The sequence below is a fragment of the Myiozetetes cayanensis genome, unplaced genomic scaffold (assembly GCF_022539395.1).
Source record: "Myiozetetes cayanensis isolate MyiCay16 unplaced genomic scaffold, myiCay2020 scf24, whole genome shotgun sequence".
In the NCBI taxonomy this organism is placed as follows: Eukaryota; Metazoa; Chordata; class Aves; order Passeriformes; family Tyrannidae; genus Myiozetetes; species Myiozetetes cayanensis.
The window spans coordinates 132431-196232 of NW_026087456.1; the positions used below are offsets into that span (position 1 = coordinate 132431).

Sequence of the window (63802 nt, forward strand, 5' to 3'; positions counted from 1 at the left end):
ATTCTAATGTATGTTTGCATGGATCTTGTTCTGGTTTTTATTTAGGAGCTTTTGAAAATGGAATTGCAGAAGGCAGTATCAATCAGTCCATAGGAAGAATACAGGCTATTCGTTTATCGATCAGTTCTGATTCCCCTGTCTGGGCAATACTTAGTGAGGTAAGCATGTTAATAAAAGCACTTTTATTATTCGTTGTTAAATGAGTTTTGGTTGTTCCAATCCTATAGTATTGAAAATCATGAATTCTGTTTAATTTTGAATGTAATTTTGTGTGGGGAAACTCACACAATTATAATTAATTATATTAATTATTCAGGGGAGGAGTTAAATTTATGTCACAGTGTGATGGTTTGAACTTGGCTCCCCGCCAAATGCCCAAACCCCAGTAGCAGCCTCTCCCTCCCTTCCCCCTTCCTTCTTCCCCTAGAGCAAATGAAAAAAACTATGTAAATTGAAGAACCCGAAAATCCAACTAGTTATATAGAAAATATATATATTTGATGTATATTACAGATAAGATGCTGTGTACACAGCAAAAAGGAATCCAAACACCGCCCGAACGGATAGGGAAAAGGGGAAAAGGAACAAAAGGAGATGAAGGGACACCGAGCAGATATACGTAATCAAACTTGAGAACTAGTAAAATAACTAGTAAAACAAATCTCACTACATCCCTTAGAAAGAAGTAGGATTGGCACACACGGCCAGCACTCTGCTATCCTCCACGTGGCAGGCCAGCGGTCGCTGCAGGCCTCAGCCTTAGATAAGCGAGACCAACGCAAGGACCCACTGTTCCTGTACTCCGCTGGAAGAGAGAGAGAGAGAAGGCCTCTCTTCCCTTCTTATTTATACCCCAATTTACGTAAAAATCGTATGGAATACTGGGAACACTGCCTCTTCCTTGGTTACAAACTAGTAACCAAGGAAGGCCTAGATTAAACCCACCACATTTTTCACCCCTTATTCCATACTATTTTTACGCAACACTTATATCTTACGTTCGTTTATATCCCGTGCATATATACACATATATATAGTCCTTATTTGTCCTTGGAGCAGTTGTTAAAAATCAACACCGACATCAGTTCATTTCAAATCTTTGGTCTCCTTGGTCACAATCAGAGTTCTGGTTTTTGGACTGATTCATAGTTCTGGGCTGTCTCATCACTGGATACCGGCATCAGCTTGGTTCAGGTCTTTCTTGTCTGGTAGCTGGTCTCTTGTAAAACACGACTCAAAGCATAGAATTAGTTTCTCCCCAAGGTTAAATTTCCTTGTGGCACACATTGGATCTTTCCGTTTTTTCTCATTACCCACCAGGTATGTCTTGGCCCCTGAGCAAAGACAATCCCACGTATGGGTTTGTCTTGGCCTGAGGCAGGAGTGACCCAAACGGCTTTCTCTAGCATTACTCTCAAGTGGATCGCTGGAACTTTGTCTCCGTCTACAATGTGGAGGGATTCTGCTTGTGCAGGGCCAGCTCGATTGACAGAACCCCTAGTGTTCACTAACCATGTGGCCTTTGCTAGGTTCTGATCTCAATTTTTGAAAGTTCCCCCACCTAGGGCCTTCAAAGTAGTTTTTAACAGTTCATTACACTTCTCAACTTTCCCAGCAGCTGGTGCATGATATGGAATGTGATATACCCATTCGATACCATGTTTTCTTGCCCAGGTGGTGACTAAATCATTTTTGAAATGAGTTCCATTGTCCGACTCAATTCGCTCTGGAGTCCCATGTCGCCACAGGACTTGCTTCTCAAGACCTAGAATGGTGTTCCGGGCCGTTGCATGGGGCACTGAATAAGTCTCTAGCCATCCGGTGGTTGCTTCCACCATGGTAAGCACATAGCGTTTACCTTGGCGGGTCTGTGGCAACGTGATGTAATCAACCTGCCATGCCTCCCCGTATTTATACTTGTTCCAGCGTCCACCATACCACAGGGGCTTCAATCTTTTTGCCTGCTTAATAGCGGCACAGGTTTCACAGTCATGGATAACCTGGGAAATAGAGTCCATGGTTAAATCCACTCCTCGGTCTCGTGCCCATCTATAGGTGGCATCTCGGCCCTGATGGCCTGAAGCATCATGGGCCCATTGAGCTAGGAATAATTTTCCCTTCTGCTGCCAGTCTAGGTCTACTTGTGACACCCCGACCTGTGCAGCTCGGTCTGCCTGTTTGTTATTATCATGTTCTTCATTAGCTCGACTCTTGGGTACATGGGCATCTACATGGCGGACTCTCACATTCAGTTTTTTTACTCTGGCAGCGATGTCTTGCCACAAATCAGCAGCCCAGATGGGTTTCCCTCTACGTGTCCAGTTCATCTTCTTCCACCTATCTAGCCATCCCCATAGGGCATTGGCTATCATCCACGAATCAGTGTAGAGGTAGAGTTTTGGCCATCCTTCTCGTTCTGCAATGTCCAGGGCCAATTGGACAGCTTTGAGTTCCGCAAATTGACTCGATTCGCCTTTACCTTCAGCAGCTTCTGCCACTTGTCGGGTGGGACTCCAAACGGCTGCTTTCCACTTCCGGTTCCTTCCTACAATGCGGCAAGAACCGTCAGTGAAAAGGGTATAACGCTTCTCTTCATCCAGCAGCTGATTATATGGCGGAGCTTCTTCAGCTCGACTCACTGGCTCTTCTTCTTCTTCCTCGTTTGCCAGACTGAAGTTTCTACCTTCGGGCCAATTTGTTATAATCTCCAGAATTCTAGGGCGATTTGAGTTTCCCATTCGGACACGTTGCGTAATCAAAGCCATCCACTTGCTCCACGTAGCATCAGTGGCATGATGCGTAGGGGGTACTTTCCCTTTGAACATCCAACTCAGCACTGGTAGTCGGGGTGCTAGGAGAAGCTGCGTTTCAGTGCCAACCACTTCTGAGGCTGCTTGTATGCTTTCATAGGCCGCCAGAATTTCCTTCTCCATAGGGGTGTAGTTGGCTTCAGAACCTCTGTAGTTTCGGCTCCAGAAACCAAGTGGTCGCCCTCGCGTCTCACCAGGTACCTTTTGCCAGAGGTTCCAGGAGGGACTTTTATCCCCAGCTGCAGAGTAAAGTACATTCTTTACATCTGGTCCCGTCCTGACTGGCCCAAGAGCCACGGCATGTGCAATCTCTTGTTTGATTTGTTTGAATGCTTGCTGTTGTTCAGGACCCCATTGAAAGCTATTCTTTTTACGGGTCACATAGTAAAGAGGGCTCACAATCTGGCTGTACTCAGGGATGTGCATTCTCCAAAAGCCTATGGCCCCTAGGAAGGCCTGTGTCTCCTTCTTGTTGGTGGGTGGAACCATTGCTACAATCTTATTGATGACATCTGTTGGTATCTGTCGTCGCCTATCTTACCATTTCACCCCTAGGAACTGGATCTCCCTGGCAGGTCCCTTGACCTTACTCTTCTTGATGGCGAAACCGGCGTTAAGGAGTATCTGGATGATTTTCTCTCCTTTGTCAAAAACTTCCTTTGCTGTGTCGCCCCATACTATGATGTCATCAATGTACTGGATGTGCTCTGGAGCCTTGCCCTTCTCTAGGGTGGCTTGAATTAGTCCATGGCAAATGGTTGGACTGTGCTTCCACCCCTGGGGTAGTCGGTTCCATGTGTATTGCACGCCCCTCCACGTGAAAGCAAACTGCGGCCTGCACTCTGCTGCCAAGGGAATAGAGAAGAACGCATTAGCTACGTCAATAGTGGCGTACCACTTCGCTGTCCTGGACTCCAGCTCATACTGGAGCTCCAACATGTCTGGAACAGCAGCACTCAATGGCGGTGTGACTTCATTCAAGCCACGATAGTCCACAGTCAATCTCCATTCTCCATCAGATTTGCGTACAGGCCAAATAGGGCTGTTGAAGGGTGAGTGAGTCTTACTGACTACCCCTTGACTTTCCAGCTTCCGGATCATCTTATGAATGGGGATCACAGCATCTCGATTTGTCCGGTATTGCCGCCTGTGCACTGTCTTAGTGGCTGTCGGCACTCGCTGATCTTCGACTTGCAGTAATCCTACAACATAAGGATCTTCTGAGAGGCCCGGCAGGGCAGATAACCGCTTGGACTCCTCTTCAGTCACTGCGGCTACACCAAAAGCCCATCGGTACCCCTTTGGGTCCTTAAAGTATCCTCTCCTGAGGTAATCCATGCCGAGAATGCAAGGGGCTTCTGGCCCTGTCACAATGGGATGTTTTTCCCATTGGTCTCGCGTCAAGCTTATTTCGGCTTCTACCACTGACAGCTCTTGAGACCCTCCTGTCACTCTAAAAATAGAAATAGTCTTTGTACCTACATGTCCTGAGGGCATTAATGTACACTGTGTGCCGGTATCTATTAAAGCTTGGTATCTTTGAGGATCCGATGTGCCAGGCCATCGAACCCACACAGTCCAATAAACTCTGTTATCTTTCTCGTCCCTCTCCTCCTCCTGGCAGAAGGCAGGGCCCCTCTATTGGTTCTGGCTTGAACATTCACCATTGGATCTTTGTTGTGGCTTGTCAGAGGCTTTCTTGTCATCCCGGAAACGGACCTCAGTCTTCCTGCGTCTTGGAGATTGTTGTCCTCCTTCCAGGACATCTGCATCTACCACGTAGACTTTCTTGCTTTTTAGTTCTCTCACCCTGGCTGCAAGTTTGGAAGTAGCTTCTCCATCCCACTTCTTCATGTTCTCTCCCTGGGCACGCAGATAAGCTCACAGTTCATTACGTAATTTACGCTTAGGGCTTTCTCTCCTTCTGTGTGTGACGGAAGGAGATCGTGAGCGGGACCGGGACCGAGATTTAGACTGTGGTCGAGACCGTTCAGATGATCTATTTCTGTAGCGTCAGTTTTTGCAATTTCTGTAGTCGTCTTCATATTCGGAGTGATCATAAAACTCCTCTTTTTCAGTTTTTGGTCTGTAACTGGAATCAGAGTCTTCTCTAGAAAATGCATTGCTAGATCTTACTGTTTCTTCTAAATGTCGTAACACAGTACACAGCGTGCCCACAAGCGTTTCTTGTGTGTTTGGAAGCATCAGTGCTGCCAAGACATGAACATATGGTGCAGGAGCACCTTGGACTATCTTTCTCCACATAGGCATTGTGCAAGTGACGCCCTCTGGTTCATCAACGACACCATCATATTGGGAGTCATCATACATAAGTTCCAACAACGCCAATTCTCTTAAATACTGAATGGCTTCTTCTACTTTAGTCCACTTCCTCGTTGGGTACGTTAAATATTCTTTGAATGGATACTTTTCTTTAACAGCTGTGACAAGTCGTGCCCAAAGACTGGTTTCGGGTTTTGGATCAGCAACCAATTGATCAAGTTCGCGATTTTTGGTGAGGGATCCTAGTTGCTGTGCTTCATGACTTGCCAGTATGTGAGCTCTAGCCCCACCATCTCGACATCGAAGCAGCCATGACAGAATTCGTTCACCAGGCTGACGACTGTAATCTTTTCGCAAGTTTCGAAGTTCTGACGGGGTTATTGATTTTGAAACTTCATTTTCCATTTTTAGGCTGCTTTGCTTTTGTTGACTACTGGCACTGGTATCAGTATTGGGCCCTTCCCTGCTATCATCCGACCTGTTTTGATCTCTCATTGGTCGTAGACTAATCATGTCGGGCACCGATATCCAGCTCTTCTTTTTCACTACAGGAGCAAGGGGTATCTTGGGTGGTGTAGTTTGAGTTCCGCTTCCCGTGGATGTAGTAGAGGCGGCACTGGTTTCAGGTGGCATGGTTTGAGTTTTTGCCTTGGCCATAGCCTTCCGAGAGTAGTCAACAGCAGCTCGATAAGCACTCGCCAGGCCCCAGTACAAAGCAAAGAACTGTGTGTTCGGGTCCTCATAAGAAAAACACCCTTCAGCTAAGCGACGTGCCATCTCGTCAGGATCAAGCACTTGTTCTGGCGTGAACTCCCAACTAATGGGAGGTGTCACACGTCCTACCAATTTGCCAAAATTGGCCCACATTCCTTGCCATCCAGAGACTGGCTTTTTCAAGGCCCTTCCCAAAGTTCCAGCAAATCCCTTTGAGGTTTTGCCTTTCCTGCAACAAGGAAAGCAGTACCACACTACCTTTCCAATTTTAAATAACACTTCCATGACTTTTATCAAAAATAGCACCGTTGCTAAACAATTTATGTCAGGATTGGGGCCAATTCTAATCCAAGGGCCCTCCGCTACTAGGCCCTTGAGGTCATAATCAAGGAAAGGCAGAAATTGGTACGTGCCTTCTGATTCCCTTCCTATAGGAAATCCATAGATATATATGAAGAGGGCTAGGATGGCAAAAAAAATGAATAAAAAAGCCATGTTTATATATTCGTTCTCCTTGTTCCCAAACAATAGGTATATTTATATAAACAAGCCTCTCTTGGCAGTTTTCCCAGTAACTGTTCCAAAACAAACTGGGATAACCAAAACAATCCCCGTACGGGCCACCAAAAAAAATGTGATGGTTCGAACTTGGCTCCCCGCCAAATGCCCAAACCCCAGTAGCAGCCTCCCCCTCCCTTCCCCCTTCCTTCTTCCCCTAGAGCAAATGAAAAAAACTATGTAAATTGAAGAACCCGAAAATCCAACTAGTTATATAGAAAATATATATATATTTGATGTATATTACAGATAAGATGCTGTGTACACAGCAAAAAGGAATCCAAACACCGCCCGAACGGATAGGGAAAAGGGGAAAAGGAACAAAAGGAGATGAAGGGACACCGAGCAGATATACGTAATCAAACTTGAGAACTAGTAAAATAACTAGTAAAACAAATCTCACTACATCCCTTAGAAAGAAGTAGGATTGGCACACACGGCCAGCACTCTGCTATCCTCCACGTGGCAGGCCAGCGGTCGCTGCAGGCCTCAGCCTTAGATAAGCGAGACCAACGCAAGGACCCACTGTTCCTGTACTCCGCTGGAAGAGAAGAGAGAGAAGGCCTCTCCCCCCTTCTTATTTATACCCCAATTTACGTAAAAATCGTATGGAATACTGGGAATACTGCCTCTTCCTTGGTTACAAACTAGTAACCAAGGAAGGCCTAGATTAAACCCACCACACACAGAAAGTGCTGGAAATGCTCAAATGGGATGATTCTCCGGTTTTGCAAGTGTAGTCGCTAGGATTTGGGTCTTGATTAAAAAAACTTTTTTTCAGTCACCATCTTGTGTATTAATTATATTATGTCAATATATTATATAATTTTTAGATGAACATGTGATTTTTTAATTCTTCAAGTTTTTCCCAAGTGTTTCCCAAGTGAGCCAATAAGTAGAAAATACTCAGCAGAAGTCACTGAAGAGAATTACTACAGCCTTAAACTCTAGCCTTAGCTGGAAAAATGGAAAAGCTAATGTCTTAGGCAATGTTTCTGCAGATTTTAGAAAATAATAAGATTTTGGTTTTTTCCAGGTACATATCAAGACATCTGAAAACTGAAAAAAAAAAAACATTTTGATGTGTCGCTTGTAAAACAAGGCTGACAGCAACAGAAAAAAGAACTGGGTAAAAAGAGCAATTCCAAACCCATGTAATTCTTAATACTGTCTATTAGGAAAGAGTTGAGATAACTCTTTTGTCTTTATAGACAAAGGTATAAAGAACCCAATTATGTTTGCAATTTCTATAAAATGTTGTTGAGTAAGGTGTCTTTTATAAAAATCTCAGCTTGGCAACGTTTAATATATATATTCTTATAAACAATTGATAAGGCATTGCAGGCTGTCTCAGGGACTAAAGCATAAACCTATAACAAATTTCATCAGAAGTAAAAATATGGACATTTTTGAAAAATGTTAGGACCACAGTGGATTCCACTCCACTAAAAACACTGATCAGTTTTGTAGAGAAAGGAGAACTGAAGGAAAAGCTGTCAATATTCATCGCAAGTATTTAAATAAGTCCATGGGAGCTATTTAACGTTATGAAAATAGATCTCAAACTTAAGTGTGTTTCAGCCTTAATGTAGTGTAAGTTATTTTTTAAATGGGAAGTGCCTCCAAGTTACCATTTGAATAATTTTAAACTTAAACAGATATTGTTTGGAAGGTTGTAAAACATTTCAGTGAATTGTGTATTGAACTAACTACAGGAAATAATCAGGGTACTATGTGTAATTATATTTTTGTAGAAAAAAAATCTATTTCAATAAAATTTTGGATCCTATTGTTTGATAATCAGCGTGTAGTCATATTTAAATCCTGGTCATAAGTTAAAATTCAACATAAATTTGAAAATGAAAAGCAAACCACAGTAATCTCATTTGAAACATTTCTGGGAAATTACAATCCAGCTCGGGCATCTACCTGTAAACAGGCAGAATTCTGGAATCACATCCTTAGCACTTGAAGGAAGACAGTGCCCTCATTCCCCTGCACAGGCATTGCATCCTAACAGCAGGAAGTAAAATGCAGTGTACAGCTCTGTGTCAATTGTATTGAATGGGTTACATTAATATAGAATTGTATTCTTAGTGCAAGAGCGTTTTTCATTTAGAATGAGTTGAAATTAGTTGTCTTAAATTAAGAGTTCAGAAGGGGGTTGTTTTTTTCTTGAAGGCCACCTCTCAAAATGTCTTGATAACATTACTTGCAGGTTTGTTTTTTTTTTAACATTATTTATTTAGAGTATTATTTACAGGACTGTTTATATACTGTGGTGCTATATGTATGTGCGTGTAGACATATATACATACATATGTGTGCATGTATTTCTGGGACCAAATCTTGCCGCTTTCATTATGTTGAGAGTTTATTGCCAGTTAAGAATCAATGCAATGATCCAGCATCCTTAGAGATACACCAAGGGACACCTTCATCCATCAACACTTGCAGTGAAAACATAAAATCTTATTTTGCCATTGCTTTCACTGCAACAGACTCATAAGCTGGGAGTAGGGTCTGCATTCAGGGTGCCTTACACTCACTTGTTACAGGGCAGTTGTCACCGTGAGGAGGAAGGTTTAGGGCGATTATTAAATCAGTGAAAACGTGGAAAATACTAAGGTAATAGAATTTGCTATCAAAACCACTTATTTTCACAGTGAAATGAGATTTCACTCTAACTCATGAAGCGTAACTTCAAAAAGCTCATCAGAATACCTGAAATCATATTAGGAAGTGATTGGACTTTTAAAAAAACATTGTTTAAAATGTAGTTTTTCATCCTGTGCTGCCTGCTTTGTGCTTCATTCATTGTTCTGGTTTTACACCTTTTACATAAGTGATTGATAAGAGGTTTCTTGCACAGTCTGCCAAACCTCAGCCAGATTAAAGGCTGCCAAGAGGAAGCTTCGGTTCAGGTAATGGATCCAGGGAATTCAGGAGCTTCCCCTAACTTTACAGGTGACTGGTTTTGAAGCCCTGACATTGTGATTGCAACTTATAAAACCAAGGGCAGTATGTGAAAAAAAACAAACAAACAACTCTGAAAGGAGTTTCAGATTCCATATTGGATCACCAGGCTCCTTCGGTAGGAAATTGTGATTCGGTACTTCCATGTGGTTTAAAACAGAGTCTCAAAAATATTGGCCACCTCGGGCTCATTGTACACGTACCTAACCAGGTTAAATGCCTGTGTGGGAAGAAAGCTTAATATTAATGCTGATATTTAATAATAATCGAATAGTTGAGTTTAAATATATTAAATAGATGCTATTAATAAATATAACATTACTGTTGAATAATGTCAATATCGAACAAGCTTATTCAATGTTAGTAATGGTTTATTTAACCCATTTTGATTTTCACTGGAGCGCACATTTCATTTCTCTGCACGGCGTGCCTCCGTTCTTGTCTTAAACCTTTCGAGCGACTTTTGAAAGGGGGCTCACTGACATTCGTTCATCTTTAGAAAAGGCAGCTGGGAACCGGGCTTCGGTGATTTATTTAAAATGTGTTTATTTCGCGCTGCTCGGCGACCCCGTATATTGGGGTCATCAAACACGTATAACTGGACCGCCAAAGTGAGCGTCCAAGTGTAATGAAGGGAGTCGTTAATCTGAGGTTAGCGGTGGGGAGAAGCCCTTTTCCTGGGCTGAGGGCTGGCCGCGGGGGCGCGCAGCAGGACGATCCGTGCGCCCCCCGTTGCGCGGGCCGCGGCCATGACGGCACAGCCGCTATCACAGGCGCCCGCGGCCCACAGGAGACGCCGGGCGAGGCCGCGCCCCATTGGCTCATGCGCCGCGTGGGGGGGCGGGCCTCCAGCCGCGCACCGAGGCGCCATTGGCTTTCGCCTCACGGTGGGCGCCGCCGATTGGCGCGGCTCCCTGCCCGTCTCCCGCGCCCCCACGCGCGCTCGGCCCGGCGGCGCCGCGATTGGCCGGTACGCGGCGCGGCGCGAGCGGCAGCACCTGCTCCCGCTCGCGCTCGCGCTCCCGCGGCCCCCGGGAGCGGCGGGGGCGCCGCGCGCGTGCGCGGCCGGGGATGCGCCGGGAGCAGCGGCCCGGGCCCCGCTCCGCTCCCGCTCCCAGCTCCCCGTCCCGATCCCGCCGCCCGTGACCGCCTCGCCGCGCACCGCGGGACGCCGGGAGCGCCGGTAACCGCCTGCCGCGGGGCGGGGAGCGCCGGGAGCGCTGCTCCCGGGAGGGGGGAGGGGGGAGCGGGGAGCGGCGCGTCGCGTCGCGTCGCGGTGCTTGGTAACGAGGGCGGCGGCGGCGGGAGGTGCGTGTGGGCCCCGTGTGGCGAGGGGAGCGGGCGGCGGTGGTTCCCCGGCCCCACCGCGCTCCCCTCGGCCCTCACGGCCGGCGGCGGGTCCCGAGGGTGGGTTGCGGGGGCGCGGTGATCCCGCCGCGGGGTGGGTTTGGGGCCCCGGCGGGCAGGGGGAGCGCGGCCCCGCAGCTCCTGCGGCCCTGGTGCTCCCTGCCAGCTGTCCCGAAAAGCGGGTTCGTGCTGGGCGCTGCCTGAACACCGAGCGGCCGCTCGGTTGACCCGAACCTCTGTTTTTATTTAAATTTTTATTTTTTTTAAATTGGAAAATAACGCGTCCCCGGAGGTTTTTAGCCGCAAAACACCTCGAGCAGGCACCTTCAGGAGCGCAGCAATTGCAGCGGGAGCAGCTGCTGAGTTACACGTTTGGCACCCAGTCCAGTTCGCTGTGTTTGACGCTTCGGCAAACGAGGGAGGGAAGCACGGCTTTCACACCAAATAAAGGGAAAAATAAAAAGCTGTGTGAGAATTCTTGAGTGCTTTTCAGGGAGCAGCTGCAGCTGGATGTTGTCTTTGGTCAGGTTGATGGCAGTGCAGCAGTTTGGGGAAGGTAATAAGGCAGCACGTGATTATGGGTGGAAAAAGAGGTGGGGGAAAAAAGACCCTCCACTTTTTGTAGCCCTTGATGGAATTGCTCTATGGCCCTGGGGAAAGCCCATGTGTTGATACTGCATGCAGGAGCTTTAGACCTTGGAGTGAGAGAGACTGTTAATGGCTGGGTTATTCCTTTTCTGCTTGAGAATGCAGAGCTCTGAGAGTTGCATGAAAAAGGACAGGACCCTCTTCGAAGTCCAAAGAAAAGTTAGTAATAATCTAAAAGATCCTGATCTCTGTTTAGTCCTGCATAAAATGGAGCAATGGTGCCACTACCTTAATGGCATGTGTAGAACATGCAGCAGGTCACAGTGCAGAGGTCTGAAGATTGACGTACTTGCACCATCCAGCCGTCTGTGAAAATCAAATCTTTCAGGTGGGAAGGGACCCCATGAGGTCTGTACTGTGGCAGGGGCAGCCCTGAGGCCAGTTCAGCTTTGTCTGGTCTGTGTGGAGGACTCCAAGGACTGAGCCTAGGCAGCCTGTACCACCGCTTGCCTGCCTTCATGGGGGAGAAAAATTCTAATATCCAGTCAGAATATGCTTTCAGTCTAGGTCTGTTGTCTTTCCTAAATATTAGTATGTGTCTCAGAAACACCAGCTCGTTACTTTAGGTGCAATGTTCTGCTGATGTTGCAGCGCTACTGCTGGTCCCAAGAGCAATAGTACTGCTGGCTCAAATGTCTGTTCTGATGTGTGGCAGTGCTCTCCTTACCCATGATAAAAAGTGACCAAGCTATGCAGCAATTTAAGTTTAAAATTACAAGTCTGACAGAATTTTCAGTCTGTTTAGAGAAAGCTGAATATTAGCTGCCCATCCCAAAAGGAGAGATGGGGAACCCTGATTTACAGGTGCAGTTATTCCAGGATAGATTTCTGTGTCTCAGTTTCTATGAATGCAGATGTTCTATCCAGTTCTCTCACGGGTCATGCAGAGCTGTTGGCTCAGCTGGTCAGAGCACAGTGCTAATAGTGCCAAGGGTGTGGGCTTGATCACTGTATGGGCCATTCACTTAAAGAGTTGGACTTGATGACCCTTGTGGGTCTCTTCCAACTCAGAATATTCTGTGATTCTGTAAAGTGCTGCCAAGATTTATGGTTTTGCAGTTACCTATTTGCTGTAGCTGCCTGAAGGACGGCTTGGAAGTCACTGGTCTTTGGTGCTTAGGTAAAGCTGCCAGTAAACATGTATGGGATTTGTGTGAGAGCCATAGTGTGGGATAGCTTGCTTTGTTCTGCTGAGGAAGTTTTAAGAGTAAGGATCCTTCTGGCTTGGTTTTATTGTCAGCTTGAAGAAAGAGTAAGAAAAGTTTTTCATAGGTCTTCATGTGTTAATTGGGAAAGTTCAGTAGGTTTTAAAGACCACTGAATGTGTAGTGTGAAATTCTATTTTGAGACCACAAACTCTTGATTTATTTTATGTGCTAAGACTGTAATGCTGACAGAGTTCACAAAAATAAAAGATGTGATGGGCTTGTTTAAAACCATCTTTACCTGGCAATGGAGTGATGACTGCAGTTGGTCTTGGTAACGTTTTGTGGTGTTTCTGGGATTATTTTAGAAGTATATCAAAAGGTCAAAGGTTAAAATGGGCCTTCTCTTCTTGAAGGAAGAAGTAAGAGATCTAATTGAAGACTGAATTAAATTAGGATAAAATCCTAGGCTAGGACCAGGAAGGAGTCATAAGACTCGGCATTAATGAAGTGAAAGCATCAGGAGTTTTGGAAGGGAGCTGTGTAGAAAGGTGAGTACTAGTCTGATTTCTTGGATGCCCTTGTTATTCTGTGTATGGAACAAAAGTGAATGGGGCTAATTACAGTAAAATTACAGCTATGTAAGTGAAAAGCATTTTGGATCATGCACAATATACATCTGTAATGTATTGACAAAGAAAGGTGTATCTCTTCATCTGCATTAGGAAAAGAGGAGGAGACCACCTGCATGACAAACTAGCTAGAGGTTAGGCAAGCTTTATACTAAAAAAGCAAGTCTGGTTAATATATGACACTTTAGGTAGGAGCTAAGGAGTGACAGAACGTATTGATATGAAATTCTTTGACTGTTTCTCCCAATACAGTGATTAAGAAACACAAAAATGAAGGTGGTGAAATGAAGTGTGACACCGTCCAGGCAAAGGTGTTCAAAATACACCATACAAATTCAACGTTCACCATGATAAACTGAATGACTTTCAGTCTTCAGGGCAATATTATTTTAAGTGCTAGAATTGGCCGAGAAGGTCTATGAATTAACAATGTCTGTAGTTTGTAACTAAATTTTGAAAAATCAAATGCAAAAAACACAGTAAAATTTGCAGATAACTGTTGAGATATATCACTGTGGTAATAACTGAGAGGAGCCCCTGGTGGTCTAGTGGTAAAGGCGCCGCGCTATCACCGCGGAGACCCGGGTTCGATTCCCGGTCAGGGCCACTCCCGGGCAGGTGGGGCTCGTTAGCCCTTAAAGGCAACCCACCTACGTCCTAAGGACCTCGCTGCCACTGTCCAAGCTCGCTTGGCCCCGGCAGATGAACCTTAGGATTAAAGGGTGGGCTCAGTTCCGCGCACACTGTGTCTCACCTAAAAAATCCAATGCACAGGCTGGAAGGTGGAAAGACCTTCCCCGGATCTTCACTCGCGAAGACTGGCCATTAATAACTGAGAAAAAAAGGGACCACAGACCTGCCATCCTCAAGCAAGGTTGTCAAGTTGCCACAAGGAATGGCAGGGATTGTGGATAGTATTGTGGGGCGAAAAAAGAACTGTAATGTGATTCATGTAGTTTTGTGGAAAACAGATGTTAGTCCCAAAAAGAGAGGCTTTTTATTACCTCCCAATATTGACATAGTACTAGTGTATGGAACATTTCTGTATGATACTCCTGGGTTTTGGCTCTAAATATAATCAGTGCAGTCAATATTAATTTAAGAGATCTTAACTTTTTTTCCTTACTCCTTTTTTCTTTTTGGATATCGATAGCACAGTCATGCTGGCATGTGAGTTTTTTAGCCCTGATACTTGTTTGATCTCTATATGTGTTGCTTGATAGAACTTGCAGGTGTTAAAAAATGGATGATGAATAACTATTGGTCCAATTCTAATATTTGAATTGCTTGGCAAATCTGATAAACCCAGGAAGGAAGAAAGACTCACACTTCCAGTATAAGATAGTATTTAGAATTACTGAGATATTCAGAGTTGTAGTGGTAAACGATTTAATCTCTAAAGCGTGATGATTGAACTGAGAGGGTGGCTGCTTTCTCAAGGGCAGAAAGCACCTCAGCAGCAGAGTATTTAGTATGACCAATAGTGGCTAAAGGTAATGTACAGTTTGAAAATATTGTACAATAGCAAGTTAAATGTCAGTATTTGTCTTTATTTTTAAGCTTACTGTGAATAGAATTAATAAGAATCAAAGGATAAACACCTTTTCAGAGGTATCTACAATCTGTCCTTGTTCTGTTTCCATATTCAGGCAAAAACAATTTCAGAAAGAGGTGTTTTTTGCAAGACCTTGAGGAAACTTGCATAAGTGTATGCCTGACAATGCACTGCTCCAAACTGCAGGATTTGTACCTCTTACAGATGTGAAGCAAAAAATACTGGGCAACAATGTTTTCTTTTTCACAGCAGATCTGATGGAGAGGCTGGGGCAGTTGTCTGCTATGGATATTCATACTTACGCAGATTAAAGATTTTCAGGTTTCCTTAAAATTAGAAATGTATTTGTATTTAAACTTGAACTTCTGCTTTAACTAACTTAAACTTTAAAATCACTGGAAAATTTCAAAACAGAAAATATTTTCTGAAACAATCTTATGCTTTCTTTTGACACAGCTGGAGTTGATAAAAACTCTGCACTCATCTAAACATAGTTATTGGAAGAAGAGGCAAATAGAAATGTGTAATTCTGGCAGTGGATAATAATGCATCCTAAACCTAACAATTTTGTTTTCCCTAATGAAAGGGATGTTACTTACTGCTACATTGTGGAGACTGATTCAATTTGGTTACTTGTTCAGATTGTTAAAGAATGGGAAAATAAAAGCAATCTTATCTAGTTCTTAAAAAAACATATATACTGCAGTCAAATTCTTGCTAAATTTGGCAAGGTAAGGAAACAGGCTATAAGCACTTCCATAAGGACAACAAGAAGTAAAAGAGAGTCTGAGTCAGGGCTTTGTACGAAAAAAAAAAAATCTAATTAAGAAATAGCACTTTACTAAAATATTGTGGTGACAACGCTTCTGATAGTTTTTTCCTATTTTTTTAATGTGTTTTTTCCTCTTGTAGATAAAGTCTGGGGTAAAATTAAAATATTATTGGTAATATCCTTGCAAAGATATTTAAAATTCAAAACTTTCAGTTCTTCAGATAACCAAGATGCACTTCCAGTGGGACTGGCTGTGCTTGGGTGTCCTGATAATTAGCTCAGTGACTGCAGAAATTGAAAATGAAGAAAATCTGGATGGAGATGTTGAAGTGGAGGATTTTGACATGCAGTCCCAAGAAGCTGAGGTTGACAGAGATAAACCTTCCATAGAGGTAAGATTACAGAAGTCTTTAGTTAAGTCTGGATAAATACAAGATGCATAGTTATAGCTATGAGAAATTGGAGGATAAATGCATTTTAAAAAGAGCGAGGTAAAATGCAGTTGACAACTGAGTGGGTGTCAAACCCAGCAGTCTTTCAGTTGCTGAGTGTGGCATGTAGGGCAAACTTAAAGAATGATTCTCTTATGCCAAAGTATAATGTCTCCTGCCTGTGGTGGATAGTCATGAAAAAGGTTTTACTTCAATCTAAATACAGAACCTTTTGTTGCAAGTCCTAACATGCTTTTTCTAGAGAAGAAAGCAGAAAGCATCTTGGTCTTACTGAGATTTTGACTTTAGGCCAGTTTTTGGATTTCATCAGTCACAGCTGCCTTTTGACACTGTCTTTATTCTCAGAAAAATCTTCCTTTTGTTATGTTGTACTTCAAAATAGATGCAAATAGGTGTAGGCAATATTAATAAATTATTCTTTCAACTTTCTGTTGTGTAACCAAATTGTAATGTGCTGAGTTGATTGGAAAACATGTATGGAAAGAAATAGGAAGCAGAGAATTGGTGCAAGTTCAGTAAATTCTCTGGATGTTACATAAGATGTAACACAGGTTTAGTTGTGAGATTTGGACAACTTATAAAATTCACAGTTGGGAAACTAGTGTTTGAGGGATGCACCCAAACTGTTGAAGGGGTGGGGAGGAAGGGGTTTTATGGTATTTCTAATGAACAAAATCTGTTGTTCTGCCTGAGTGGATTACTTCTGGAGATACGATAGTGTGTTTCAAATGAAAAATTGTAATTTATGTTAGAGCATGTATCTGTACTTGTCTCTTAGGTTGTGTACCAGACTCCAAAGCCAACTGGGGAAGTGTATTTTACAGAAACCTTTGATGGAGGATTGTCTGGGTAAGCTTATGCCTTTAAAAGGATAAACTTTTACTTTCACCAGTTTAAATTACAGACTTACTTTGTGTTCGTTTTTCAGCTAGTATCCTTATAAAAATTAATTTTTTACTGGGGTTAGAATTGGGAAGGCTGTTATTGCTTGCTCCAGATACATCATAATGTTAAGAAGGACCTTTAACATTTCAGATATGTTGCTATATTTTTGTGTGTTTTAAGGAAGCTTTTAATAAACTCTGGCTTTGTGGACATCAAGAAAAATAATATAAAGATTTAGCCAGTTGAGTTTAACTAGCTGAAAGGTGAAATGCATAGCCATTACACTTCAGTAGCAAAGCCTTGCTTCCTTTTCACGTGATCTTAGGTATGTGTAAAAAGGCAGCACTTTCACTATTACAGATAAAATCTTTATTGGAAAAGACTTTTTAAGCAGATTTTTATTAATTTATTTTATTGCTTCCCATACTCAAGAGGAGTTAGGTATTTATGAGACTACTGAAGTGTTCCTAGGTAGTCCTTACTGTAATGAAATTTTAGAACAATGTTCAGGTTTATCTCAACAATTCTTAAGCCAGAAATTTTTGTCTTGTTTGTATCTTGGAAGTGTTTTTACAACAGTGTGGCAATTTCAGGTGTAATTGCTGCTGAGTGACTTGTGATGTTCAATGAAATTCTGTGTTTGTTGAGCTGCAGTCAGTTGCCACCAATGCACTGTCAATAAGAAAGAATGTAATTATTACTTTCTATTTCTGGAATAGACTTACTACTTTTAGTTGGAAAACAATTTGGCATTTAGTCCTCTTTCTACCTCAGATGTAAAGGGTGTGAAATCTCAAGGACAAACCAAATGCTTACCATGTAAATGTGGTCTGTATGATCACTGAGTTATCTTTTTTAAAATGGAAAAACAATCAAGCCATGTCAGCATGCTGTCACTGGCTCAAGATAAGTGATTGTGCATTCAGGTAGAATCTGAATATGGTTGAAATCTCTTGGTATTAGGGTACTTTCTTGCTATGAGAACTGCTTTTAAACTGTGAATGGGGGTGTCTGTTTTTAACAAAAAATCAAGTCTTATTATTGGTATCTTTTTCCCTGTACACTTTGATGCAGTTGAACACAAGAGCTATCTCTTGATTTGTGAAGAATCATGAGAAGAGGTGTTTTCATATGTTACTAAAATTGATGGAACAAAAACTTAACTCCTCGGAAGAGCCAGACCAAGGTGAAAGGAGATGCAATGTGGTACCTTCATTTGGTAGAACTTAAAGCTGCCAGTCTTTTACTTCCTGTTGGAAAACTGAGATCCAACTATTGTTGGAGTGAGATTATGTATCATAAGATGTATCTGTTGAGGGTGCACAATTTGGACTGTAGACAAAATAACATGGTACCAAACACCAGTAACTTTTGTAGGATTGAATATTAATCCCTTTTTCCAGTTGTTTCTAAACCGTTCTTTTCTGTAGAGTTACAGGCCACTGAATGTTAGTCTGTTATTACTCACATTGTGTTCTTTCATATTTTCTTGCATAATATTCTGCATGTAAATTGACTAGGTAAATCACCAGAATAGAGTAGCTTTTTTGGGAATGGATCTTGCAAATCTTTTGTGTGACTTGCAGAGATGTCGTATTTCCTCATTGGTCTCTGTCCTGGTAGGCCAAGGATCTTGTTTGCTACTTATACTGGGAAGTTTTTCTAGTATTTCTTTGAACAGTGAACAAATGTGAGTGAAATTCCAGCAGAAAAGTATTCATCCCTGAAATACTCCATGCAGAGGATAGTTCAGAATAAATGAAAAGAGTTCTTTACAGAATTAATGATGAGAATGTAGTATTGTAGTCGATACAATGAAGAGTTCAGCAGCACTGTTGGCCTAAGATATTCCTGTGCATGGCTCAGGATAGAACCACTGTATGTCCAGATGGGGTGGACTGCTCTTTTCCTTTTTTTCCTCTCCAAATGAACACTTTGTGTGTAGACTGTACATGTCTTTTTGGTAACCTCAGTTTGATAAGCTGAGTTTGCCTTGCTCATAGTACCGAGTTGATCAGGAGTGTGTTTGCCCTGTTGGATCCTCTGTGTGCAGAACACTTGGAATCTGTTCAGTGTATAATTGCATTTGTCATTTGGACACTTACCATTCCCTTTTGTCCTCTGCTATGCATGTGTACTGTTACTGTCACATAAAGTAAAGGTTCCTTTGGATGATTTTTTTCCTTTCCTTATGATATTGAAGGTTTTATACTTGAAACTTGCTGTTTTGCCTGTATTTTGTACATTGTATGCTGCCATAATATTCTTACATTCTGCCAAACTCAGCTTGTATATAAAACTGAAGTCTATTCAGAATTAAATAATTCAGGAATTGAATTACTTTAGAGTTATAATTGTATATTCATTTGCATTTTTAGGAAATATTTTGAAATGCCGTATTAGAGTAATCTACTTATGATTTTTCCTTTCCTGTTCTTTGAAGTACAGACAGTTCCATGATGCTGACTGTCAAAATCATTATTACAGGTTCACAGCCTAGAAGCAAAAGCTGTTTTTCCTGTGCTTGTTAAATAATACAGCTTTGCATAGGTAGTTCAATGACCAGTACACTTTTTGTTTTAGGTGGGTGTTGTCTAAAACCAAGAAAGAAGACATAGATGATAACATTGCTAAATATGATGGTGAGCAATTTTAATGTTTATCTCCACTGTATGGTTTGTGATGTTTTGTTGCTCCTTGAGAAATAACTACCCCTTACACAGAACTTATCTTTGAAAATCTAGATGAGACAGGTCAAAAATGTTGTTTTGTATAATGACTGTTACCCTGAAACTGAGATGCCAGGTGTTGCTTGTTGGGTGTCATGGTTTTGCCCACCAGCCAGCCCGTGGGGCTGAGGATGGTTTTGTCCAGGTGGATTTCCAGAAAAAAAGCCAATCAAATCTTTCAGTAATGCCTTTGCGAATTACATATTTAAGAAAATGGAAGAGAAGGCTTGTGGCACAGTTAAAATTAGAAGGAGTAGCCATGTAGGAGCGACAGCAGGCCTCGAGTAGGGGCCAGGCCCCCTCCTCCCCGGCCCTGGGCCAGGGGCAGGTGTGGCACTGAAGCCCCCCTTCTCTCCTATAATGGAGTAGAGAAAAAAAAACTTTAGAGGACTGACTGCTTGGATGAAAACCGCTGCAGAAGAATTCTGGCAGAGAGACAATGAAGTGTTCAAGGCCAAAGCTGCAGCAGGGGAGAGGAGTTCGAAGGGCAGGGGGCTGTTTCTCCCCCCCTTTCGCTCTCTCACTTCAGCAGGGAAAAGACTGAATAATAAAAACCCTGCCACCTATGAAAGATTGTTGGAGTGAGGAGACCCCCATGCTGCTCGTGGAAGAGCCTACACTGGAATAAGTTGATGCGTGAGGAAGCCGAGACTTCATGAGAGACCTGAGGTGAGGCAGAGTCCTGTTGAAGATTTTGTGACCCTGAGGGAAACCTACGCTGGAGTGAGACAGCCCGGGGGGCATGTTGGGATCTGTGTGTGGGATCCATGCTGCTGCTGAAGATTTGTGACTCTGAGAGAGACGAGACTTAATCCAGAGCGAGAATGGCTTGGGTAAGATACTGGGATCCAAGTGAGGGATCCATGCTAGACCCATGTCGGAGAGGTCTATCAAAGACTGTTTTCCCGCGGGGAGGGACCTCACAGGGAACAGGAGTGGACTCAAAAGCCATTATCCCCTGTGACCCTGTGGTGAAGATCCATGGTAAGCAAGTGTCCCCTTGCAAGCCCATGGAAGAGAAGACCTTCAGGGCCTGGGTAACCCCCAGCCTCCGGTTTTAGCCCAGGAGAGGAGTAGGCCCAGCCCTGGCGTCCAACACAGAGCAAGAGAGAAAAAAAGAGTTCCAGCTACGACGAATCGGAGTTGTTGTCCTGAGATAACAGAGGAAGAGCTTTAAAGTGCTGCAGAGTTATTGAAGAGACCTGGAGCTCCGAGAATGGAGAAAGAGACTGCTTGTCCTCCTTGGACTGATATAAAGGGGGGAGAAATATTTCTGTAAATACATAGTATTTTTATTTGAATAGAATTATTGTAGATGTAGGTTTTTTTAGTTTTATTTTGCTAGTAATAAATGTTCATATTATTTTCCCAAATCAAGTCTCTTTTGTCTGCATAAACCTTCTCTCAACTTACAGTAATTGTGTGGGGGGTGAGAGCAAATTGACCCAGAGCAAAACCACGACATTCGGTTACTTAGTGTGAAGATAACTTTTTTTGGTCATCCCAACAGTCTATTGCAGTGGATGATACTAGAATACACTCTGGCATCTGAATATTCAGTATTGATTGTTTATGAATATTGCTTCTTGAGAACTGTCTTCTTTGAAATCATGTCAGAGAGATTTACCACTTCAATGTCAGCTGTTAAACAGGTTTCTAAAGCAGCATGTTCCATCTTGCTCTATCTGTCCAGCTGAGTCATGGATTGGTCTCTTGGTATGGCTTTTGAAACAAGAAAGTTAAACTGGTTCTTGTACAGTTTAGCCTTAGAGTAGTCTACAACAAATTTGGAAAGCAATCATGAAAAGGTTGTTTTGATGGTTTAATCATTGGAGTTTGCACTTGACTTGTGAATTCCTAGTCTACAACTGCCTGCTTAAATGTAATTCTAAACTGTTTGACAGATGTGTGATCTGTGGCCGTAATTTTGGAGTCTGAATTTATTTAATTCAAGAGGGAGTGGAGAGAACAGAAAAAGTTTCTGCTGCAAAAGAAAAATATTTTCTACTGCTCTTATGTCAAATGAAATCAATTAATGTTAATAGAAAGTGGTAAGCAAATGTAACTTGGAGGACTTTGATGTGCAGAATGGATGTTTTTAAGTTTAGCAGTTACGAGAAATAACTGGTAAAATTAAGAATTTGCAGAGGAGATATCCACACAGATGAGATGCTTATAAGAACTGATGTCTCCCTTATTACTCAGCCTCATGCTGGATAGATATTGTCTTTAATATCAGAAAGATGTTTTTGCTTGAAGTCACTCAGAAAATTCAACATTTAATAAAGTCAGTGGTAAAAACACATTTTGGAACTGTTTTCCCACCATTTGTTTTTTCAGGCTTGTTGTTTTGCCCAGTGTTATTGCTTGGCCTTAGTTTCCATGAAGGAACACTACTGAAGAGGAGGGAATTTTCCTCTCTTCTGTTTCGCAGACTAGAAGAAACTAAGAATTTGGTTTTGGTGTACATACCTGCCCTCCCTTAACAACTCTTCACAAATTGCATTTAAGTTGAATAAATAAATAAATAGCTGTTTCATTGGCATGTCTCAATTTTATGAATCTTCTCTAAAATACATGCTGAAGAACTCACGACATTTTTTTTTTCCTTTTCACATTGACACAGGTGTTTTTCAAGATTATAGTAAATTGTAAAAGTAGGGTTTTTGTGCTGTGTTAATTCCTGGAAAAAAAATCCAATTAATCTTGTGCTGTTAATCTCTGAGAAAATATAACTGCCCTTTTAGAAATCTTCTTTGGATACTGGCCACATGTGTATTCAACTGTATTTCTCCCAAAATTGGGAGAATATATAAATATATAATCTTCTATTTTTAAAGCTGCAGGTGTGTTTGTTTGTCTTTAAGATCAAACCTGATCATTCTTGGAAAGACTTTGAGGGGAACTTCATCTGCCCTGTGATTAGATTTGACCCAAAAGATTCTAATTCTGTATAAGCAGAAGAGAAAGAATGATGCAGGTCTCTGGCTTACGCAGTGCCTTGTGACTGATGCTTTTTATGTGATGATGGTAGGAGTAAATCTAAAATCTGGAGAAATGTTTTATGTTCCTCGAGCCCTTGCAGGGTACTACAGTCTAAAGAGACAGATCTACAGCATTAAAGTTTTCTTGTAGATTTCTGTAAATTTGAGAAGAGCAAGAAATAGTATCTTTGACATCAGATGTCAAGACTTTTTCCCTGCTGGGGCGAATAGTCTCTATTCGTTAACACTTGCTTTCAACAAGGCTGTGATTTCTTCAGCCTGCATTTTTTTTTTTAAAGACTCTATATGTCTGTGTTTTAGGAAGATGGGAAGTAGAAGAACTGAAAGAAAACACAGTGCCTGGAGACAAAGGATTAGTGTTAAAATCGGTGGCAAAGCATCATGCAATATCAGCAATGCTAACAAAACCATTTATTTTTGATGATAAACCCTTGATTGTTCAGTAAGTAATGCCTCTGATTTTTTACTTTTATTATTAAAATCTTTAAGTTAAGAAAATAATGTGAACCTCTGTAAAAAAATACTGACTTCCATATAGCATTGACCTATCGTATCCAGAGCTATTAGAATTGTAAATATGAGTGATTGATTAATTAATTAAGATTGTAGCAAAAAGTGATATTTAGACTATTTTGAAATAATTTTGGACAGAAATCTTAATATTTGCTTATGTAGGAGTGTTTTGACAGTAGTGACTAATACACAGTCTTAATATGTTCATAATTAGAACTGCAGATTAGAAGTTAATTTGTATTTTTCTCACACTTGGAATGTTGGATTTTTTTAACTTTGCCCAGGTATGAAGTGAATTTTCAGAAAGGCATTGACTGTGGTGGTGCATATATTAAACTTCTCTCCAGCAGTGATGACTTGAATCTGGTATGTCCTCTTGCTTAACATTTGCTGTCAGTTGTTCATTTGAGGAACAACTTGGTTCGCTATGAGTGATGTCTTACATCTAGGACAAAGGACTTCTTTATCTGTGTGGTCTGACTTTGTGAATTATTTTACTGCAGAGCACAAGCAGGTTATTCCAAATACGGAAAACACAGAAGTAGTTGAAAGGTACTAAACAGATTAATGCAACATACTCTGAAGGAGAATAACTATATCTGATATTTTCAGGGCTGTTAGTTGCTGCTACTTAATGTGGAAAGGAAAGAGGCGCTGATAAAACACTGGATATTAAAATCCTGGCTTTTATCTTTATTGGAAAGTAAAGTTGTCACGAAGAACAGTAACTGGCTCCCCTTCCATTTTTAGTGTAATGTTTGTAGAGGGACATACTTAGATGTTTTGATTTGTGACAGGCATCTAAATAAATACATTCATCTTACTTGAAGAGACTAAAAGATTTAATCCATTCCCTGAGAACAGAGAGCACACAGCATCTCAAGAGGAACTATTCAGTTCCTTTCATGATTCTCTCTTCCACTTTTCATTTATCTTTTAGAAAAAGGTAACTATGCTGGATGCCAAAGAAAAGAACTACTGAAAATTACTTCAGGAAATGTCCAGTATAACACATGCTCAGCTTTCTTGCTTCTACAGGAATACTTTTTTGACAGAACACCTTACACTATTATGTTTGGACCAGATAAATGTGGAGAAGATTACAAACTACACTTTATCTTCAGACATAAGAATCCTAAAACTGGAGAATATGATGAAAAACATGCTGAACGTCCTGAAGTAGACCTAAAAAAGTTCTATTTGGACAAGAAGACACATCTATATACTCTTGGTATTGTTTAATTCTTACAAGTTTAAATTGGAAAGGAGAAATTAAAAAACTGTTTCTGTCTGCTGAAGCTTTGTAATTGAGTCTGCTTTTTTGTTTGTAGTAGTCTGTTAATTGTGAAGGGTGGTTGCTTAATGATTTGGCCTCAGATGATTTAATAACTGGGCTTAAATGGTTTAAAGACTGAGCTTAACTGCAGGACATAAAAGTGGCTTTCAAATGCTGCTGTTTAATATTCACTTACTGGAAAAAAACATATCAACCCTGGCCAGCATTTAGCATCAAGAATTGATTAATGCCTTCAGTATTTATTATGATAAAATATTTTTACTAAGAAAGATACTAAGACATACAACTGTCCGATATTAAGAGGAAGGTGTCAGAGTTCACAGGAGCTCAGTTAAATCTGCAGTATGTCATACACCACTCTCCTCCACGTTTTAAGAGCTCTCACAGACACCTGCAGTGTGCATGAACAGATAGGTCAGCACATCCTCTGAAGGTGACTAAATGTGGGCTAGGTTTAATTCGTGTGACAGCTCTTCCTGTACCAGTGAACAGCATAGCAGAGATGAAAGTTCAGTTCATTTTCCACCCTTTGTTTATTCTTCCTCAGAAGTTAGAAAATCAGAGAAGAATGGGCTAATCTGTGGCATGCTGCAAATCCAACCAAATTAACTGTACTTACAAACTTCCATGGACTAATAATAACAGAAGGCATGTTCAAATGCTGTGCCATGGGTTTTTAAGATAGATTGCTGAAGTGTACCACGGCAGACTTTCCCTTTTAGCTAACAGGAATCTCATAGTAAAGGAATGCATGCATTTATGTATTTGGGCTCTTTGTTAGAAATTCAAGATACTTAAACTTGGATTGCATTTATTATCTCATAACTGTTCTAATAGACTCCACAGAGCTGTGTAATTCTAATGTGGCTGATAACAGAAGTCTAAAAATTAGTTCTTTGTATTTTATCTAAAGGTGATACGGGGTTTTCATGGGATATTTTAATACTGTTGAAAACTTGGGGCTGCAAGATCCTAATTAGATATAAGACTGTTAGTCTGGTTTTCATCACCCATCTTAAGAAAAGTGTCATGAAAGTGGAAGAGCATTTACTTTTACTTAATAATCTTTGTTGTGTTGAATGGACAGTTGAATATACTAGTTAACCAGTGAGCACATTTGTAAGTGCCTGTTAGAAGTGGATCTGGATGCATCTGTTACCGAGTCTCACACTGCTCAGTTCTGTGACCTTGGCTTCTCAGTGACTCACACTTGCTAACATACTTAAACATTTGAAGAGAATTTTCTGTATTTGCAGTCTGGCATTTGAGAGAAATGGCTCTTAGAGGTTTGAATCTGAGAGAAAGTACTTCTTTGATCCTTCAGCTGTGTTACTGGCACAATTCTTGTTGTTTCCGTGCTTTCAAGTGTGAGACTGTAATTTAGTAGCAGAGATGCCTTTTGGGGCAGAGCTTTGACTTTCACTGTCTGTGCTTTTTAAGTAAAAACAGAAGAATTTTGGCCAAGTGGTAGGTTCCTGAAAAATCTTTTAGAATGTGTTTGAATGTGTTTCAGCATTTGAATTTTATAGAAGTTTCATTTTGGGGGGCCTGATGCTGGTTATACATCCCCTCAAGGGAAACTTTTTGTGTCCAGATTGAGTGAGAAGCCTGTCTCCTGCTCTGCTTGGGAGGATCCTGTTGACTGTTATTTGACTAAGTCTGTGCTTATTATATAGCTTTGGTTAAAGATATATATAAAATTAATGGCTCCCTTATTTCTTTAAAACAAATTTCTTCAATTTAGTGCTAAAACCAGATGATACATTTGAAATGTTAATCGACCAAACAGTTGTCAGTAAAGGAAGCCTTCTTGAGAATATGATTCCTCCAGTAAACCCTTCCAAAGAAATAGAGGATCCTAGTGATAAGAAGCCTGATGATTGGGATGAGAGACCAAAAATACCTGATCCAAATGCTGTCAAACCAGATGACTGGTAAGGAGAATATCTTTTATCTCTACAGTGCCTTTTACATACAGGTCATATATTTGAAAGATTTGACTGGTTGTATTTTGGGGTTTGGCAATGACAAGTGGAATATGTTTCACTAAAAGCACTAAAGTTTGAAAACATAACTGAGGTGGGTACAAGGATCTGGTTATCCTCTAAGGAGAGAAATAAAAATTGATTTTTGCTGATTTTTATGCCCTCTGTGGTTGCAATTAATAACTAAGATTGCTACACCTGAATAAGAAGCAGGTGTTTTTTCCACCATGTAGTCTTAATTTACATTCAATGATTTTCACTTCCTTATGTATGAATTGCTGTTCATGAAGCAACTCAGGAAGAGTAGGGAAAAACTCAATGGGAAGACCTGACTGACACCTGCCAGTTCATGTCAGCAATTTCTGTATTAAACAGTACTATGGAAGAATGTAAATATAATTCAGGTATTTATAAACAGATAATTGGATATCTAATTCTCATGTGATCAGTGAGTCTAATTCTGTTGTGCCTTTGAAAATCATTCCTTTCGTGCCAGTTACAGTCCTCAGAACAGAACATTGGTTCAAAGTCAGGCTGCTGTATTTTCTAACCTAAGTCTGTAATTGAAGGGATGAAGATGAACCTTCCAAAATAGAAGATCCCGATGCTGTTAAGCCTGAGGGATGGCTTGATGATGAACCAGAATATGTTCCAGACCCTAATGCAAAAAAACCAAAGGACTGGTAAGTTGGAATGTGTAAGGAATGGCCCAATACTCACTGGTTTGTGGGACTGATTCTATAAAAACATGAACATGTCCATTGCTTTTTGTTTTCTGAAGATATATTAGCAAAAACAGAATATGAAGGACCCCTTTGAAAGAATTTACTACAGTTTAAGTTGATGTCTGGAAGTCATAATAGTCTCAAAGGGATCTCTAAGCATCCTAGGGAGAAGTGTTTCAAGCTGTCTGCAGGTGCAGGAATGTAATTGAGGTCAGTCATGCTGTGGTAGTTATGAACAAGTGACCTTTAAAAAAAAAGTGGAGCACTCCTTAAAAAAAGTATTTATACTGTTGGGTAAAGCTCTGTGAGCTGGTCAGAATTCTGAGGTTGTTATAGCAAAATGTGTATGGACCCAAACTGCAGACTGCCAGTGTTTTGGACCTGTCTGATCTTAAATCAGTTGTTTGTAATTTTATTTTTTTTTTCTCTCTAGGGATGAAGAAATGGATGGGGAGTGGGAAGCCCCCCAGATCCCTAATCCAAAGTGTGAGACTGCACCTGGTTGTGGACAGTGGGTGCGTCCCATGAAGAACAACCCAAAGTATAAAGGAAAATGGAGAGCACCTATGATAGATAATCCTAACTATCAGGTAATAGAGAAATTGTAGGTCACTGTTAAAAGGTACAGAGTTGAACAGAGCAAGAAAGTCAAAGTAGGATATTTATCTAGGCTTTTTTACTGTATATTTATATTTTAGAATGAGTCTGAATACCCTCACTAAACACTTTGAGATTTTTTTTTGCATTTAACTTACTTTTTTTTTAAAGTATACTGGAAAATAATAATGCTTCCTGTATTAAAACAATTTATCTGTTCAGAATTGCTTTTTGTATGATTTGCACTGGTACTATTTATTTAATATGCTCTGTAGAATTGTGTTCTAAGTTACATTGGGGTTTTAAATATGAGTCTTTTGAACAAACAATTATATTAAAAAATTAGGCCTTCCAGCAAGCAGGTTGAACTTACTAGTTCAATTTTAGAAGATGCATCAATTTGGGATAATTAAATTCCCTTCTTCCCCTCCAGAGATAAGAGGTAATCAGTTGCATATTAAAGAGAGTTACTTCGTATTAGTTATGGCTGGGGAATACTTGAATCTGATTTCTTTGAGCTTAAGATCCTAAGGAGGTTTGCAAACACAATTTGCCTCTCATTTGCACAGGTATCATAAGGCTGAATTTTCCTTTCCTAAAATTTTCCCTAACACTTCTGGTAACAGTCAGTTATTCCTGTAACCATACTCTAACCTATATGAACAGAAAAAAATAAGGGGTCTGCTCTAAGCCATGTAATTCAGACCCATCTGCCAAAATCCTATTGGCTATTTCCAGTTTGGTTTTATGTAGGTTAAACTTTACTGCTTGTCTTTTTGAATAATGCATTTAACATAGTTGTGAAGTTGTAATTATTTTAAAATTTCTTTCACAGCTTGTTGTTTGTTTGTTTGTTTGTTTGTTTGTTTTTGTGAGCTATGGGTAATGTGATTACATTTTTTTTCCATTAACAGGGAATCTGGAGCCCTCGGAAAATACCAAACCCAGACTATTTTGAAGATCTTCACCCATTCAAGATGACCACTGTCAGTGCTATTGGTTTAGAATTGTGGTCTATGACGTCTGATATCTACTTTGATAACTTCATCATCTGTTCAGAAAAAGAAGTAGCAGATCATTGGGCAGCAGATGGCTGGGGCTTGAAGAAATTAGTAGCAAGTGCTAATGAGGTATAAGCTTTATTACGTTCTTGATATCAGAAAGTGAAGAAGCTGTGCTGTTGGAAGAATTTTCTGTCAGTTAATGCTGACAGAATATTTATTTGCCTGCAATTAATAACCTTGCTGAGTAACTCTGATACTTTGGCTTTTTACTTTTCCCAGATCGATATTATCTTGAAATTAAAAGGGTACTATATTTTATTTAAACACCTGGTGAGAAATTGGCTCATATTATGTCTTTTGCTCTTCACAGTGATACTAGAAATACCTGACAGCCAATAAAAGCTGAGTTAATTACAGTCAAAGACCTTTTTTTTTGTCTTTCCCCTCCCACTCCCATTTTTCCTTGTGGCTCTATCCATGATACATATTCTTTAGATGCTTCCGTCCTGTGAGGAATGGATGAATAGTCCAGTGTTTGTTTCTGTTTAATAATTTTAGGGCTTTGGCTGCTTACACCTGAATTTTGCAGCTCTGAAAATGTTGCATGTATGTTTATGGAGCTGCATCTCTTGTTCTGTTTGTATGTGTGCATCCACATTTTGTTGTGCGCTTAGCCAGCCACCACAGCTTTTCCTAAATTCCTTCCCTGTTTTCTGGGAAGCACCTGCCCTGCCACATGGGATCATGAGCCCCTCTAGTGGCTGCTTGCACTCCTGTTTCTGTCTAACAGTCCTCTGTTTTCTTTGATTCAGTGGCAAGAACAGGCTGTAATTTTGGGAGAGAAATGATGGTTTGGTGGCAAATGTGGCAAATTCCTGACAGCTGCTGTTTGTCACAGCATGAGCAGGTAGCAACAGCATATCTGCCCATGCCGTCAGGAAAGCCACCTCCTCCCACAACCTTGCCTTTTGCCAAAATGTTTGGGTTTATGTCTGAACCTTTATCCTTACCTGTACACACAATGGCAAAAAAATTCCTTTGAGTCCACTCACTCCACTGTGTCTCTCAAACTTGCTTAGATACTGATGTACCTTTTCCAGAGGTCATTAAAAAGCAAAGGTAAAGAAGGGTTTTCTTTGGACAATATAAATGTATAGAGCACACTTCATAAACTTATTATTTATTTTCTTTAATACAGCCTGGTATGTTTAGTCAACTGGTGACTGCTGCAGAAGACCACCCATGGCTCTGGGTTCTTTACATCTTGACTTTAGCTCTCCCTGTTGGTCTAGGTGTATTGTTCTGCTGGCCAGCAAAGGTTAGAGAAATTTATTATATTTGTATTTGAGTTTATTCTTAATACTTTATTTGAAAACTCTTAGCATCTGTGCAACAATACGCACTTTTAATGTACTTAATAAGTATTACTTAGCTTACAGTTGCTGTTGTGTTTAGTACTTGAGTTGAAATGTAAATTGATTTTTAATTTGTTGTAGAAAACGGATGAATATGATTTCAAAAAAACTGATGTATCTAAGCAAATTAGAAAAGGAGAATTAAAACAAGAGAGAGAGGAGTTCGAAGATGATGAAATAGATGAAGAAAAAGGAAATGAAGATACTGCTGAAGATGGTAAGATGAGTATGTCAGCTTGCAGTTTGGTTAAAGACATGAATAGAGCTAGTTCATGGATTGCATTGCCAATAATTACAGCCAGTTATCTTAGAATATGCGAAATTTGCCTCGCTCTGAGTCTTCCTCTTCGACAACCTCCAGTGAGTGGCATCCCATGGCTTATAACTCTTTGATAAATACAAGCAGAAAGTAAGGCTCTACTCGGTATTTTTTCACTTTCAAGAAATGAATGTGCTTCCAGCAGTCTTTTTTATCTTTGTAGACAGTGATGCATATTTTATCCCCTCTAAATATTTCATATATTGAACACATTTTAATGGTTCAGATATAAGTACCTGAAGTGGTTAAATGTACATTGTTGTCTTTAAAATGTGTCTGGAATAGCTTTATGTCTGTAACATAAGTCTTTGTGCTTACTTCTCTGGGGGAGGGTTGTACCTTGAACTCTTTTGTTGATCACTAATTTTAGTTGCTGTTGTTAAAGCCTGAAAATACTTGAAATACTGAAGTTTGCTGCTTCCTTTGTGTTGCTTTTTAGCAACACATTGCAAAGGGCTGTCTTGTTGCCCAAGTGAGAAATCAATGATTCAGTAGGTTGAGCTGTACTTTGGCGTCCAAGGATAAATCATCTTGTGTTACTGTATCAAAAATTATTGGTACTATTCACCTGTTATTCAGCTATGGCTTTGGTGTGCTGTTAACATTTCACTGAGTCTACATAACAGATAAAAAACAAATCACCTAACTTACAGTGCGTTATCTTGACTTTCATGAGAACATTTTTAGCTTCAGAACTGCACAAGATTCTGCCTCTTGCTTCACTCCTCCTTGGTAAGAACAAAGAAAATGCCAAGTGACTGGCATAGATAATTAGAAACCGAGCAGACATTCTTGGTTATTTGTTTTTTTCCTTGGTACTGACATCACTTTGTTTTACTGACTGAAACTTGCTGGGGTTTGTGTGTCTTCGCACTAACTTCATGAGTGTTCTTCAACACTTGTCTGTATGACTTAAAAGTTTAGTTAGCATCAGCTATTCCCACACCAGTACTGACAGAATTAAGTATATTGTTGCCCCAATGCTTGCCACCCAAACTTAGTCCCGATGGTCTCCCTCACTATTCCAGAGCCTCACCTAGGCATTTAATTATTGTGTTATGCTATTCTTTACATTAGCATAAATTTTAGTATATAATTTCATCATTGTATCTTCCTGCATTTTCCTTTTGATCTTGCTCTACTCTACCTGTTCTTTGCTCTTGAATTACAGTTTTATTCTACCCAATCTTGATGTACATCATAGATGTGGTTTGTACCTAATATGCTGCTGTTGCAAGGCTGAGATATCTCAAGTGCAATATTCTTCTTTAAGACAATTTATTTATTTATTTATTTATTTACAACATATCAGTTAATAAACAGTATGTTAGAGTGTGTGTTTCAGTGTTAGAAATCAAGTTCAGGCAATTGCAGAGGAATGCTGTTTAGCTCCCACAACTTTTTTAAATTCGACTTGGAAAAGCTGTTCTTAGTGTTGCAAAGGCACATTCTATTTTAGAACTTTACTTTTAGTTACTAAACTGAACACAGAGTAAAACTAACCTAGCTAGCTTTTGTATGACTATTCCAAGGTTTTCAAGTAAATTCTGTGCTTCAGAGGGAAGGATTACACTTTGCTGTCTTATGACTTCACAGTATCTTTCTCTAAGAAGAATTGCTTAACTTCCCTTAGTTTCCTGCCACCTTTTACATTTGTAGGTTGAAAGCTTCCCCTTTTTTCTATCGCTCTCCTTCTGTCTTTTGCATCTTCTTAATCTGAAAGCATTAGAGAATTTGTCTTCTGCCTCCTTTTCCTGATTCTTTTTGCTACAGAGAGAAGAGAAATGGAGGAGACAAAAAGAGAATTTTTAAAGGATGCAAAGAAGATGGGAAGGGAGGCTCCTCTTTCAGGTACTGGGAAAGGGACGTAATTTGGGCCAGGACTTCAAATGATCTTTCCTATCTGGTTTTCTTCCCTCTGCTTCCTTGTTGATGGTAGAACTTCAAGCTGGTGGATGCCAGCTTTCATCAGGTGCAGATGCGAGTTTCCTCTGAGATTTCTCCCTGTGGTATCTGTAGTCATAAATATTTTCTGCTCATCACTTTGGCTCCTTATAATTTTTACAGTTCCTTTATAGTCATTATCTCTTCCTTTGTTTTTTGGACTTAAAGGTAATGGGCTTTGAGCTGTTGAATAGAGTGACTTGAGATCTACATTTTATCATGGGGCCATTTAAAAGGAAGAAAGAAAAAGAAAGTATGGCACAATACCAAAGTTCAGAAACACCTCAAGATTTCTTTGACTCCAGTGAGAATGAGTTGCTGGCAGATTACTTCTTGAAGGGCATTGTCCATGGGATTTACTGTAATATTTTGTTCTGTATTAATTTTTGTGACATTGCTAAAGAATGGTGTGTTCTTGGCTTGTCTACTTGTCTGCTTGGTCTCCTTGAATTCCTTGCCTTCTGGAAAAAGGTTGAATATTGAATGTTGCCACAAAATGGAATTTCAGGACCACAGTCTGAACCTTATTTGTCAAGTTATACATTAATTTATATGAAATACTGTTTAAATTACTATTAGATTAAATTAAAATTAATAATTTTACATATGTAGTTGTCCAGTTCTGGCTTTTACAGTTTCCGATGTCTGAAGGGTTTTTTGTTGTTTTGAGGTTTTTTCCCTCTTTATTGAAATTAGTATTTATGGGAGGAGCTGGATTTGCATCATTTACCATTTCGAATCTCTTCATTAGAATATGAGCAAAGCCTTTGTGAATTTCTGCCAAGCTCCTCTGTTAGGAGTGTATTTTTAGAACAGAAATCTTTTTCTACATCTTTCTTAAACCATGATCTGCATTTTTTGGTCATATTTTCCCTTTTCATAATAAATGTAGAGATATTATTGTAGACATGTACCAGGTATATTGACAGATGGAAAGTGGATTTCTTAGTTCCTAACAGTTAGGGAAGCTCTGTTTGGCTCAATTTATAGCTATACTGCAGGTGAAGGCTTTTGGTACTTCTACAGAAGTCTCAAATATTTTAATAAATTAGGAATTTCTAGATTTTCATCACCAAGAATCAGGAGAGACACATCTTATATGTGACTACCATCTGAATTTATGTGGATACTTTTGTTTCAGTTTTACTGAGATGCAGGACTAAGAATTAGGAGGTTGGGGTAGGTGGGGTTTTTTTGGTTTGGTGGTTGGTGTGGGGTTTTTTTGTTTGTTTGTTTGTTTTGGTGGGGGTTTTTTTGGGTTTTTTGTGGTTTTTTTTTTTTCCCCCGCACTGAAGTAGTGTTTAGGAGATGTAGGCATGACCTGAAAAGGATAGAATTGAGCACTGCTTCATTACTGTTTTTAGCTGAGTCACTGGCAGACTGTCAAGTTGTAGAATGCCATTGTGTATCCTTTCTATCAGATTTAAGTAAGATTTCTTGTTTACTCATGATAGAAAGTATTTCAAAGGATACTAGTGCACTAGTAGTGCAAGCTGGACATACCTTGAGTGAGCTAAGGGGAGTACAGTCCTCTTCTGACTAGTTTCTGCTTTGCAATAATACATAGGAAGGGGGGGAAGTACTGGGCTGCTTACCCCTCAATCAAAACAGAAGAATTGCCAGAAGGATTCCCTGCTGAAAACAGGAGTTCCCTTAAGATGTAGGTGTCCCCCTTGCTGGATGACTGATAACTGCAATATTGTACTTTCCTATCTAAGTCAGAACTTAGTCAAATTTGGGATGCCTGAGTTGTCCTGGTTTTTGGACTCTGGTCTCCAAACTGTCCAATACAATACTTGGATTTTAAGTGAAGTAAATCCAGTCCTTTTTGTCAGTAACAAGTCTGAAGAGAGTAGGGGCTATTGTGAAAAGAGGTGAAGATGGAGCTGTTAAAATTGATTATTAAATTTGAAAATTATCACTTTCTACTAATTCATGAGAATTCTACTTACTGTAAGACATGGAGATGTTTTTATGGGTTATTCTAAACAAGCAGTTCATTCTAAGACTGAAATTGGCTTATTTTCCTTACTGGTGTGTCTGGATATAGTGCATTTTTAATACAGTTCTGCTTACAAAGTAAAATTAACTTCTTCTGCAGAAAATGAGGGTGAAGGTGGTTTAGATATTGATGATGATGAAGAAGAAAATGAAGTTGCAGATGAGGAAGAAAATGAAGTTGCAGATGCAAGTCAAGAAGAAGGTGGTATGTCAAATAAATCTGATTCAGAAGATGAGGTAAGTTTGTGCGTTTTCCCCTATTTTTCCCTATTTTCTCCTCACTCTTATATGACATCATACTTCTAACTAAGTTACCTGCAACAAGTGTTTTTCTTCTCTTGAGCCATAAAACAAATCCTGAGGTGGAAATGTGTTTTCGTTTGATTTTGACACCTCAAATGCTCTGTATAAATATGGGTATAGTATAGAAGTGATCATGCAGATCTCTAAACATGAAATGTTTTTACAGCAGTCTAGTTTTTAATGGGTTATTAAATGAATTGCTAGTCTTGAAGATTTAGATGTCAGTCTTTATTGTGCTACTTAATTGATGGAACGTGTTCTTCTAACAGAATAGCCTTTTCATGAAACCTAGAAGAACCTTAAGCTTTCAGCTATCTTTTGGTTTTTTTCCAGAATAAAGCAAAATGACCACACTTTTTTTTTTAATTCAGTACCTGCAGTTTCATTTTTCTTGTGCAGATTAATCTAGTCACCCAGATAATCTACAAAATGTTTTTCATAAAATAACATTGTAGAATGGAATTTGTATGTGCTTTTCTTGCTCATCAGTCAGCTACTCAATATCCTTTATTTAGAAACTGGTGTGTCTGAAATGCCCTAGATCCACCCACTGGTCATCTTCTGCTTGTCATTCCCTAAATTAGTCCCTTCCCAGATTAGGGGAGTTGTTTATTGTAATGTAATGTTGACTCCTTTTCATGTAAAACTCCTCTAGGAAACTGGACCTTGCATGAGGTTACATTGTTTCAGGACTAAAAATTTTTCAGTAATTACCCCTTATTCAGTACTTCTTGTTCCTGTAGGAAGTTTTGTGGTTTGTTTTTTTTTTTTCCTTGTGCATTAACCTAGGAATACAGTATCTGATGAACCCTGTTAGGATTCACAGGACTCTTTGTGAAAGTAGCAACAAGATCTGAATGTGTCTGTGCAATGACACAGTAGCACAGCGAGGCCACAGCTTGCTTTTCTCCCAGTCTTTTCAGCACCTACGAGTTCCCAGCATGAGTTGGCTGGTGACCTAGTTGGGAGACATCATGTACACCATGTCCTCACTCAGGCTGGGCCACATTCTCTGAGCTGTTCTTTCTGAAGGGGGTGCTTGCCATTAGGTGATGCAGGGAAGTGAGGAAGCAAGGCATTGTCTGAGAATGGAGTTCACACTGGAAAGGCTTTTTATGTTCCTTTGTAAGCTTATTGCTTTTAAACTGGGAACACCACATCTGATTTAAGTACAGCTTGCTTTATTTGCAGCTCTCCAAAGGGGATGATTAGAATGTTTTAAATGCTTCTTGCTTCAGAAGTGGAAAGCAAAATTAGCATAAGATGCACTTTGAGGAAGTTGCTAAATTAATTTAAAAGCCACCACTTTTAAACCAGTGAATACATGGGCAAACCCAAATTTCTGACATCAGTTTAGATGTACTATTCTCTTCCTTCTGAATATAGGAAGGAAGAGTCTTCTACCCACTTTGTTTATCATTATGTTGGTATTACTGAAAAATATATCCCATCACTTCAGTGTTGCATTTAGTGACAACATGACTGGGAGGTTTAGGTGGAGTAATAAAGTAGCATGCCAGCTTCAAAAATTAAATTAAAATAGGTTTAAAATTCTAATGCTGAATTTTTTTTTTTTTTTTTTCAGAAGAAAGAAGCTGATGAGGGTACAGGAGATCATCCGCTGAGATCAGTGCGCAAAAGAAGAGTACGAAAGGACTGAGTTATTTCCAGCGGGTATTTGCAGGTCTAGGTAACAGTAGCTTCTGGAGTGCCACTCCAGCAGGCCTGACAGCGTGCAAGTTCCTGAGCTTTAAAGGAAAAAGGGGAACTCACTGCTACTTAACCTCCTGTTTTAATCCTCTGACCTCTTTAACCATCCCGAACTTCCTTAATTCCCTTTTTTTTAAGGAGAAATACTATCTGTGAGGAGTTAACTGGTGTTTCCAATTGAAAATAAAAGTGAAAATTACAAGTTGGCCAACTGATTTTTAGGTGAAGATTCTTAAGATTTGAAGTTTCTAAGAAAATTAGTATTAGTTGGAGATAAACTTGCTCTAAATATTTTTTTAAATGAATAAATTATAATACTTTTGCAGCTCTAGCACAAAATTAGCTGTTTACAGTTTTCAGCTAAAAGAGGATGATAGTGTAGATGTAGCATCTATAGCAGTTCTCATTGCTATGAGAAAAGGTATTTTTTTCTGTGCAGAGCTAAATGCAATAATTGTTTTTGTATGATGATTTTGTGCTAGCAACAATTTTTATTGTAAATTATTTATTTTAGTTGATCTTGTTACATGGGTGGTCATCTGTTCACTTTAGGCATTGGTTACAGTAATTTATTTTTAAGAGATATTTTAAAATAGAATACTCATAGAACAAGTGGTAATTGATGTGACTTGTTTTACTTTTGAATGCAGATATCAGATCTGCAGAAGTGATATACAGATTTTTTTCAAACTTTTATAGTTCTCATGTTCCAAGCCAGAGTGGTATAACCTCTGTTTATAGAATATTTGCTAAGTGTATATTGCCACCTCAAGATATTTAATAATTCTTCCTTAATATGAAATTTATTAATATAGGTAAGAATTTTTGATGGATTAAGTTTTTTAAACATGTGAGTAACTTGGGCATTCTCATAATGTAGTTGAAATAAACTGCATATTGTAAAAGAAACTTTGTTTTGTTAAATTTCAGCTGTATATTAAAAAAAACAATAAAATTTCAGTCACCAGAAACCTCTTGCTACTTGACAGCTGCTGTGAAAGTAGTAGACTACACGGTGCTAACAAAAGCATTAATACATTGTAAACAAGCAGAAATACATTAATTCATAAGGATTCTAACAGATTTTCTTGTGCCTGTCAAGAAGTTAGTTCACATGAAAAAGTAGTATTTTCACAGCAGTTTCCATGAAAGTCTCTAAGAAATGAATGCTTACTTGACCCTAACGAAGAAGGCAGTGTCCTCAAGTGCTTGTTCTGAAGCGTTCAGAAGTTAAATATATTGGACTTATTTGGTGTGAACTACATGGAAAGGTCTCAGGTTCTTTTGTTTGGTTTGGGGCTTCTTGTGTCATTAAGTGCAAGCTCTCACCTCTTTATTTATGGTCTACATGCAAAAGGTAAGAATAGGTAGTTTTTATCGGTGTAGTATCCTGCTAGTAACAGCTACTGTGAGCTGTCAGGGAGCATCTCAGCTCTTCTGGATGGATGATGTCTGAGCTTGATAAGTCCTTTGGAATTGTTACAGCATTTGGGTGTGGTTCTGGGGTTGGGTTTGGCTTTTTTGTTTTGGGGTTTGGGAGGGTTTCTTCCTTTGATATGATATAGTTACTGTAGTTTCTTTAATGTGATTTAGTTACTCCAGGGGTTGGTCACCCCACAGGGGATGCTAGTCTTCCCTTAGGGAAGGAACTTAAGGTTCCCATAAAGTCTTGATTAATGCCCCATCAACATCTTTGCTTGTACCTCACTTTAGTAAAAAAGGAGCTGTTTATTATGGGTAAAAGGGTTACCCACTGCTCAGGGGATACCCATGGCTCAAGAGTGCTGTTTGCAGTAATACTGACTCTGTAAGGCCTGTCTCCCTTTAATACTGACTTGATTACTTTGATCACTTAGAACCTGGAGATAGAAGACATCCTTCTGCTTACTTGGATTTAGTCTTATGCTGGTAATTAGGGGAGAAATATGAGAGCTTTGGGGATTTGAGGCTCTAGATGTAGAAAACCAGGCAGAAGGGGAACCCCTGTCCATTGATACTTGTAATGTTGAGATTTCACCCACAGTTCCTGTGCATCATCCATTTATATCTGAGCAGGTATTTCAGGAAAAATACTTGATCTTACTATTGTGGCTGCTTGAAAGAGCTTTAAATTAACAAGGTGATGACTTTCAATTCCAGGGTGCCTTGCTATTAAAAGTGTCAGTCATCTTTGGAACTCCATGAGTATCAGACCTCTACAGCCTGCACTCCCACCGGCTACTCTGTAGCTTCATAAAAGGTCTTACTGAGGATGCCAGATAACCAGACTGAACATTTTCTATATGCAGGGAAGGCCAAGTAGGACTGAGGCCCTTTTATTTACTCACAGCTGAAGCTGCTCCTCAGTTGGCATACACAGTCATGAAGGTATGATGAAATAATAATTCTGGTTCCTGTCTAATGTAGAGCTCACTAACTAGTGGAGGAAAAGGTAATGCGTCCTGTATTCTAACTTGGCTTAAAGGCCTCCCCACATGGAGAGGTGCAAGTTTTAGCTTTTTGACTACACTGGATGCAGTGTGCCAATCCTTTTTGTCTTGAACCAGAAAAGTAAGGTTCATGGCTGAAAACAGCGAGTCAGAAACTGAAACCTTGCTGAAACTAGATTCATTAACCCAGGTTTAATCTTAATACCTGGTGACTTCATCTAGTCTTCCACAGAGTTCAGCTATGTAGAAACCATTAAGATGATGGCAAACCCTACTACTTTTCCGCCTTTCGACTACACATAGCTGTGAGAAGTTTTAGGGTTTACAAATGTTAAAGCAAACTAATCAAGACAAATCAAAAGTTTTTATTTAGTGTAAAGTCAGAAATACAACATCTTTAAAATGCTCATAAGTTAAATGAAGGCCACAGTAGTGGGATGTAGAATTGCAGAGAGATGAAATAACTACTATATACACACTGATGGATAAAGTATCACTATCCAATCTACAATACAAACCCAGGATTTTAAGATTACTTTATCTTGGGAAGTGCTGAAGTCTAACAAGCGCATGCTCTGTTACCAGGTGAGCCCCTACAGTGCAGATGGAGATGGGCAGTGACGTGGCTTTAAAGCTACAATGGCTGTGATGAGATGCAACCTGTAGCAGTGCTTGGTGTGACTGTTCTTTGTTTAATGCTCAAACTCTGGACTAACCATGTGATCTACTCTACCTGCTAGCATTAATTTAGAGTTCCAGTAATGTGAGAGAGTAGTCCATAGAAGATTAAAAATCATTTTAGATGTTTACAAGAACCCCATGACACAAAGAGTACCACCCATTTGTGTCTTGGTGGGCAAAACATTTTTCATCATTTGGTTTCTTGAGCCAGACTTGTAAACAGCCCTCGAGAGCAAACTCTTAGTGTTTTTTTGGCAGTCTTTTGTCTTTGCTGACACTCCAGTGAGCGCTGTAGAGCCATTTTAAATGGGGAGAAATGGGAAACCTCATCTTTTGGAGGGGGGAACCTCACAATGTCAACTTACACTCAAGAGACAGCAGTGCTTAGCTACCAAGAAACTTGGGGTTTCAGAGGGATTTATCCTACTATTCCATTGATTAATTCACAGCTAGGTTGAAAGAGATCCTTGAACTAGTGGTTTCCTTTTAAAAGGTCAAGTACAATGGCTTCATTACTGAAGAGATACTCAGTTCTAGCTAACATCCATAAATAAGTCTGCAGTGCTGCTGTATGGCAAGATGAAACAGATGCAACTAAGTACTGATAAAACTTACATCTTTGTATTTCAGCTTCTGCTCTGCCTTAATACTGATTATGCTGGACGTGCTGCCTCTGTGGGAAGTGCTCAGACCCCTAATCTAGGCTAAGCTCCCTTTCAAAACCTGCTAACAACAGCCAAGCCAGTAAAACCAGCACCTTGACACCAGGCACTGCTCAGAGCAGCACGGTTTTGAGAGGCAAAAGCCACCTTTGTTCCACTGCAGCCTTCTACCTTACATGTTTTTATGCAGTGCCTCAAGAGGCACTTCACAAGCTCAGGCTCTGGGGCAGGAAAACAGCTGCTCTGAGGCCTGAAGCAAAGACAAGTTTGGCACTTCAGGAGGAAAGTAAAAGGTGGGAAGGAAAGAAGACTTCTCAGTTCCTCACTGCAGATTGTTCACAATGAGCACGAGGAACATTGCCGACCTTCTGTTTCTGAAAAGCTCATCACCCAGGTTTTTAAATAACTTCATCGCACAACTGAAAAACCTCAGGAGGATCATACATTACGATGCTGTGCCTGATTGTTCTTTGAGGAAATGGGAAAGTGAAAATGGTTTCAAGTGTACATATTACAGCACTCCGATACTGCATCAGTTTGGTGTTTCCCTGATTAAGTAGCCATGTTCCTCTTCCCCTTATCCTCCCCCTTCCCAAAAAATCTTAAGTGCTTTTCTGTAAGCAAGCCCTACAAACAATGTCATACTGTTATTACTCCACAGAAATGCTTAACTGGTTTGTAGGTTCTTGTTTTAAGTTGCTTTGCAGAGCTATGAACAGTACTACACAATAATTAAATATATCTCGTGAAAAAAGTGATGCAATTAGACTGAATATTTTTATCAAATAGGGCTTCAACACAATATTGTAACCTACTTTGCTAGTCAAGAACTCTACCCTAGGACTTCAAAGAGTGCCAACAGACCTTTGTTTAACCTGACAAACTGAATCCAATTTTAACAAGATATGCGCATTTTTAAAACAAATATCAAAATTTAGTAATTATCTAACTACATTTGCACATTGCTTAATACACAAACTTATGTCTCCTGTCCATGATAATGCTCTTAATTCTGTTTATCTCCAAAGTTTATAGTCTGTAAGTATCCAGTAAGCCACAAACTAAGGTATTTTAGCTCACGTAGCCTATGCCAGTTAAAACAAAAAAAGACAGCAGCAATACAACAGCATCATCTGTGAGTCAGCCCTTACTTCCTTTTGCTTTTTGTGTCAGTTGTTTGGAAAACACTAGACGCTGACATCAGATTTTCTATATACTGTCCAAGAACTTGGTTTTCTGATTTCAGTTTCAAGTTTTCTTCCTTAACAGCATCTACTCGTGCTGAGAGATCTGCGAAGGTGATATTATAAGAAAAGTATTAGACACTATTGCATGCAATAATGAATATGTTCTACGGGCCTATATCAGACATCACACCTTTAATGCAGGAAACGTTACCATAAGGTATTATGCTAACATAGTAATATGCTAACATTCTGCTACTGAAGTTTTACCAAAAGCCCATTTTTCCTGTATTATTTTGTAGTATGGTATTTGGATAAACTTGTTAAACATACTCCTAGTCTGTATCTTTATTATTTTCTTGAATTTTTTAATTAAGCTACTGCAAACTAAACTACTTGGAAACAGACTCAAAGATGTGTGTCAGCTAATAAGCAACAAATTAACCATATCGCCCCTCCTGCTTGATGTGTATTATGAGTCACCTTGCCTATGTACCTTCAGCTGCTTTGACATACTTCTGGACACTGTGGCTAAGGTAGGGCAGAGCAGTGAGGTTCTCTTCTTTTGCTTATTACTGTGTGCTTGTAAAAAATCTGATGTGCCAAGCTGCTAACCTTCAAGTGTGTGCTGCAGTTCCAAAACTTGATTAATAAGCCGTGTTTTCTCTTCTAATTCCACCTGATTCTCAGCCTCAACAGCTGCAATAAATCATGAGAGTTTTAGTGCAACCTCTGCAAACGGTTGGAAATAAGTAGAAAGAATAACAAGAACATTAAGAACTTATACCATCCATGTCGGCATTCATCATTGTAGAATGGGCTCTTTCCACTTTCGAAGAGCGCTTCCTTGAGAGATGCTCTGCTTAAAGAAAAGAACATGGAGGCAACTGTTAATGGAACTGCTTTCATATTTGGATTTCAGGTGCATTTTTCTAATAGGCAGTGAAAGGCCCGCTGCACTTAAGCCTAAGGCAGAGGAACATTCTTTACCATTCTTCAGTTATTTTTCCTAGGGCCTTATGTGGCATGTAACTGTGGTTCTTCGAGTAAACTGTGCTTCTGTTTACAAAAATAACCCATCCGGATGCTTCTAACGCATTAAGATATCGCCGTCCCAGTGATGTAATTGCCGCCTTCTCGGCACCGATCATTCTGGAATTGGCTATTCCCGAACGCAGGAGCGGAAGGGCCCCGCTTTGTCGTGTGTGTCCCCCCCCCCCCCTGCGCCTCCTTCGCCGGTGCCTGGGCCTGCGGGACAGGCCGTGCCGGCTCCGGGGCTCCGCGCATCTCCCAATTCTCGGCCCATCCCGCCCGTGCCGTGCTCGGGGGCCGGGGGGAGGCAGCGCCGCAGAGGGGCTGCCCCGCGGGAGCCACACGGCAGCGCCGCGGCCCTGCCCGCGACCCCGCCCCTCCCTCCCTCCCTCCCCCGCTCCGTCCGTCCGTCCGTCCGTCCACCCACCGTCCCGGCGCTCCCTCCCGATCTCCCGCCGCTCCCAACCTGCCGGCTCCCGCGGCCTGCGCCCCGGCCCGGCCCGGCCCCGCTCCGCTCGCTCCGCGCCTGCGCCGCGCGGGGGCGGGCACGGGGCGGGGTGCGGGAAGGGAGGAAGGATAGGGAGATGGATGGATGGAGGGATGCCGGCGGGATGTGGTGGGGAGAGGCTACGCTCTCCCCGGCCGCAGTTTGTGCCTGATTTACGGGTTGCCTGAGTCGCGCCCGGCCCTTTCCCGTCAGATCCCGCCGAGTTGACAATAAGATAAAGAGAGTGATTAGCACGAACGCGTTTAAATTAAATTAAAGGAAGAATGTTTCCCACTGCGAGGGTGGTGAGGCACTGGAGCATCCTGAAGTCGTGGATGCCTCATCCCTGTGTTCAAGGATGAAGCTTTGAGCAATGTGGTCCAGTGGAAGGTGTCCCTGCCTGTGGCAGTGGGGTTGGAACTGTGTGATCTCTAAGGTCCCTTCCGACCCAAATCAGTCTGTGATGCTAAGTAAATGTCAACATTAATTCGTTCTGTGTGCTCACACACTGCCAGTGTTCAGAGCAGTGGTCCTCAGCGGCCAGTCACTCTGTGTTGTTTTCAGAAGAACTCAAGGAAAGTTCACTGTTCCCTGGTGTAATGCCTTCAGACTTAGGTAGGTTGGCAAAGCCTGAGGAAGGTCAGAGAAAACCGATGGTGTGTGTGGCTGCTGTGAACTCCCAGGTGCTCATATGTGGAACTCTGGGAGAGAGGAACTTCCCGGCTGGAGTCCATCAGGGTTTACCTGTGCCAGTTCAGTGCCACGTACACCTGGCTTAGCTGCTTTCAGTCTGGCAGATCAGCAGGCCTTTTCCACAGCAGTGTCTGGATTAATGGTAATTTAGCTTCTTGCTTCTGGATCTCAGAGCATGAGAGATCAGATCACACAGGAACCTAAGTAACTTCAAGGAGTTACTCTCATCTAATAACTCAGTAGTTCCAAAACTACATTCCTGTGTCTTTGTTCTTTCCCTGGTTCCCTGGAGGGAATAACGTGCTGCACAGGGTCCTCACTTTGACCTCACAGCACAGTCTGTGAAAGGAATGAAAAACATTCAGGACCTGAGCTAATTTTAGTGGCTTCACTGAACTGACTGCACTGTAGTACCTTTGTACCATGTAGTTTGAACATATGTTGCAGTGAAATATACCCATATTGTATCCCTAAATTGCAGGAATGTATCTAGTTATAAATAAGTAATTCAATGCTATGCAGATACACGGGAAGATAAAGGCATTTGGGAAGTGAGCCCTCTACTGTATTTTTAAGTACACTTCAGAAAGTGTGTATTTCTAATATCTACATCTTCTGGCTGTCTCCACAGTATTACTATCATTGTGTTAATAACATTTTTAACCTTACAATCAGATAATTTCAGATTAGACTGAATGCTGTTCAGGTCATGAATTATTGTAATTAGAGTCATATGCTGTCTGTCTGTACTGGAAAATGAGTCTGTTGGCAGTTCCCTTAGCTACTATACTCAAAAGTATATCACCTTCTCTACCAAGACTGTTTTTAATACAGCAATCCTCCTTATTCCTTGCAAGCAGTCCTCTCAGGTTGTTGCTGGGCTTGTTAGTAGCTCTACTTGATTGCTGTTTTTAAAATGACAAGTGTTTCTCATACTGTTTTGATCTGGCTTGCTGCACCAGCTATGTGGCAAGCCTGGCAATCAACAGGTTCTCACAATTCTTTCTAACGAGACAATCTCCAGCACTTTGATTAAGAGGGGGGAAAAAGATGGCCAGAGTCTGCAGGTCTATACAGATGAATGGGGAGCTTGCTTACCTGGTAAGGATCTTGCTTTGTTTTATAGTGTAAGCCAGGGGGGAATATTGCAGGCTTATCTTGATGGAAATGCACCTCTCTGCTGCAGAAACTCCACTTTTCTTACTGTATTATTTTCTTGCTGTATACTGTATTATTGACTACAGCTGTCCCAAAATGAGCAAAGTGGGAAGATCCTTGATGTTGAATTACTGGACAGAATGTAACCAAAACAGAAATCATTTCAAGAGCTGCTGGTTTACCTACTGGTTCCTTTTTAGTACCTGTACCATTGAGGGTTCATTCTACTTTGTGGGGTTGTGGTTTCTGACTGTAGTATTTTCTCTTGATTCTTAACTCTGGGTTTTGAGCATGAGCACCAGGATGAAACTCCTTTTCAGAAGTTAACCTATGTGAGAGGTTTTTCAGTCTTCCTTTAGAGAAAATTGTCTTTTTCTGAGCCTGCATTGTCAGCATTGCAGAGGGGCTATCAGCAGAGAGAAGGTGGTGTTTTTAGTCTACAGAGTGCCATGTGTTACTGAGTTAGTGTTAAACAGTTGCACAGAAGCATCCTTTGGTTTGTACTGCAGTAAACTCAGACATATGGGATCTCACACAGTGCATCTTCCTACTCTGAGTGCTTAGTTTGAATCCCTTTTCCCTAGTAGATGAGATTGTGTAGCTGGTACATGCTCCTTGGCCCCAACATTTAGAAACTCTTTTCTTTGTGACCTGGCTGTGTCCCAAATCCTTATTCTGGAAAGATTCATGCACGTTGCCCTTTTTATTTCCCTGTCCTTCATCCCCTCTTTCCAAGGGAAGTATATTTTAAGTGCTGGTGCAGCAGGGAGCAACCCTACTGTGCACATCCCTGGTGTGCACAGTCCAGGGACCAAAACTGTTGGATTGATACTGGTGGGTGCAGATTCCACAGAGACAATGCCTAGCTCATCCTGTGTTCCCTTAAAAAGGTTTGCATTCCTAACCCTCCCTCTATTTTCTGGAGCAAAGAAATCAATTCCAAGATTCTAAATATCCCTTACATTAGCAGTTTTAAACAAACAAACACCAAAAAACACACACATAAAACCCCCTCGAAACACAAACCAAAAAACACCCAAACCTAATACAATACAGAAAAAAAGCTCACAGCCCAAGGTATTCTTTTATGAGAAATCAACCAAAACAAGAGAAGTTTAACATATCACATGACTCACCTATTGGTTTTTCAAATACCTTACCTCACCTGTCTTGCTTTGGGTAATATAGTATCAGTTAAATTTTTGTGCTCTTTAAATTTCAAGATTTAGGCATTTAGAGTCTAGCCAAAACAGTGAGGTTCCTTTTATAATGCAGAATGTGCCCTAGGGAAGGCATAGCTATGCATAATGCAGCACCAAGTTGTGTGGGAGTGTTGATCTGCTGAAGGGTGAGAAGGCTTTGTAGGGGGATCTGGACAGGCTGGATTGAAGGGCTGTGACCAACAGTATGAGGTTCAACAAGGCCAAGTGCCAGCTCCTGCACTTCAGTCACAATGACCCCATGCAGCGCTACAGGCTGGGCACACAGTGGCTGGAAAGTGGCCCAGTGGAAAAGGACCTGGGGTTGCTGGTCCACAGCTGGCTGGACATGAGCCAGTGTGTGTGCCCAGGTGGCCAGGAAGGCCAATGGCATCCTGGTCTGTATCAGAAATAGTGGGGCCAGAAAGAACTAGGGCAGTGATTGCCCCCCTGTAGTTGGCACTGGTGAGGTCACACTTCGAGTGCTGTGTTCAGTTTGGGCCCCTCACTACAACAGAGACATTGGGGTGCTGGAGCGAATCCAGAGAAGGGTAATGGAGCTGGGGAAGGGTCTGGAGCACAAGTCCTATAAGAAGTGGTTGAAGGAGATGAGGTTGTTCAGCCTGGAGAAGAGGAGGAGGCTCAGGGGAGAGAGACTCTCTACAACTACCTGAAAGGAGGTTGTAGCCAGGTGGGTGTTGACTTCTACCAGGTAACTAGGGATAAGAGGTGAGGACATAGCCTCAAGCTGCACCAGGGGAGGTTCAGGTTGGACATCAGGAGGAATTCCTTCACAGAAAGGGTTGTATAACATTGAAGTGGGCTACGCAGGGAGGTGGCGGTGTCATCATCCCTGGGAGTGTTCAGGAAACAATTGGACATGGCATTCCGTGTCATGGTCTAGTTGGTCAAAGGTTGGATGATCTCAGAGGTCTTTTCCAACCTAATTGATTCTATGATATCTGTAGAGTAACCACATAGTACCTTGCATTTTTGGGGTGGGCTTTGTGTCCCCCTTGGCTGGGAGCGGCCAATTCAAGCCCATGTATAACAGTTCTTGCTTTTATCAGCCTGTGGTATTTTGTTCTTTCTTGTGTTAGGAAGTGTCATGTCTTTGCTCTATAAGTTGTTAGCATGGCAAGTCTTGCCTGAGGACCATTCCCAGGAGAACTTGAAGCAATCCTTTCAAAGTCTGGCATCTCTTTGACAGGGATCTGGCAGCATTTGCTTCACTATGGTTTCCCGTTCACTGTGAGGGGTAAAATTAACGAGGTAAATACTAATTATATGTAACTGTGAGCAAACTGGCCATCTTTGCTGTGTAGCTGTTTACTTTGAGTCTTTGGAACATGCAGCACGAGGCTGAGAGGTAATGCACAACCTGTGTTCACAGAGCTCTTTTTTTTTTAGTTTTGTTTGCAAACTTAGTGCTCTCTACTTTGGAGATCATACATCTTATTAAGAAAATTAAATAATATTCCCAAACACTGGAAATTGTTTTCTTCTGTGGAGCAGCATAACAACATTTCAATAGCTCTGTGCAGTTTAAAAGAAGAAATAAGAGTATTCTCTTTGTTACCAGAAATACTTGAACACTGCCCTAAGTTATGTTCCAGTTTTTGGTTTACTAAACTGTTTTTACATGTTGCACTAGATTACTCACTTCAGGTGAGTGGATTTTCTCACTGAAGAGTTATAAAGAGAACTCGTAAGTTGTAGTGCTGTGTCAGAGCTCCTGATGCCAAAACTGACTTGGATGTAACTAAGGAGAGGTGCTAATCCCTTTCTTTATTACTAATTTGTTTTATATTTTCTAAGGCGTTTGGCTAAAGCTGAGGAGGCATTCATAATATTGTCACTATATTAAATTTATAGCAACAACAAGCTTCACTTCACAAATGCAGTTATTTCTACTTGTACCCTAAGTTCTGGTTAGACCTTCTAAAACTAACTGATGTCACTGGCAAATGGAATTATTTTATTCAGTTTCACTGAAAGAGCACTTTTTTCCTTAAAATGCAACAATCTCCCCAGGATGTAAAGCATCGTTAACAGTTTACCTGAATGCACGTGCACGTACAGTTACTAACGGAAAGGAGAGGAGAGGATTTTATTGCCCTGGACTCAGGCCCTAAGTCACTGCTGCTAATGACAAATGTTTTTTGACTTTCTCTTTCTAAAACTCTGGTGTACCTCTTGTTTTTTCCATGGCACACAATGCAAACCAACAACTCTTTGACTTCCTTTTTGGCAGCGTTACAGGCACCAGAGGTGCCTGCCTAAGCTGACTGATGACAGAGGTTTCACTGTTCCCCACTACAACAGAAATGTATTCTTCTCTCCTCTCACTGAGGAAGGCATTGTACATATTTCTGAGATGAGTTTGCTATTTGAACTGTACTGTTTCCTCCCTTGGCTAGTTATTGCCGCAAAGAAAAAGACAAAAAGGAACACAAATGGCTCAATCCTTTTTCCCTGCAATGCTAACTTGCAGGACCCTTTAAATCAAACCTTCATAGTTTTGTTTCTCTGCAGAAATAACAGACTCTGGGGTGGGTTTTTTCTCATGTTATGTTGCTTTACACTCAAATTCTCTGCAACTCTTGTTACTCTTTCAGAGTAACCTCAAAAGGCCTTGTGCAAATTTACAATTAGGACTTCTGTCACATGCAGAATTTGAGTATTTCTTAGTTTGTGCTTTTTCCAACCAAATCAAATGTCACAAAATGAGCAACAACTTTGGCTTACATTGTACTAACTCTTGTCTGTGTCCTTAGTTATTGTGCGTTTTTAGGTACATCCCATCCTTTGCAGGATTGAGAACGAGTGCAAATGTTCTTGTTTCTACTCTGACACCACAAAAATCCATTTTTAAATAGTTTGAGGAACTGGACTCTTTGCAGCTCTAGGCTGTGAATGGCAACATATATGACATAACACTGTCCTGTTAACAATACAATCCTCCTTGTAATTACTGGCTATAGGTTTGCCATCAGATTTTGTGGAAGAATATTTAGCAAGGTTCCATAAGAATTTTTTACTGGTAACTTAATAAAATGAAAAACTATTTTGTCTTTCTATAAGTTAGGCCCCAACATTTTGGTGTTTGTATCTGCTTTTAAAAGGATGGATTTACATGAGAAAGGTGGTAATTAGTGCTGGCTTTCTGTAGAGTATTTGAAAAAAAGAGTAAGATAATTTCTAGGTACTTTACAAACAGGAAAGAGTGCCTTGATTTACTTATTCAGCATTGATCAGAAGTACAATAAATAATTTTTTACAGCTATTGGACATCATCTTACTGTTTTGTTTTACTTCTGGTTTAATTTCCTCTGTGCTTTTGTGTGGGTAGGTCGTGTTTTGAGGGAACTTTATCTAGTGCTATGAGTTTCTAAATTAAAAGGTATTTTTTTCATTAAAGGTGAAAATATTTTCACAAATGCTGTTAGCAAATGCTTTCCTTGATTTCATGCACTGTTGATACTGCTATGAAAATACTTACTGAGGAGTTTGTGTCTTGCTACCATTTTGTCTCTGCCTTGATTTACATGGAAGTGTTTTATTTTTAATACCTGCATACTTAACAAATAGAGAAACATCACTGTTTTGAAAGAGCAATGGCTATTAAATATTCATGCATTGCACTCGGGTAATCAGGCTCAGTAACCCCTGTTGCTCTGACACAATGGCTTTTCATTTTACTAAAGAAACTTTGATATGAAGGCTTTATTCTGATTATGCTTCAGATTGTACATATGTAGCAAGTTGTTCTACTTGTCTGTTTAGTATCTTTTCCAGTATGTTTTAAGAAACAGAGGGGAAACCTTTTGCAATAACAAATGTGCTCAAGTTGCACGTAAATCATTATCATTCTCAGACAAAGTCCACTTATGGACATACTGCAAGCCTAGTTCTTTTATTCCATGCTTGAACTTGCTGTTTTCTGTCCTAAGGAATCTTTTTGTCTCTCTCACTGCGTAGATATTTAGCTTCCCTGCTCTTCTGGAACTGATGTTCTTCTCCAGCATTACAGCTATGAGGCCCACCCCACTCTGCTTGTTAGCTTCAATGCCCTAGAGTTACTGTAATTAGTCTTAACTTCAGCTGGGAGAGATAAGGAAAACTGTTTCCTACAAAATGTGTCATAGTCTCTTCCTATTATAGGTTAGGAATTTTCTCACACCTTTCTAACCTCCAGGTGTTGCCATCTGGCAGAAGAAACGGACCCCAGTTATCATGTTCAACATGGAACTTACTGTGTTTACCCTCTGTGCCCTCAAGCTATAAGCCTACCTGAAAATGTTGCTTATTTTCAGTTATTCTGATTTTACTTCTGCTTTATGAGTGACTGTCCCCACCCTCTCACTACTAAGGGAAAAGCTGTAATATTGGTAGAAGATCTTCAATAAAGATGCCTTGTTTATGGTCCTCTGTGTTGTGGACATGAGCTTTCTCTGACCTGTGTTACTGCAGTCAAGAGTCTGTAAATCTGATAAATCTGAAGTGCTCAGTTTCTGAGGTGCAGTACAGTCCTATTTGCCCTGTTGCTGAGCAGCCGTGTTTTATAGCAGTGACATCTTTCAGGGGCTGACTGAGGTGCCCACTGTCAGTAGTTGCTTGAATGAGAGAGTTTTTAACCCCGTGCCTCTGTTTTCTCATGGGTATTACCATTTTCCAAGCTGCAAGGGTGCTGAGGTTTGAGCAGTAAAGGAGGCTAGTGGGTGTTTGCCTTCTAAAGGAAGCGACTTGACTTCTTCTGAAAAACTAAGCGAGCCATATGGCAAAACCACCCTTCTGTGAGACAGGGCAGATTCAAACATATCCAGTATTGTGGAGTCATCCCTAACTCAGATGGAGTTTTGCAACTCAGTTCTGGATGTTTTGCAAGGACAAGACAATCTTGCCACTGAATGTTGCCCCTCATTTGTTCTTGAGGTGATATGAGCTGTGCAGCGAGGCACAAAACAGTGTCACCCTCATAGGATACCTTTTCCCTACTCTTCTATACCCTGCTGTGGGAAAAGGGTGAGATTCACAGTCAGGAGAACCCTTCATTATTGCACAGCTTGGACCAAGGTCTGCCAAATTGTCTTCCTGTGAATAGTTCAGGTCAACCACATCACGATCTCATTAGGCTATATGCTGTATAAATTAAGTGCATTCAAATATCCAACTCAGCACCATCACAGTAATATTGAATTGCTAGAAAACTGTGTTCTAAAAATAAAATCATCTCAATGTTTTGCTTGGTGGTTGTTGGGTTTTTTTATATAGGAGGTAAATGTAGCAGGCACAATAACATTCTTTGTGCTAAAAATAAAAGTGAGGGGTGGGGAGGGAATAGGACTCATTCATAAATAAGCCCTCATAGCTCATGTAAATTAGCACAGCTCTTTATCAGCCACAGTGATGTGATCAAGTTGATACTCTGGCCACACCTTTCTAAATAATTAAATACTAATTCATATTAACTCAATTTTTCCAGTATGTAGAACTGTCCTACTTCCCCTTCCAAGTAATTTTTATTCCGTAAGTTGGGGAGGAGGGTGGGGGAAGGAAGGCAGTCTTTGTAGTTTCTTTTAAAACAATTAAATGCTTAATAGTGGGAATTTAAATTATCAGCTTATTTCCATTACTAATTAATTTGCAACGCTTCTTGTGTTGCAAGCTCTCACTACAGTATGTCAAAGAGATTATTGCTCTGTATTCAGGAGGAAACGCCAGCATTATCTGTATTTTATTTGATAGTAGTAACTACTGAGTTAACCTTTCTGTAACACTGTTCCTCTAAAAAGTGAAAGGCTCTGTGTGCTCAGTTGATGAATGTATATTACTATATCTTAATATGTGAAAATTGCGGTACCCCGCGTACCCCCAAAATCTCAATTCTTAACGAATCACAAGGCTTATTCAACCACACAGCTAAAAGAAGTTTACGTGAAGGCATTTGCTCAAAATATGTTGTACCCAGTAATCAAGATCTACAAATTTGTCTGCTCACACAGTGCTGTTGTTAAGCCCATGGATTCTGCATTGTATCAGTAAAGTACTGCAGTTTCTTACCTGAATCATCTGCCAAAGAAATGTTGGTGAAGGTACCATCCTCCTCATCCAAAGGTGACTCCATTTTGCTGCCTTTTTCCAAAGTTTTTGAGCTGTGTGCTAAGTATGGCAGTTGTCAGCCATTTCTGAGAACACACGTGACTTCTCTGGTTCAATCTTTAATGAGTCCAACGCACAGGTGTTGCTGTGCACTGTTGGCAGCTGCACACGTCTTACTCGGTGTGGCGTCTCCTCTGAACCTTGAGCTCTTTCCCGGAAACTGTTAAGCTGGAAGGTGTCTGAGTTCTAACTGCTTCGTCACGCATGTGTTGAGCAAACACTGTTATTACAGGTTCTTTCTGTAAAAGAACTGTGCATCCACCCAGGCTAGCTTCTTGTTATTGGTGCTCTTTATTTTCTCTGGGACTGCATGTGGAGTTTTGTTGGAGAGGTTTTTGATAGAGAAAAGAGGGGAAGTAAGTTAGTGATCAAAAAATGTTGCTTTCAGTCCAAGACAATGCAATGAACAGGTTTGAGAGCAACAAATTTAGAATATAATCTTCAAATACTTAGGGATGTGAATGATTTTATTTACATGAACAGTTGCATCAAAACCAATCAGGTAAGGTGAGCAAGTGAAGTTATATATGAAAGCATCTGATATTCCATCATAGGAGACAGGAGGAAGGAAGAGAAATCAAGTTCACAGAAAACCCCACTTTAGTCATCTTGTTTTGCTTCTGAAAGAATGTTGAACATAATGTTTGAACACATAAAAAGAAGTTTTCTGAATTTGCAATTTGCCTTTCACAGTTTTGGGCCTAATCTTGACTTGGACTTCTGAGACAGCTTCTAGGTACAAAGAAAATTCGTGAAACTGATGATGATTTCACCACCTCCCTGGGCAGTCCATTCCAATGTTTAACAATCCTTTCTGAGAAGAAACTCCTCCTGATTCTATATCATCTATAACATGCCCAGATTTACACCTATAAACTATATAAATATATATGTATATATATATACACATATAACTACACAAACAAAAGTATTATTGCAGTAGTTACTGACCATCCCCCTAAGATGATTGTTGAATTCCTGTTGTCCATGACTGGTGTAAGTGGAGCGGTCCATACTCATTTCTCCATGGTGTGTACAGTATACAATGGCAGTGTCATTTAGTACTGTATGTGCAATTCAGCATTATAGGCTGTTCTCACCCAAAATCAGGTCCCCTTGAGGTACACATGGCATTTCCCTGTCCCTCTGCCCGCTAAGTGCACCCAGGGGTCCCTGAGCAAAAACAATCCCATGGATGGGTTTACCGTTTCTTGAGGCAGGACTAATCCAGACTGTCTTTCCTGACATATTCCCTCACATGCACCGTGGAGACTTTTTCCTCCATCTGTGGTATGTAAGGGTTCTCACTGGGCAGGGACATGCCTTTGGTGTTAACTGACCACATGGCCTGTGCTAAATAGAGATCCCAGTGTTTGAAGGTCCCACTGTTCATTGCCTTCGCTGTGGTTTTTAGCCATCCATTGCACTGTTAATTTTTCCCAGAGGCTGGTGAATGACATGGAATATGATATACTCAGTCAATAAACAGGTGTTTATGAAGATATTCTTGAAATGAGCCCCACTGTCTGACTCAGTTCTCTCTGGAGTGTCATATTGTCACAGGACTTGCTTTTCAAGGCCCAAGATGGCTTTCAGTTCTGCCATCTGACTTGGTCTACCTTGTCCCTCACTGCGACTCACCGCGTGGGACTCCTTATGGCAGCTTTCCAGTTTTGATTTGTCCCTACGATATGGCAGGAGCCATCAGTGAAGAGAGCATGTTGCCTTTCATTTTCTGGTAGCTGATTGTATGGTGAGGCTTCCTCAGCATGTGTCACCTGCTCCTCTTCAGATGATATAGACTGAAATTTTCACCTTCAGGCTGGTTCATGATGATCTCCAAGAGGCTCCAGGAAGGACCATTCTCCTGGCTGTGATGCAGAGCATGTTTTTTACGTCCTGTCCTGTCCTGACTGGCCCAAGGGCTACTGCATGAACAATCTCTTGTTTGATCTGTTCAAAAACTTGTTGTTCACAAAGCAGAGAGGGTTTACAATCTTACTGTACTCTGGGATGTGCATCCTCCAAAAACCCACAGTGCCTAGGAAAGCCTGTGTTTCTTTCTTGCTGGTCAATGGAGACATAGCTGCTATTTTGTTAACCACATCCATTGGGGTCTGGCAGCATCCATCATGCCACTTTATTCCTAGGAACTGAATTTTGCTGGGCAGGTCCCTTGACCTTACTTTGTTTAACCCCCAGGTCCTTTTCCGCTGGGCAGCTTTCCCACCGTGCTTCCCCCCAGCCTGTAGCACTACATGGCATTGTTGTGGCCAAAGTGTAAGACCCAGCACTTGGCCTTGTTGAACCTCATACAAAAGCCCTCAGCCCATCAATCCAGCCTGTCCAGATCTCCCTGCCCTCCAGCAGATCAACACTCCTGTCCAAGTTGGTGTTGTCTGCGAACTTTCTGAGGGAGCACTAAATCCCCTCATCCAGATCATCAATAGAGATATTAAACAGGACTGAGTTCAATACTGAGCCCTAGGGAGCACCACTGGTGAATGGCCACCAACTGGATGTGGCACAATTCACCACCACTCTAATGACACTATGCACTGGGATTGGTGCAGGAATTATAATGGAATGCCGTTATTTAGTTTTTTTCTTCTGATCTTTTAATTGCGTGGCTTTATTTTAGCTTTACTGCTTGTGTCAGTGACATTACTGACAGCTACCCTCAGAGATAACTGAAAAACAAGCTCATCTTGCATTTTCAGAACTCTGTTGAGTTACTCATTTTTGCTTCATATTGATCAGAAGCAGTTCAAAACTTTACCTTACTGCTTTTGAGGTGTCCTGAGCAAGGCCAGGAGTTGGATTTGATGATCCTGATGGATTGCTTTCAACTCAGTATATTCTGTGATTCCATGATTCTTGAGTAGTCTGTGTGAAGAGACCTACTGGATTAATTCCAGATCCTTGAGTATCACAAGAGGGGTCTGGACCAGTTGTTTTGGTTTTTTCTTTATTTCAGTGATGCAGCAGCATGCTTTAAAGCTCTCATGATGACGATAAAGCTAGAAAACATTTTGATGTTTTGTCTTTATTATGTCTTTTATTGTTCTCAGGCATGTTAAGCATAGTAGAATCATTTATTTAAGCAACTCGGGTTGAAAGGGCAGATTCTAAAAACATGTGCCATTATATAATCTGTTAATCTGTTACCTCTAAATTTTGTAAAATCATATGCCTGTGGAACCTAAGGGTTGCATCTTGTCTGAAATGTGTAGCCCTCATCTAAAAGGTTTAATTTATTTCTTGAGCCTGCGTCAATATTGTTCCACTGTATTGGCTGTACAGGTATCCTCTGGTAGATACAATTTCCATGTAAATTATTAGCTGGTTTTAGACAGCCCGTCACAGTAGCCTAGTGAATATGGGTGTTGTGCAGCTGTTATTCATGTTTAGATGAAAGGCATTAACAAAAGTGTTGCAGAGTAAAAGCTGTATTTTAATAAGAGCCAGTAAGAAGCACTCCTCAGGCTGAAGGAGAAGATGATTCAGGGAGGAGTTTGGCTGCCTCCTGTGAGAGATACCAATCCCTGCAGTTTATGGAGTCAGGCTCTGGGTTTTGTGCCAAGTGCATTCCACTCCATGTGGCACCAAGGAGCAGGTTACCTGAGGAGTTACTCGTCCTGCCTTAGAGAGTCAAGACTCCAAGGCTCAAAAATAAGGCTGCTCTGCAAGTGTTTCAGAGCTCATTAAAGCTCCCTTTGAAAGAAGGGCCTTTGGAAATTGCTTGTTCGCTTCATTTCCTCAATCAGTGCTTCTACCTCTGAAGAAGGAGGGAGCAGAAGGTACAGATCCATGTGTTTGGGTGCATGTATCTAGCTGTGTTCACATGTATGAAAACAAAGACCAAATGTGGAACTCAGGAGCTGCACTGCTTTACAGAAGCCCTTTGTTTTCCATGAGGAACAGGAATCAGGTTTGTGGGAGATCTGTACAGCTTGCTCGTGGAAGTGGAGTCTCATTTACCAGCAGAGAGAGGTATGGGGTTCAAAAGGAGTCTACGGATGTGACCTTATTTGTTTCTTGCCCAAAAGATTCTTTATGTTTATACATACAGCTACATACAGTGTTCTGCAATTTTAAAGGCACTGGTAGAATTATATACACAGTTTTCTTGTTTTTGTGAGTGCTATGGTGAGAAACATTTCCTTTGGTGGTGGCCTGATATTTCATTAGTGAAATAATGGCTTTGGACAGGAGATGCCATGTTAATGTAATGTAGAAGTACCCGTTTCTTGCTGTCACCATGTTTGTTTTATAAGGGAGAACAGAAAGGAGCAGTAGCAGACAGGAACTCTGACCAGCTTAAAAGGAAGCTACATAATGGAACTAACTGTCAGGCATAAGGAGTTTAGTTATTTCCATGTGTGAATTATTTTCACTGGAGCAATGGGCATTAATGTAAAAGTTAATTTGGTTGTAAAATGTCAGTTCATCTTTCTGAGGACTTCATTACCAAGTAGAACAGAGGTTGTGGAGTGCTGAGCAGCTCTCTGGCTGCCTTTTAAAATAAGTGGCATGAACTGCCAGAGGAGGCTGAGGGTAGGGGAAGTATGGGGACAGCATCTTCTACAGCTGCTCCTGAGGCATTTGTTTGACTTTATAGCAATAACATCAGTTGATCTAACCATGTGCTGGCCGAGTCTTGATGAGTGCTGATAACAAACACATCACTGTCTGGATATGATGGTCATTGAAAGCAGTAGATAAATGCCCAAGAAAGTCTTCATGCATGGTGCTGGAATGATTCTCCAAACTCTGGATTTTGTAGTTGGTCTGTGTCAAGGACACACTTGTAGGAGTCTTTGGGACCTTAGATTTAAAACACCATAGCTAAACCTACCTGGTAGTAGGTTCCCATTTTTATTACTGTAAGTACCGTGTAACTGTTTTCTAATTAAAATGATTTAATAGTGACCTGAAAAGGAAGTTGGCTCAGAGTTAAGTATGAATTTATGGAGTATTTTAGCTAACCCTCTGCATGTGCTAGAACTCCCATAACACTGTAACAGTGCTTTTAGGATGGTTGAAGCAGACTTCAATGCCACTCTTTTTTTAGGGTTCAGCCTTGCACTTACAAACTGAGCTGCAACACCAAAATTTTCAACAGCCATGTTCTCCTGTTTCCCTTGTTTCATATTAGTGCTAATTTGTTATCTCTGGAAGTCCACGGCTGCTGGACCTTCTGGAAACACTTGTCGGTGTCAGTGGCTCTATTTCAAATATTTTTCCAACTTGGAAATGCAAAAGAGAAGTGTGGGATCAGAGATAGCAGTTTAGTCACCTGAGAGACGTTTTTGCTGTCTGCACCACTTGGCAAAACCTCATTGACTCCTCATTACAAAGGTGTAAGTGTGTAGCGGTGCCTGCTCTTCTCTGAGTATCAGTAATAGAAAGGTTTATTTTTTAAAAAGTCAGAAAAGCACTCAAGTAAAAGAAGGTTCCTGTTGCTTTCAGGGAATACTGGGACAGCATTGGAGTACTCTAGGTAGGTTAGATCCTTGTTGCAACACAGGGGTAATGTCTGATCTTCCATCAGGTCACACTGTGCAGTCTTAATGTGTTGTTCTGCTTTTGTTATACTGTGGTTTGATCAAGAGTCTAACTTGAAGACAGGTTTTGCAAATGCGGGTGCATATGACGTAAGCAAGTACATTAAGCAAGGCACTAAAAGATTCTGAACTGAGAAAACTATGTTTTGCATTCTTAGGAGATATTGTACCCTCCCGCTTTTAGTCAACACATTTAAAAACAAATGCAAAAACATTCCTTCTGATTTTTTTTTTTTCAAGTAAGACAATAAGCCCTGAGTAAAGAGTAGCATTTGGATTTATTTTTCTTACACAAAACGTTCTAAAGATGCATCATCCAATGTATCAGTTTCCCACTGTATATAAACCAAAGCATTTTAAAACCATGTCCCTTGTTAGGAAATGACAGCTGCCAGTGCACTTCTGTTTTAATGAACTTTGGCAGAAAGGAACTGTGGAATGTGTTTAGTGCATGCTAATAAAGCAGTAATGGTGCTGGTGAATTCACAGGGCGTTCAGTGCTGGGCTGACTGACACTGTAGGACAGTAACCTACTCAGGGAACAATGGTTTACTGAGATGGTGACAGAAGTGTATTAAATGTGTTATTCACAGATTTAACCTGTAAACTGAGGTATATTTGTACTTGCCAGTAAGTCTCCTAGGTGTGCATTTTCTTCCCCTGCTTCTGTTTTCTCTCACCACTTACCAGTTTAAGGTATTGATACCTTGGAGTTTTGATGTTTTGATTTTTTTATTTTTGTAGATCTTAGAAGTAGTTATGTAGTAAATGTAGATTTTAGAGTAGCAGCATATTATCCCTTTACCCTTAACACACCAGCTCAAACCCCTGTTACCCATTCCCATATCAATTCCCTAAATTCCATAGCCTATTTAGTCTCTTTTTCAAGGTAGTCTGGTAGAAGAACACCCTAACCCTACGGAATAAGATACAGCCATAGACCCAACAACCTTCAAGCCTAGAATTCTGGAAGGCCTCCAAGGACATTACGTGCTCTGAGGAAGATGAAGATGAAGAAGAGGGGGTCCCAAAACGCCCCCAGACCCAATTCCCAAGAGGCGTGGTGGGGGCAGAACCTGGGTGGTAACAGGATGGGGATTGGGTGAAAATCATTATAAAAACTGTGGACATCTGTATTTCGGAGCACACGCTGAGGGTATTCCAAAAAGCCTGGGGGCTCATTAAAACTTTTGTATCCTTATCTTATCTCCTACCTAATTTGGCTTGGAGTCTTTTTTTCTCACAGCCATTTAGGCAACAGTATTTACAAGCAATGGCTGACATAGTCTTCCAGATTTTGAGACAGACTTTGAGACAAATGAGCATCATTTTTTGCAAATGGTGCTTCTGAAGCTGCATCCAAAGTCAGCCACCTGGAAACCGTCTACAACAACTACCCACTTGTACTCATATCTGCTGATTTATTACATTTAATTTTCATGAATGCATACGTGTTTTTCTTTTCTGCGTGAGTAATTTTTATTTTTTTTTATATGGATCTGCTGTCTCAAAATGAGAGACTTATTTGTAACATCTGGTAGGTATGCCTTAAAATAGACCCACTTTCTTTCACACTTGTCCATTCTACTCTCAGATTTCCTGTCATGTGTTTGTCTAGACTTGGAGAACATTTGTGTGCTAAATTAAAAAAAAAAAAAAAATCTAAAAGTTCTCCTGCTTCAAATACTCCTTAAAGTTTAATTTCATTATGATTCCTGTAAAACCATACAGTGTCATGGCAATGGGTGAGCCTATCTATATTTTACTAGTGTGTGCTTTTCCATTTTCTGTTACTTTCTCTTTCATCTGGTACATCACATTTTTGAACTAGGTGCCTCAGCATGTGCAGCCTGCAGCAGAACAGAACTCTTCACCAGACTTTGGGATGATCAATCTGCTTTTCTCTTTGAATGAAAGTCTGTTCTGCTTAAGTCCATTGATCTATAATTCTAGACATGGCAGTAATTCACGAACAGCTTTGGCTCAGATAATTTCTTCATCTCTAGTAATGTTTCACAGTCTTCATTAAAGATACTGGGAAACTACTGGTTAGCTCACTGGAGAGTACCAGTGTAGAAACTGATGAGACACTGGTTTTCCTTTCATCACTCTATAGTCATACTAAATGTTTCCTCTACATTTTTGTAATACAGTCATGCAGAAAGTTCAGCAGTGCACAGCCTGTCCCAGGGTATGGGTTCCTTCTGCTTTTGGTACTGTTCTCTTGTGTCTGGCCATTAGCATCCTTCTAAAATGAGTGGACCTGTCAGAACACAGGAACTTTTCCTTCTTCTTGGGCCTTCCTAGAGACCTGCAAGTCTGGAACCAGATATCCTGTTTTTTTTCTTCTCTGCCACAGTGCAGATAAATGCAAAACATTTCAGACTTTAAATGTGTTGTCATTAAAATTGTCATCGTTAAATGGTTGGGGAAGGTTTAATCCAAAGGAAGTTTGTTGATTAACCAACAATTAAATGGATATAATACTAATAGATTTTACTTTGTAAGAGGATTGCAAAACAGGGTGGATCTCAGTGCAGCCACAGAAACTTCCTCCATGACAATTCAGGTGCTGAGATCACTAGGTTGAGTACTTAAGCAGTGTAGTTTAAGCACAGATTTCAGAACCAGCTACAGGAGCAGAGTAAGTTGCCTTTCCTTAATCCCATGCAGCAGCAAGGCAGATACTGGTACAGAGTTCAACAGTGTGGCAGCCCACCAGCTCCTCTGAATCTTCTCCCTGAACCTTACCATTTAACAGGGGGAAAGAAAATCGGGGAGAAATTTTAAAATATTTTACATTTTAAATCTTTTTATTTTTTTCAAAATCAAATGTGATCTCTCCATAGCCTGAATTCTGCCTATCTTGGGCTTGATTAGCTTCACTCTGACTGGGCTACTACTTCAATAAATATTATTGTCATTTGCATACAGATGTCCCATCTGAAAAACTCTAGTTTCCCATTGCCACATACCTGGTTTCTAGAGGAATCCCTAGTGGAATGTAATCACATGGCACATTTGCTTAGTCATTTGTTTTTTTGCTTATTCTTGGTTATTGTCTATTTGAGCTGCAGATTTTCTTTAATACAAGTCTCCTAGAAGGTTATTGCTGATGGCATCTATGGCCAAACCTAGTCTGGAGAGATGAATTATTTAAGGTGACTAATGCCTTTAATGGACTTGATGATCAATAGTGCTTGTAACAATACAATAGCAGGAAAATATCAGTTGAGAGAGAGCCCATGTATGAAAAAAAAAAAAACAATTTCTGAAGAATGAAAGAGTCTTTGGACACATTTTTTCCCTTATAAAATGGACTATTTCCCAGTGACTTTAATAGAATTGTGCACAGATAATTTTATCATGAGTATTACAATAGCTGCTGTTTCCTTTAAAAAAAAAAATTCTGAAATTCTGTGAGAATCTTCATATTTTTATCTTTTTTTTTTTAATTTTTAAAATGCAAGACTTGTGATAAGGAATGAAAGTTTAAAAGAATGATACCTGTGAACTCTGACAGAAGCTGAACACAGATGTAAAGTATTTGAATGTATCAAGGAGAAATTCTGTTCCTTTAAATCTAATTCTGTGAGTCACAGCACTTAAATGGTGGACACTTGGCTTGTTCCCATGTTTCACTTTAAAAACTGTTTTATCAAGGCAAGATTTTTTTTATTTAGAAGTTTGATTTTTTTCTTCTTTTTTTTTTTAGACTATGGAAGTGGTTAACAGGGTATTATCTCTTATGTTTGTGTTTGAGTTGCTTCCCTTGCCAGCTTTCCTGAGTGGGAATTGCATCATACTGAAGAAAAGGTTTTCAGTTTTGATTTGGGAAAGCTGAAAGTAGAAGGGGAAAAGAGAAAAAACAGTAAGAGTGTAATGAACAAACTCAATTTCTAAGCCAAGTAAACTGTTTAAGAAGGAAAGATTGAAGCTGCCAGTAATGCCAAACCCAGAGATTCAAAAATGCTACTCTGTAAATGGTTCAACCTCAAAAAATAATAAGTATTGGGATTGTTTTATTAGCCTTTGTGTTTTTAGCCATGAGCATTAATGCTTCTAACATCTTTTTGGGCCCAAGCAAATTTTTTTTTTTTTTTAATAGGGCATTAAAGCTAAGATGTTGTGAAAGTATATCAGTTCAAGATACGGGAGGAGATACACCATCATGTTAACACAATGCAGGATAGAACTGCAAGAATTGTAATGATACCTCATGGAGTGAGAATCAGCTGCAAGGCCCATGCAACAGTAACAGTGTGTGAATATCTGTTACCAAAAAATTCACCAAGAGCCAAGAAAAAGAAAAGTCACTCTCAGAAATCGCAAGTCTAATGATGGAATTATCTGGCACGGGCCAGATGCTTACCCAAGTATCTAGTTTGATGTGTCTGAGAGAAGCATACTTCTGCAGACTAAAGCAAAGCTGTGACGTGTCTTTTTCTCCCCTCCCAGCCTCATCCTGCTTTCTTCCTCAGCATCCCAACTTCACGTTTCTTCCTTAGCCCTGCTCCTGCTCCATCCTTCTTTCTGTGAGTCTTTAGCTTTTCTTCCCTTCTCAGCCCCTTTTACTTGACCATTCATAAGTCACTTGGTACAAGTCTAAATTCCTTCTCTGTTCTGGCAGGCCCTGTGTCCCACAGGGGCAAATTATTATTATTTGATGGGCAGTATCTCACCCCTGTGCTGTGGTTCACAGCTTCTTATTCTTTGATCATAAATGTAAGGCAAGAGTACCTTATCTGGGGAGAGGGATCAGTGGGAATTCTGGCCTTATTTTTAGGGAAGTTATGCTGAGCAACTTAACATGATATGATACCTTCACAGTGGAAAATCAAAAATTTCTTTATAATTTATGATGTCATGGGTTTTGTCCTTTGGGAATGAAATGCTGTAACTTTAGATGTGTTCCAGTGGAGCAGTTTCAGGCAGAAAGTGAAGATTAAGTCTGCTTGTACAAGAAATTAATGGTTTAAGAGCTTTCCTAAACTCCATGGATTCTGAATCTGCATGTACGAGAAATTAATGGTTTAAGAGCTTTTCTGGACTCCATGGATTCTGTGTTTAAAAACAAAAAAACCAACAAAAAAAAGGCTTATTAATTCTCTACATCTACAGCTAGTGTATGAAGAGCCAAATCCTAAGGTACCTACTCAGGCTTTCCTTTGACAAACTCTGAGGAGCAATTGTGGTTAGGAAAACAAACAAACAAACCCTCTCAGGATGTGACTCTTTACAATACTTTTCTCATTAGTCAGATCAAACTGTCAGAGGGTGTATCTGCCTTACAAAGGGAAAAGGAAACATCATTTTTCTAATAATCTTTTTCACAGAAGGTCCCCTTCATCTTTGACTTTCCCAATAGACTTCAGTCCCTTTCCTTGTATTACTTCCCAGTGGGCCAGTAGTTCCACACTCCAGCAGTGTTGTGAATCAACAGCCAGGCTTCAGTGATGAGTTTGACATTCATTAATGCTAATTATTCATGCTCTGTGTGTTGTATGCTTTGCATGTGTATGGACCCCAGATCGCTCCAGCTATTTTGTTTGATTATCTGAGAGTGCTACCTACATGTTTTCTAAAATCCTTTGCTTTGTATGCAAATTATCCTCTCTAATGAAAGTAGGGAAGACATTACCAAGCCATTCTGTAATGGCCCTGAATAAATGTCTGGAAGTGTGCTCCTTGTCATTCAGACTGGGACTGCTTCAGAAAGTGTTAAATTTAATAAATATTCTCATCTCCAAGTCTGCAGCAAACATGGCATGAGATGTGTGGGGTTTCAGGATGATATCTTTTAGATAGGATTTTAAATCATGGTTCTTTTGGCTAAATTCCAAGATGGACCTTACATGGGAATAAACTAAAGGATGCAATACCAGACTTGACTCCTTCAGAAGAGATTTCACTACTGTTCTCTGAACTGAAGAGCACTGATGTCTGATCCAATGGAGGGCAGCATCTTCTTCTTTTTTAAAACCAAGAGTTTCTTTCAGTTTGTCTGAAAAAGAAGTCTGATTGAGAGACTTTTCAACCTTCTTTTTTAATTTAAGTTGCTGTGGCAGTTGTTGCTTGGGTTAGCAGAGCATGGTCAGCTTCCAATTACCAGCAGCTAATGGAGAAATGCATTTTACTAAATCATTGCCTTGATATAGTGTCATTGATTTTAAATTATGGATGAAGCAATGAGTATTCTCATATGCTCACAGAGCAGTTCACAA

General features: G+C 40.5%; 2 protein-coding genes across 5 annotated transcripts; one reads left to right on the forward strand and one right to left on the reverse strand.

The window, feature by feature from the left end:
- Positions 1-10358: 10358 nt before the first annotated feature.
- On the forward strand, positions 10359-37588 carry CLGN (calmegin). 3 transcript variants are annotated; one of them, XM_050320479.1, is made up of 17 exons: positions 10359-10524; positions 12898-13032; positions 15654-15832; positions 16671-16741; positions 19361-19419; positions 22812-22953; positions 23309-23390; positions 24063-24255; positions 26066-26255; positions 26876-26989; positions 27465-27621; positions 28543-28758; positions 29831-29950; positions 30129-30264; positions 32140-32217; positions 34412-34548; positions 36200-37588. In XM_050320479.1, exons 3-17 carry the CDS (start codon positions 15671-15673, stop codon positions 36272-36274), a joined length of 1932 nt encoding a protein of 643 aa, XP_050176436.1. In that variant the 5' UTR covers positions 10359-10524; positions 12898-13032; positions 15654-15670; the 3' UTR covers positions 36275-37588. The 3 variants fall into 3 exon arrangements, with proteins under 3 accessions (XP_050176436.1, XP_050176438.1, XP_050176437.1); XM_050320481.1 differs by lacking the exon at positions 32140-32217; XM_050320480.1 differs by lacking the exon at positions 12898-13032 and having other exon boundaries at positions 10376-10524.
- Positions 37589-39098: 1510 nt separating this feature from the next.
- On the reverse strand, positions 39099-42856 carry SCOC (short coiled-coil protein). 2 transcript variants are annotated; one of them, XM_050320483.1, is made up of 4 exons: positions 42779-42856; positions 42068-42139; positions 41896-41979; positions 39099-41386 (listed from the first exon to the last, which is right to left on the reverse strand). In XM_050320483.1, exons 2-4 carry the CDS (start codon positions 42087-42089, stop codon positions 41244-41246), a joined length of 249 nt encoding a protein of 82 aa, XP_050176440.1. In that variant the 5' UTR covers positions 42090-42139; positions 42779-42856; the 3' UTR covers positions 39099-41243. The 2 variants fall into 2 exon arrangements, with proteins under 2 accessions (XP_050176440.1, XP_050176439.1); XM_050320482.1 differs by having other exon boundaries at positions 42740-42849.
- Between the last annotated feature and the right edge of the window lie 20946 nt (positions 42857-63802).

What these genes read in the sequence shown, in the direction of transcription:
- CLGN (XM_050320479.1), top strand. Translation starts at nt 15,671, where the DNA reads ATGCACTTCCAGTGGGACTGGCTGTGCTTGGGTGTCCTGATAATTAGC. An exon ending in GAGATAAACCTTCCATAGAG is followed by an intron (nt 15,833 to 16,670) that starts GTAAGATTACAG and finishes CTTGTCTCTTAG; the next exon opens with GTTGTGTACCAGACTCCAAA. An exon ending in GCAAAAAAACCAAAGGACTG is followed by an intron (nt 26,990 to 27,464) that starts GTAAGTTGGAAT and finishes TTTTCTCTCTAG; the next exon opens with GGATGAAGAAATGGATGGGG.
- SCOC (XM_050320483.1), bottom strand. Translation starts at nt 42,089, where the DNA reads ATGATGAATGCCGACATGGATG. An exon ending in GATGAATGCCGACATGGATG is followed by an intron (nt 41,980 to 42,067) that starts GTATAAGTTCTT and finishes GATTTATTGCAG; the next exon opens with CTGTTGAGGCTGAGAATCAG. An exon ending in ACTGCAGCACACACTTGAAG is followed by an intron (nt 41,387 to 41,895) that starts GTTAGCAGCTTG and finishes TCACCTTCGCAG; the next exon opens with ATCTCTCAGCACGAGTAGAT.